At 41.2% G+C, this 71,756-nt stretch overlaps 1 protein-coding gene and 1 long non-coding RNA gene across 2 annotated transcripts; both read left to right on the top strand.

The window, feature by feature from the left end:
• Window positions 1–22,216: 22,216 nt before the first annotated feature.
• ANXA5 (annexin A5) lies at window positions 22,217–45,388 on the top strand. Its single transcript, XM_052681626.1, has 13 exons — window positions 22,217–22,680; window positions 22,769–22,817; window positions 30,205–30,289; window positions 31,355–31,449; window positions 33,258–33,371; window positions 34,149–34,239; window positions 35,089–35,168; window positions 35,589–35,645; window positions 38,936–39,029; window positions 40,808–40,903; window positions 41,437–41,495; window positions 43,667–43,789; window positions 44,816–45,388. Exons 1-13 carry the CDS (start codon window positions 22,229–22,231, stop codon window positions 44,876–44,878), a joined length of 1,458 nt encoding a protein of 485 aa, XP_052537586.1. The 5' UTR covers window positions 22,217–22,228; the 3' UTR covers window positions 44,879–45,388.
• Window positions 22,830–26,421, top strand: LOC128079929 (uncharacterized). The gene is made up of 2 exons (XR_008206381.1): window positions 22,830–23,176; window positions 24,418–26,421. It is a non-coding gene; the product is annotated as an uncharacterized LOC128079929 (long non-coding RNA).
• Window positions 45,389–71,756: the final 26,368 nt, after the last annotated feature.

The raw sequence follows: 71,756 nt of genomic DNA, 5'->3' as shown, positions 1-71,756 counted from the left end.
GTTCCACAGTGGCAGGAATCCCCTCAATCTTCAGGAATTCCTCTCTCTCTCTCCCCCCTTCATGAGGAATCTATTGTCAGAAACCTCCGTTCTTCTTGAGGAATCTGTTGTCAGAAAACTCCCGTTCTTCATGAGGAATCTGTTGTCAGAAAACCTATCCTCGTGGTTTTCAGTTCCTCTTTTATCCTCCTTGTTCTCCTGCCTACGTGACAAGGATGGGCCTTGAGCAAGAGTCATTGAGTACCCCCTGAGATGGCCATCATCCGGAGATAGGTCCACACCAAGGAGCACTTCACAGCTATTTAGCTGCAGCTCATCTCGCTCTCGTTGCCCCTGGCCTTGTCCATCTGCATTCCCCCACACAAAGGATTTCACAAGCCTTGCTCGGGACTTGTCTGGACTTGAACAAGTCCATCTGTGTCCCCAGCAAGCTTTGAGACACAGAAGTTAACAGAATAATAACTTACAGAGTAGTATCTTACAGAGAGCCATAAGGTCTCCTGAGCATCCTCCAGATGAACACCCCCAGTTCCGTTAGCTGCTCCTCATAAGACCTGTGCTTCAGATCCCTCACCAGCTCCATTGCCCTTCTTTAGGCATGCTCTAGAGCCCCAGTGTCTTTCTTGTAGTGAGGGCCCTAAGACTGAACACAATACTCAAGGTGCAGCCTCACCAGGACTGAGAGAGAGGGTCAATCACCTCCCTGTTCCCATTGGCTGCACTATTTTGGATACAAACCAGGTTGCTGTTGGTACACCGCTGGCTGTTAACTAACATCCCGAAGTCTTCTTTCTTCCATGCAGCTTTCTAGCATCTCCACCTCCAAGCCTGTAGTGTAACGTAGAGTTGTTGTAACTGAAACTCAGGATGTGGCACTTGGGCTTGTTGGAGCTCATAGCATTGGTCACAGCCCACTGACTCAGCCCATCCAGATCCCTCTGTAGAGCCTTCCTACTGCCAGGCAGATTGACATTGAAATAAACACTTCTCTTCAGTGAGAAATCTTCACTTTTATCGGAGTAGCCCACATTAAAGTCAACCTACCTTGCTATTTCTTTCCACATTTTCAATGAATCATAGAACGGCCTGGGTTGAAAAGGACCACAGTGATCATGAAGTTTCAACCCCCCTGCTGTGTGCAGGGTCACCAACCACCAGAGAAGGCTGCCCAGAACCACATCCAGCCTGGCCTTGAATGCCTCCAGTGATGGGGCAATGGGGCATCCACAACCTCCTTGGGCAATCTGTTTCAGCGTGTCACCTCCCTTTGTGTGAAAAACTAAACTTCCTCCTAATATCTAACCTAAACCTCTCCATCTCAGTTTAAGACCATTCCCCCTTGTCCTTTGTGTTTTGTTGCAATAAATGGTTGCTCAGTAGGGCACCCAAATGAAAGCCAGTTTTGTGAAGCATTTTCATTTCAAAATGAAATACCTTTTCACAAAACTGTCTTCAGTTATTAGCATACTAAAAATAGCATTAAAAGGGTTTATTGGATGTTTCTAGATCATGCTACTCTAGTTATAGAAATATCAACCCAGACATACACTTAGAATTGCACCTCAAAGGAAAGTAAGAAAAATTCTGATCCTGGGCTTCCATGCTAACTGCCTTGCTCTGCCAGGCTGCAGGCAAAGTGCCTTTTGCTCTTGTGTCTCTTAACAACAGAGATGAGCAACTAACTGGGTGAGAGAGGGAGGAGTTACAATCTTGTTTCTTAGCAAATCACAACAATGACTTTCTTTCCCCCTCAAAGTAGCTGCTACACAGAGAGATTAATGCAGTAGAAAGGTGATACAGTAGCGTAATGGCAAAAGTAACAAACAGGACAGGAATGCTCTCCTGTCTCCAAGGATCCAGGTTTGCAAGGGAAAACTCCACTAGCAAAGAATCTCCAACCAGAGATCCTTCCCCAGTGGCAGTCAGCCCTTCAATGAGGGCTAAGAGAGGTGCACAGCCAGACTCCACCTCTTCTGGTCACACAGCCAAATTGCCTTCACCTGTGCTCCCAGGGCTGACTGGTAGTTCTTTCCCCAGGTGCTCAATCAGTGGTTCAAGCCGTGACTCAATAGTTACCATATAATAGTTTATAACAATTTAAATAAAACAGCTTTTTTAAAAAAAGAAATTGCATTTGTGGCACAAAGACAGTCAACAGTACTGCGAATCTTTTGTATTAGGTTTTCTTGCACTAATGCATGTTCTGTCAGAAACATTTCCAAAAGTGTTAATTACCTCTGTTGCCTGGGAATAGCAAGGTAGATTTTTTGCTTCCAATATTGATCTTGCTCAAGGTTACTACACTGCAGCATTAGTAGTGAACTTTAGGAGGAGCTGGATGCGGTTCCATGGGTTTGGTGTTCCTTCCATGCAGAAATCAAGATGTGTGTGGGATGAAAATAAGTTTTCTCATTTGACTCACACCATTTTCTTTGCATAAAGTCTACTGTGTAGATTTTATGCTTGTATGCGTGCAAGGAAGGGTGAAGAATTTCTTATGCATTAAGGAGGTATAAAATCCTATAGCACAGGAAACATGAAGCAAGCCACAAAGGAAATAAGGTCACCATCATAGCTTATTGAAATAGAAGTTGAGCTAGTGCACAATTTCTACAACATTTCTGTGCAATAAAAAGCAGAGTTACAATTGTAATCAGACAATAGCCAGGAAGAAAAGTCATGAGTGTATTACACTGCAGAGTAAATAAGTGAGTGAACAAATCACAGGTGCTCACGCTGAACAGGAATTTTTAATAAGACGAGCTTAATGATCTATTGTGCTCATACTGAAATGATTCTTCATTTGAGATGAATGCTCTGTAGACAGAAATGCTTGAATTGGATTATCTTATCAAACTGAACCGTGAGTGAAAATCACATTTGAAGATTGACGAAAAGAAAACAAGCTGCATCTGAATCTCGGAATCTTGACTGCAAGCCTCCAGCAGCTGCATTTTCTGGCCTTACAAAAAAACATAAATACTTGATCTTCTCTTTTCATGGTATCCTTAGCTGTCATGTGCCCACACTGCTCAGTTGCAAGCTCTGCTCTCTTGTGTCTCCAGATACATGTTTACACACGAATGAACAACATGATGGATATGGTATTTCAGCACATAAAATTGCTTGAGAGCAATAATTTGCTTTTCTAAGAACCTCAGAGAGCTTGAAATAGATACAGTTTCACTGGAATGGGAAGGTCGGTAACCACTGCGTGCAATCAGCATGCAGGAATAAAACCTGAGCAGTATTGCCTGCTGCCCACATTGGTGAACCAGGAGCTGAGTATGCTGGCCTTGCTCCAGAAAAACACTTAAACAAGCTCTTTATCTGAAGCACAGCTGTAAGCACATTTGTTCTTTAGTTCTTAGATGGAAGGTATCATAACTTGTGCGCAACTAAGATTTAGGAATGTAGTTATATGCTGAAGTCATTTTATTTCAAAAGAGGACCTGGAACAGTCACCAAACTATCTAAGTACCAGGTGAACGCAAGTTGGTAAAAACCTCTAGGCCATCTACTCACTGGATTTTCACTTTAATCATCTTTCATAGGCTAGATATCTCTGAGCACACCCCAGAATATTCTTGCTGTTTCTGCCCATACTGTAGCCTTCACATAATCTCCTGATTTATGAAGAGATTTTTTGCACCTAAGAATGAGTCCCACCCGAAGTTCAGACCCCAGAGCTCTTGCAATCCCTTTGGGAAAGCAGGAAGTATTTGCAGGGTTGGATTCTAGATCAGCCATGGAGTTGGAGCAAAGAAATGAGATCCCCTTTTTCTTGCTGTTGCTGCACTTTTCAAAGACTGACCTGAAATGGCTGAACTGCTGTCCTGTCACTGTGTGAGCGTGCTTAATTAATCTGCAATGTCGAGTCTCAGCACAATAGCTAAATACCAAGAGGTCTGCCATCTCTACATCATGCGATTTGTCACTGAGCCACAGAAGTAAGCACTTCAGTTTGGCACTGCGAGCAAATTGCACTCTGGAATGTATTGATAAAATTCATAGTGGAAAGCAGTAAGTTTAAAGAGTCATGTTAAGCTGAAATCGTTATAGCCAGCATGGAAGGCTCTGAACAAATAAAAATAAGTCTGCATTAGGATTTTAGTGTTGTTCAAGATTTTAGAAGCATCTTTGAATTCAAAGGAGTCTGACACTTCTTTACACCAAATCTGAATGGGAGCAATTTTCGATCATTTTGGAAAATAACAAATGTCTGTGAAGTAGAAGCTATCGTATACTTTCACATAGAGTAGGCAAAAGTCAATTTAAATGGTTTTAAAAAGAGCACTTGCTCATAACCTGGTCTCGAATATTGCTTGTCAGAAACGTTGAGTTAAACACCGGGTTCTTAGCTTCAACAAGATAAACAACAAGGAGCGAGACTATTGATTTGGATTTTATTTTCCTATGGGAAAAGAAGACAAAATGTTTACTGATATTATGTGTGTTCTTACCCACAGATCAACACTCCCTCAACATAGAGGAAATCCTCTTCTGAAAACACTGCAAGTCACAGCTGATCTGTGAGAGATGGCAGCATTTTTTGTAATACCTAGGGTCATTTTTCTCTTTGGAAAGCTGGATTATTTTGAATAATCAAGTTCAGTGTTGTGCTACCCTTCTCATAATCCACAGTGCTTTCAGGTACGAGTGCCGAATCATACTGCTGATGGAGTATCTGCAAGGTGCTCAGATACTTTAGCCTGGATTTCTGCTGTCAATTAATTGAATGTGCCCACCTTTGCAGCTCCAACCAGTCTCATCCCCATTCCCATATTCTCCAAAATGCTGCTGTGATTCAGACTGATAATTGAATGAATAGGTGTGTTTGGTTACAAATACATGAGGAAAATCTCACTATGCTCTTGTTGCATTGCCAGCTGTGACCAGGCTAGAATAGTGTGTCTTGATGCAATTACAGGAGAGGTGCTATCTGTCCCAGTGAAAGTAGGATAAATAATAAATAAGCAATTTAAATCATTAAATAAAAGCTGATTTTTTTTAAATTAGTTCTCCTCCTTATTCAGCTTCCCTGTATCTGTTACAAACCAGAAATTAATCTTGATCACATGTTCATTTGAAGCACTGAAAGTCATTGCTTTTTTTCAAGCCACAACAGCTTTCTGTTGTTCTGTCTGGACAGCCTGTTCTGACAGTAATCAATCTTTATACTAAAGTCACAGAATGATAGGATAACCCAAGTTGGAAGGGACCCATAAAGATCACTGATCCCTGGCTCCACGTGGGACCAGCCTAAATCCTTCACTTAAATCAGAAGATGTGTTTTTGGAAATGTATGGATGTGCCTCTCATATTTACAAATGTATCTTAAAGCATGGTCATTACTGAAGTGTAAAAGCATGATTCAGAAGTACTTGCTGCTGTGTATCACAGCCACCTGGAAGGCATCGTATCACCAGTTTCTGTCATACAGGAACTCCTGTTGGCCTGATCAAATGGTCTGTGCATATTAAATACAAGTATTAGTTCTGCCCTATTTCCCAAAGATACTGATTCTCAATTCCTTGGGAAGAAATGCTGATAAGAAAATCGTGTTTTGAATAGCTTGGTTCCTCACTGATAATACAAGTGAAAAGGAAGGGTTTGGGTTATTGAGGCTGAGAATGCAGAGCAGGGATGTGTGAGCACTGGGGAATGATGGACTCCGGTGGCTCTCCTTGTTATACCAGGTAATATTTGTTTCAGTATTAATGATGTTAGAATGAAGTTTTGCTACTTCAAGAAAAGGTGAATAATCATTTTCTCAAATTACTTCAAGCTGTTTACTAAACACTGTTATTAACTACAGCGACTAAGATCCAATGAAGATTGAGTATGAAATGGTAACTCAGTGCAAGGTTACCTGGTTGGTTCTAATTTACACTGATGACATGTGCATATTGAAGATTTTGGGATGCTTTGTAAAGTAGAATTTATGCATTTATCTTACATCTTATTTCAGGAACTCACACCCTCACTGTGGTCCTGACAAAATATGGAATATACATAGCAATGCCCATATTCACTCTGTTAATTTTCAGATCTGATTGTTGTAAATCCACAGAAGTGTTGGGGATGTGACTTCAGCTGAGATCAGTTGTGTAAGCAAGCAGACTGATGGTGCCCAAAATGTGCATAGAGGGTTTTCTCTGAGGAGCATGGCAAGCTGTCAGCCCTCCACCCTTTCACCTCCCCTGTGTTCCTGCAGCTTCAGTGCTGGAGAGGAGGGGCAAGAGAGGCCTGATGCACTAGGCTGACAGCTTGGGATGTTTGATTTGGGAGGTATCTGATTATTTCTCACTTGGTGCCGCTGTCCCTAAAGGAACCTGTGCCACATGCACGGGTCACCTGAGCTGCTCAGCACAAAGGCAGGCAGGGGAGGGAATTGGTGGTGGAACCAGCCGAGGCCGTGCTGTAGCAGCTCCTCAGTGATCTGCTCTGAGTGGCTCCTGCTCTCATCTCCAACCTAGCTGCTGTGTCCTTGGCTCCAGTGGCAGCACCTCTGCCGTCTGACTGACACGTGGTAGTGATACAGGGCAGCAAAGAACAGCTGGTTTTGTTTGTTTGTTTTTTAATCAGGAGTTGGGATGAGGCTGTTACAATTATACCAGTCATCAAAATCAGACCGAGCAGTCAAAATTCAGAGGACCCTTTCTACTTCTGTGTTAGCGCTTTTGCTCCTGACCCAGTCTTCAAGGAGAGAGATTTTCAGACACCAAGCAAGTTCGGAGCCGGGGTGGCTCAGCGCCTGGGACTCTCGGCCTGGCAGCGGGTCCCTGTGCTACTCCAGGAGCAGGCAGCGAGCGTCGCTCCCGCAACGGACCCCGCTGCGCAGTCCTCAACGCCAGGCCGCCCGCTGGCTACGGGACCCCGCCGGCAGCCCCTCTCCGCCCAGGGGAGGAGGCTCCGGGCGCGGGCAGCCGAGAAGCGATCAGCCCCGGTCCGCCGAGCCGAGCGAGCCAAAGGCGGCATGGAGCGGGAGCTCGATCTGCTGCTCTACTTGGCGATCTTCTTCCTCCTCCTCCTGCTGCTGCTGCTATTGCTCTGCCTGCTCATCCGGCAGGTGCGGAGCTGGCCGCGCGGCGCTCCCTCCGCTCCGCCTCCTCGCAGCCCGCGGGCGGGTGCCGGCAGCCGCCGCCGTGAGCCACGGGGGCCGCCCGCCGGCGCCGCGCAGGTGAGTCCGAGGCTCTGCGGCGTTCCGCTCTGCCGGGGGCTGCCCGCCGTCCCCCATCCCCTATCCCAGCACGCGCGCTGCGAGCCGCGAACTTCCTCCTCTGAAACTCTGCCCGCCGGTCCACGGCTGCAGCGGCTTCGGCTGAGGGAGAAATCGAGGGGAAATAAGCAGGCGAGCTTGGCCCGGTGCCTTTACTCCGTAACAAAGTATCAGAGAAATCCATTCAGACCCTCTTAGCAATAGAGATTATTTAGGTTTGCCTTGGCGAACTGAGATCTGAATTTAACCCGACTCGAGCTTTTTAAAAATGCAGTGTTTTCCTATACTCTCGTGTTTTTAAGACTTCTTATTTTTCTTTAACAGCATGTAACCCAGTTGTCCTCCACTTGTTCCGCAGGAGTTATTCCCCACAAGTGACCAAAACGCCAAGCCGGTGTCACACCTAGGAGGGGACAGCCCTATCACCATCGCCCTGCTCACCCCCCACCAAGCCCCTGCCTGGTAGTGCTCAGATAGGTGCTGCTCCATGGCCACAGGTGGACAGTTTTGTCCTTCAAGGAGGGGGACACAAGGAGAAGTTAAGGCTAGGTGCCAACAGCTGTGCAGTGAGCTTGGCAAAAGAAAATACACTAGTTACTTAGCCAGTGTTCTGTTTAGGTGCATAAGTTTTATTTTGGACTTCTGTCAGGTCACGTTAGGTGGCAGTGGGGTGTTTTCTGAATGGCACGATGCTGCTGATTCAAATAGGTGCCTCTTGTTGATTCAAACAGGATGCCCTGGTTCACACTTGCTGTGCATTTCTCTTGTGTGTGGTGACATGCTGTGAGGACAAGGCTACTGTTGGAGGCTGCAGCACCTATGCCACATTCCATGAATTGGACTATTCCCCAGCTCCTCTCTGTTGATGTATCCTTGAGTGCTCCTTGAGAGTCATCTCCGTACTTCAGTCCTGTTGCTCACAGCATAACTTGTAGGGATATCCAGGCATCCAAGGAATTTGTTTGACATCCTTCATACAGAGAGTGCCTCTTCTACTGTCCAGAGCTCTTACTGGAAGTATCTATACCTCCAGTGTCCAACTTCACAACAAAGGATGTGTCTTTTTTTTTTTTTTTTAAGCATTAATGTCAGAAGTAAGTCAAAGACTTGAAAAATATTGACAGATGAATCATCCTTGGGGATGCAACTAAACTGCAGGATGAGAGAAACGCAAGATATGACCATAAGCAGTAAATTAATCAGGGGTTTGCAAAGCATCCAAAGTGTCCTGTGTGGTGTTGTACTGCACACGCCTAGATGTGCTGTCATGGGGATGGCTACATCTCCTTTTTTAAGCCCTGATGTGCCAGGCAGTATCTGGACCCTGCATTATTAGGCTGTTCTTGACTACTGGTGGGAATTCAGATAGAGAGTGTTTTGGGAATTTTGAAGGAAAAACTAAAATAGTTAAATATATCTGCTTTTATTAGCTGGTGGCTAAAGAGGAACATGAGTGCCTACAAACACTTGAGAGAAGCCCTGAGGCAGAAGAAGATAGCGTAATCTGTAACTAGGCATAATGACACAGAGTGCAAGCAGGGACTAGTAAAACTAATGACAGGAGAATCTACTTGATGATGGTGAAATGTGTTGAATCAAGAAATAATCTCCCAAGGAAAACACATAGAGTTCATTATTTGTGTGTTGAAAACTGGTGTACAAGAGGGAATCAGCCTGTGTTTTATGAAGATGTGCTAACTACGGAGTCAGCTCTTCTCGCATCTTTAGATTATAGGATACAAAGACTCAGTGGACTGAATCTTTTCTCATGAAGCCTGAAGATTTACAGCAGAAATGTCCTACTTCTGGGAAATTCACAAATCCTTTAAAATGAGTAGAATAACCTATTTCTATTCAGATGTTTAATTTGGCATGGGTATCTTCATATTGATGAATAGCATAGCTCTACTCTCAGCCACAGCTGTGCAAGACCTGTGAAGCAGCTTTAATTTCTTAGCATTCCCAAGAAACTCATTCTCTTGCTTCCTTTCAGATATCATTGCATCTTTCAAGTTTTACTTTAGAAATGTACCCCTTTGGAGGGCTATAAAAACTGCAGTCATTTAAGAGCTGTGCTGATGCACATTGGTGGGACTTTAGCCAGATGGTTTTTCTGTTCAGGCATGCTGGCACGTCTCAACTGTGTGCCTGCTCCTGTGACTAGTGTCATGCTTGGAAGACAAGGTCCTGGCTCAAGAATCCAGGCTCTTGGACTCAGATAGGTGGATAGAAATCCACTTCCACTTTAGGGAGTTTCTAGATTGAAAAGGAAGAATGTAGTCAGTCAATGTTCTGTGGTTGCATCTTACTGAGAAGACTTGATCCAGTTTTCAGGTATCCGGAAAGGAATCTGACTGCAGAGTGACTTAAATATAGAATATAACGGTCCACAGGATTTAGGCTTACTGGTGGTTGTTGTTGTTAGATTGATTTGTTAGCTTCCTTCACAATAATGACCAGAAACTTTAGAAAATAGGTGATGCTACTTCAAGTAGTTAGAAAAAATTCACTGCCTGTGTCCCACATCCTTCTTGATGCTTTGAATTGGTCTCATCCAAAGGTTTTTCTCTCATCTGAGTATCTTCTAGCTTTGTACAATTCCAGACTGTGTCTGGCCTGAGACATGAGTGTTCTCTGCTGAAAGTGGAACCTTGCATATACTGAGGTAGCGTGAGTTGCTGTGCTGGGATGTGAGACGCCTGTCATGCCTGCAGTGCTGGGAGGCCACCCTCTTCTAGTATATTTGCAGTCATACAAAGGCAGCTGGAAGATCTTCTGAGGGTGCAGACAGCCCTTGAAATCACAGTAATCAAAAGCCATGGACCTTATTTTTGGTTTGTTAAACTGGAGCTCTGTTACTGTAAGGCAGTGTTGACTCACTAAGGTGATATGTTGGTGTTACTTAGACTTAAGTATCTCCTTTCCATTTTTAACTTAGACTTCATTGTGTTTTCTTTCCAGATGAAGTGAGCCTTTTCTTGGGCATCCATATGGACTATATGCCTCTATCAGCTGTTTCTTTATCAGTGGTATCCAGGTATCAGAATTCAGTAATCTATATTCCTGATGATAGAGTATAAATTCTAATTTTACAATTGGTACAGGGTTCATATTTGTAGAAAACTTACAAGGAAGCATGCCAGCCATATCAAAATTTCAGTAAGTGATCCAGAAGAGACAATACATGGAGATAAAAAGGAAAGACAACTGTAATGCCAGAAATCCATGCGTTCCATGGCTTAGCTGCAATATCAGCCCATGTTGATCTAGAAAGCATGGGATAATTTAGGTTTATTTTCCTTATCTCCAAGTACCTGAAAAAAAAAAAAAATAAAAAAAAATCCATTGTTTCTGACCTTAAAACTGTCCCTTTTCAATAGTGTTTTGAGTACTCAGTCAGTGACACAAAAACACAATTTGTATTATCTAAGTGACTTCTGTAGCTACTGGTTTGAAACAAGTGATGGATGTAAATTGAAAACCACACCCACACATGCTGCTGTTTCTATTGCATGTGATTAGCAGCAGAGATTTTCAGCCATATCAGGAGAAGAGGTTGGAAGGTGAACACTGTTTTTCCTAGAGACTGGCAGTGCCTGCAAGCTACACTGTATCTGGTCGGTGGTGTGTGCCTTAATAATATTTATGCTGCATTGAAGAGATATTAAGAGGCAACTCTTTGTCTTAACTAATGGTAATGAAATGTTCAGAGGTATCCATTTCTTCACAAGAGATCATTCCAGCTATCTGTGCTGGAATGGGTTTTGTTGCTGCCTTGATTGATTACTGAAGACAAGTTGAGCTGTTCTGTTCTGCAGGAAAGGTTTGCTGGCATATACTTCTCCTTTTTGGTTTACCCTTTCTTTGAGGTGATTGTTCCAAATGATGCAAATGCCATGTAAGTTCAGACCTGAGATGAAACCATAATATTCTCCTGTCAAAACTGAAAAAGCCCAGCTCAGTTTTTGGTATCATGCCTTGCTGACTCCTTGATGGTACAGCCTGGTGCTGCTGGCAGACTTGGCCAAAAGGAGCTGTGCTGGGAGGGGGAAGCAGGCTGGGGTCAGCAGGGAGTGGAGCACAGCACATGCCCTCAGCAGACAGAAGGGAAGAGAAGCTGGCTCCTTTAGCTCATTGCACAAGAGGGTGCAAACTCAGAAAGTAAAAAGCAGTGGGACAGCTATTGGGATGGGTTCCTGAGGTGGGTTGGGAACTGGGAGTGGTGGGTTTTTCTGGTTGACCTGGGTGGTAGGGATGTCCTCTCAAGTGTCGTGGAGTGCATGAACTGGGAGAAGGTGAGATGGAGGGAGCTCAGGGCAGAGGAGCTGAAGAAGAGATCCAGGAAAAGCAGAAGGATGTATACAGATTTACCACACTTAGTATTGGGTATATAGAAAAAGCAGAAGCCCTCAATTATGAGGTACCTCTGTGGAAGGAAGGGAAATACACCTGTGGGATATGTGCCTGATTCAGCCAGTTTCCAGGAAACTATTTTATGAGGTGCTAGATCATGAGGCTTCTTTTGCTCCTCTATGAAATACCTGGGCATGAGGCAGATCCTGGGGCCTCACAGGAGACTTGCAGCCTTTCTCTTCAGCTCTAGACCCTCCAACAGGAATTGGCTACCTTGTGCTGGGCACTTGGGGATGCCCCCAACATCCCTGTGTAGCAGGAAGAGCTGAACCAGTGCACAGGTTGCTATGAATATATGAAGGTATGAAGGGGTCTGTTAATGAGCTGCCCAGCACTTCTATAGAACTTTTGGTGTCTGCACAGAGGCTTTGTCTGGCTGTGAGTGCAGCTTAGCACACCATAAGGCATGTCTTGTTTTATAGGAAGCACCATGTGCTCTTTCTTCCTTGATTTTTTTTTTTTTTTTTTTTTTTAAAGCAAGTCTTCATGGTCTTTTTATAAGCCCCTAGTGAAATGATCTTGCCATGAGTCACTTATGGTAATTTGTCAGAAGCTGAAATGATGTAACCTACTTCTGTATCAAAATGCACAATATGGTCAAAATTGAAGTCTTTAAACTTTGTAACTGACTTGGTGAAGTCAGACCTTATTGGAGACCTCTCTGTGTGCGTTGTCCTGATTCAGATGTGGAATTACTGAAGACTCTTTAGTTGTCAGAAGATTATGGATGATATTTAGGAGAGGAGTTAGAGGATCACAATAAATTATTGCATAAAGAATAAGCATGGTGGAAAAGGTGATTCATCACTGCTCCATACTGGTCCTATTCTCATATAATTTGTTCAAACTCAGCTGAATTCAATTACCTTGTATAAGGCCAAAGCTGGGAGGGAAATATGCTGCACCTGACCCATGTGTGCCCTCTCCTGAGGGTGGTGTTTATCCCAACCCCACTGCCTTAATTCCCCAGATGGAAAACATTGGCACAACTGGCTCTGAGAATGCAGGAAGTCAAGGTTACTGGTAGGGATACAAGGCAGGTGGGTGGTGGGTTTGTGAGCCTCCCACGCAGTAGGAGATAGCTTGAGGTGAATGCCTGCCTTCAACCATTTTGCTGGCTGAGGCCAAAATGCTGGAGCCGGACCTGTGAATAAGCTCTAAGTGACTCCTGCATGTACTGTATTTACTGCTTAAACAGTGGTCAGAAAACTAGCAGACTGCCTGGAGTGTGTTTAGAGGGACAGATAAATAAAGCTCGTGATTTGTTCTTCTGAACTGCGGAGACTCAGTATTTATTTTCCTGTGTTCTGTTGCTGCTTGAAAAACAGGTGAAACTGTCTGGGGAAGGGAGTGTTTGCCATGGTGTAGGTTTGTTTTGCCATGTGGGTGGATAGTTCCTAGGAGATGTGTTGAGCAGACGTGCTCGATGAACCCAGAAGTTTTCTTCCTTCAATAGCATGTTACTAGCTTATGCTGATAGCACGAAGCCCCCAAATAAATTCCCTTTCAACCTCCTTTTGCTGCCAGCCCCAATGTCAGGCTCCATGAAAATCTGAAGGCAGTAGTGCTTCAGAAGATGAAAGATCTCAAGCGTAAACAAGTACCTGTGTTAGAGGCAGAGCAACTTGATGTGAGGAGACACAGAACAAATTGATCTGCTTGCTTGTATCAGCTTGCAGTCTTGAGAAATGAAGTATTACTTGTGAGCTTCTGTAGGAAACATATCAGCTTTCAAAGTAAATGAATAATTCTGTAACTGCAGTGTTAAGTTAAGGAGAAATTGCATTCAAACTAGTTTAAGTTTGGTATCTTTTGGTTTAGTCCAGTTCTTTGAGGATATTCAGTGCATGACCTGATTTCTCACTGACTGCTTGGAAGCTGTTTTGCTTGATGTTCTTTATGAATATGGAAGTTAAAAAGCTTTGCCTGACTGAAGTCTGCCTCAACTATACAGAGTTCACTGATGTGAAAATCCTTTCCCCTTTTGCTGTCCCCTGAGGAGGAAGTTATTTGAATGTTAGGAAGTACTGAAAACATACCCATTGCTAGTGCAGCAGGATAAACCAGAGGTTTTTATGAATTGCTATGGTTTTAGTTGCAATCTGCTCTTAAGTAACCAGGCTTATCTATGGGCTTTAGCGTTTTCTCCTTGTTTGTTCATTTTTTTTCCTCACTGCTGTAGGATTTTGCTAGTGTATTGTTTTCTGGCATGAAATCTAATTCCTCAGAGTGTAACATAACAAGACTTTGCATACAAGTTTAGCTCTTAAGGATTGATGACAAAGAACCTAAAACAACAGGACCTTTCATTATTTATCTCCATTTACTGTGCTGTATTTATCTCAGGCCCGCTTCCAACTCAGAAGTCAACTTTCCTGATTCAAATACAAACAGTTTGCTTGAGATGATCTACCAGAACATTTTACTTAGCATTTACTATCAGGATCCTGCTGATGGTTTCATATGGAAAAGATCAGAGCTAGCCTGTGGGCCTGCCTACAGCTGTTGGAAGTAATCAAAAGTTGTGGGATCAATTGCCAGCATGATGTGGGGATGGTGAAAGTCAACAACCCTTTTTCTTTTTCTACTCAGTGCCAGAATTAGCAGCTTTAACTTCCTACAAATGATGTCAGAATCACACCGAGTGTGGATCTGTTACACAGATAATGGTTGAATAGCACTGGTCTTCTCTGTTTTTATAAGAGATGGGATACAAGGTAACAACCAGCAAGTGTATGGTGAAAGAAAAACCATTGAATATCTATCTGTTTGCATGGGTGCTATTTTATTTCTTTTAATTAATTATTCTGAAAGGGAAATTGTATGCACTTCTGGAATAAAATTTTACCCTAGTGCAGCATTTTAGAGGACTCTTTCATATCATTAGTGTTATTCCTCTATTTCATAACAGACTTAATTTGGGCTCAGAAGTTTTGGATAGCTTCTACTCCGTAGTTTCACTTCCCGGGCGTTGCCACTAGATGTCCCATTTTCTATACACTTCCTACTGAATTAAAGTCACTTCCGTTCTTTGTTTGGCATATGGGAAGGTGATTTCAGTATGTCAGCATTTGCATCATTCATATTTTCACTTCCCCTTCGACCATTACTGCAGCTATTTTTGAATAAAATCGATGCTAAGAGTGATTTAACATGGTTTAATAAGCTTCCTACAGGGGCTGGGAGTGAGAATGCAGGTCTGACACAAAATGCAGGCATTTTTCTGTCACCGTATAGTGTACAGTAACTTGCTTTTGAATTACTGTCTAGCAGAGCTGCTATACTGGGATATGTATTTCAGTGAAACCTTGCATAAAGCTCATGCTTTTTGCTCTGTAACTACTAACAGTGGCAAGTATTCAGCATAAACAATTTCTTTGCTGGTTCCTTTAAAAACAAAAATCTCAAGGAAAGATTTTTGAATCAAAGTTATGTGTGAATTATGCTGTATGCTGCATCTGTATACAGGTCTGAGCGGAGGGCTTGTGCCTCAGAGGTCTGTGAGTTGCACTGTAAAACACAGCCAGCATACTCTTTGTGCCAGTTATATGCACGTTGGCTCCAAAACTGTGTTGATAGCCAGAGTGGCTTCTGGCCTCTGGATCCCAGAGGTCTGTTTTATGATCCTCTTCCACTGATCTCTGGACACTTGTCCTGAGCCTCCTTGCAGTGTGTGGGAAAGCACCTCTGTAGTGCAGGGCTGTGATGGGGATTCCTTCCATTAATGACTGTGCAGATGGCAGCTGGTGTTGCTGTGGTGTCTGCATGTTTGCAGGCTTCCTCCCATGGTTAGAGCTGCTCTCCATTTCCAGGGCCTTGTTCTGCTCACCCTCTCTGAATAGCTGCCCTCTAAAGCAGGAAAGTAGCAAGGTGAAAGCTCACAACTAGAAAGAGAAGTCCTAATTAGCCGCAAATATCTATTTATTTTGGCTGGAGGAAAGAGGTAGTTTGTTTGCAGCTGTCTCTAGCAGATAATACAGCACTGGGAAGTAAACGTTTGGTATTAAGAGTAGAATACATCTGCTTCTGTTCATTAGTCTGAATGCGTCACACAGGTGTGAACACAATATCTTTTTCAAAAGCTCACAGTGTAACTTTCCCAGATATATAGATATTATCCTCTCACTAGAAGAAGTCAGGGACACTGCCATTTAGGTTCATTAATTACTGCAGCTGTTTCTGGTGATAGCATTTAATATGCATCTCTAGATGTGAACTCTCCTTAACGTTCCTTCTGGTTGTAGGAGCGCTATATGTTCCGTGCTAGGAAGTAGATGAGAAGTTAGGGAAATAAAAGGTGGGAGTAAGTAAAGTTCAAGAGAACTGATGGAAGCTCTTTAAGACACTAGTGTTTCCTGAAAAAGCCATTGGGTCATTGAGTGATGTTGGCTGTATGCAGACCAAAACTGAAGTACTGTGTTCTGATGAAAAATAGCTTGGAAGACTGAGATCAACATGTTTTAGAAATGAAATGACAGGCTGAAGAGAAAACAAGTCAATGTGGGCATTGTTTCGTTTTGCCTTCAGACTTATTGGCTCACAATTAAAGTAAAATTTTGTGGGCCTGTTTTTGCTTATTTATGAGAGACAGTTTGTGCTGTTTCAAGGGAGCATAACCATGCAGAGATGGGAGGGTGTTTCTTATCCTGACACCTTTAAAATAATTTCTGGTTTCTTTTTCTTTGTCAGAGAATACATAAACTGAGGAGGTAGTTTTCAATAACAGAGGCCCTTCAGCAGTGTAAAGGAAGAACAGAGCAGTGCAAGTTGGTGGCTTGTGACCTGAAACCTGGCTTCAGTTACCTGTCACCAGTTGTGGCTGTAGCAAAGCTTACCTTTATTCTCCATTTGAAAATGGAGATAAGTGATGCTGCACCTCATGACTCTCATGGGGATGCTAATGGTAGGTCCTTAGATAAGAAAGAAGACTCACTACAGGATCTCACCCAGAACTGAAAGTAATAAATGCAAAAGCTGCATTTACTTTGTGATGTCAGTTCTTTTCAGCTGAACTCTCATGTTCTCTTCCCCACAGTGAGGGATACATGTGCTCATGGCTGATTTTTTTTTTTCTTTGCTCAGATTTTTTTGAATTTGCACTAAGCTACACCTCCACTGAATATAACTGAGTGCTTTTGTCTCTGCTCCTCCTTTCAAAGTATAACTAATGGCTTAACTGGCTAAAGGAATTATCTTTTGGACTTGCATTTGTTACTGAGAGGTATCTCCAAGTTATGTAGTTACATTTAAATTCTTTACACAATACTTTAAATGCTTGCAAGGGGAATAAAAAGCAGTGTTCTCTTATGGGAATAGGATACACATCCTGTGTGTGTGTGTCTCAAAGCATGTAATTTGCTCCAGATAAAGTGTTGTGCAGAACAGCCAGAAATACAGCAATACAACAAGCACCTGCCTCCTTTTCTTTCAGTTGCTGGAGGCAAGTCTGTGCTCCCAGCCATCAAGGAGGAATGTTCTACTTCTTGGGGAGAAGTGGGCAGCCTGGAGAGCAAAGCTTGCCTTAGAATAATGTTGTGGGGCTGTGCTAGTAATGAACATAAGGGTCTGAGACAAGTGTTGGAGCCTGGCTCAAGTGATTTCTTTGTTTGAATTTGGATTATTACATTGATGACATCCTTGTGCTATGCCCTTATATAAAGATAACTTCAAAGAAATCTGCATCTCCTCTGCCTAAAAGAAAATGAAACATTTTTCTGGTGAGATGAATTCAGCTGGCTGATGCTATAATGGCTATTAGTACTCCTAGCTCCCATTAACCTTTTCATATTGTTCCTGGTGTCCCAAGAGAAATCAAGAATCTGTCAGAGCACTGCTCTGTAATGGGCTCTGTATTAAAAGTAATGATTCACTTACAGGATACTGTCTTTGCTGGAATGTAAACCAACATCCAATCTCCAAAGCAAGTCTCAGAGTGCTTCGAAAAAATAAATAAATGCATCTTCCTCTACTTTGTGCTCATAACCTGCCCTTCAGCAACCACTTGGTGCCAGTGCATGCAGCATGAAGTAATTTCATAAACTTTTTGTCAGTATTACATCAGAACCTTTTCACCCTGCCTGTAAACCAGTATCAGCCTCCCTTCCTCTTATTTTAACAGCATTACTACTCAGCCTCTGCCTTGTCTCTTCCATCTCAGGTGCCCAAGTGCAGTATAAAGCTCTCTCCATTTGTGCTAGCAACTGAGCAGTTTGCTGTGCTTGTGAAAGAGTGGGGTGAAATGAGACACTGAGAAATGGCACTCTTCTGGCTCCCGGTTTGAAACAGAACCGTTTCTCCTGTTGGTATTAATCATAACACCAATATGAAATTGCTCTTTTTTTCCTTCCCTTACTTTTCCTCTGGGTTGTGGTTCATCAAGAAACTTTTACTGTTTCCTTTTTGAAGAGACATATAAATGTGAAAAGTACGCAGGATTCATCTTCAGTTATAATATCATAACAAAACTGTGACCACGAGTGCTAGTGCCTGCTTCCTGAAGTTTCCCAAGCCTGAAAATCCTTATTGGTAAGGCTGTTGCTCTTCAGTGATTCTCCAATAGGGTTTTGAAATATTCTGTAATGCTTTTTTTTTTTTTTTTTTTTTTTTCCCTCTCTCCTTAAGAGCAAATATTACTCTTGATACAGGCTGTCATGGACATTCCTGTATCATGTGAAAGTGTCTCTAATCTGATCACTGTGCTCTGATTTTTGATACGTCGAAGGACATTTTCCTCTTAGCAGTGATCTGGCATATGGCAAAAAAAACAAACTTTCTTTTAATCCTTGAATTTTTTTTGTGTGTGTGCTTATGTTTTTGTGATGTTATGTTGCATGTATCTCAGAAATATTATTGGTAGCACAATTATGTACAGTGCTTTTGGGCAGGAGATGACATGGGGTGGAGGACTGCACTAATACAGCAAACTGTCAACTCTTTTATTTAAAACAAGAAACTTGAAGCTCTTGGTCTTTTTGCAGTCCAGCACCGTGCTCTTCACAGCAGCTGTGAGAGGCCATGCTTCTAAAAGTAACTGCTTTTGTGCTAACTTTTCATCCAGTAAGACTTTCACTTTGTTTCTGAGAATAGTAAAAACAAGAACAAAGAAACAAACAAAAAAAATCCATGTAAATGTATTTAATATTATAACCAGTCTTTGAAGACTCTTTTCAGTCTGTCAGAATTCTCTAAGTTAATTATTTCACATACCTAGTGATTGTTTTATCAGTGCTCTGCTTCCCTTTTACAGCTACGTTGGCAATTTTGAGTAATTGATACGGTGGTCGTTGGCCAAGGGAAATCTGCTTGCTTATTTATTTTGAATAAATGTGTCTAGGCTGACTTGCACATCTGAATTTCATACAGAAGCCAGAAGGTTTACTGAACTCATGCTTATTTGGGTATTGTTCTGCAGCCCTGCCTGCAGGTTCTTTATCCTTGGAAGTGTAGGTTACATTGAAGTGGCTCTTGGTTTTGTTTGTTTACTTATTTTTCTTTAAGAAGAAAACAGAACTTTGGAGAACAAAAGGTGACTTTTGAAGCCAGAATACAACTACACAATCACAGTGACCAGCTGCCTCAGATTGCCTTGATGCTGATGTTCTTTCAGCTGCCCACCCTGAAGCTGAGCATATCTGTGGGAGGAAACAGAGCCCATCTTCTTCCAATAGAGAATGATCCTCATCGTAGCCTTCTGTCCTCTTCTCCTGCCACCTCCTCTGCAGGAAGATGTTGTGAATAAAGTGGGATTTCAAACCAGTCAATGTACTCCACAGGTCCTCACTTTGTAGGAATGGAAATGGGCAGCAAGCAAGAGTTGGTGTGCTTTAGTCATCTGACTTGTTGTTGTTATTGTGCTGTTTTGCATTAATATATAGCTTTTAAAATCCCTTTTCAAGAGCTCAGGTCATGGAAGTGCTGAAGTCTGACAGAGCAGCCAATGTATCTCCAGAATGAAAAAACAAATTCAGAATATGTCCCTATGTTGATTCATTCCCATCTTTTACTTCTGAAGAAATGTGAGGTTGCAAATATGGTCTGCGCCTCTGAGGTTACTTTGGTTTACAGGCTGCTGAGCACTTGGTTGTTTAACCAAAGCACACGCCACCTCAGACAGGTAGTCCAGCATTTTGTTGCACTTTGAAAGCATGATTTTGAGACAAACTCCAGAATTTCACTCTGTATTGGTAAGACCATAATTCGAAGCACATTATTTTGATTGTTTTCTTTCATTCCAGGTGTTTACAGCTCTGTGCTAAGGGTGGATTGGAATTACCTTGCGCCAGCAGCAGCAGCACTGGGGAGCAGACTGCTACATCCTGGTAAGATGCTCTAGTGGTTGAAGGAGGGGGAAAGACTGCTTTCTCCTAATATGTTTTTTGGTCATGTGAAAAACAGACTTTATTAAAAAAAAAACAAACGAAATCTTATTTGTGGTTTATAGGTGAATGTTATTTATACTAGAGTAGCAGCTAATAGTGTTAAATACTTGCCCATGGTAGCCATAAATGTTCTGATGCTGGGAGTCACCATCTGTTACTCTTCCAGCCTGACTTAATTTTTTTTTTTTTTTTCTACTGAAGGTAGTCAGTGTGATTTGCATTCTCTTCTAGCTGTATGTTCATATCTTTTATGTTCATTCAGGATTTGTTGATACTGCTATTTTCACCTCTTCACTTTCCATTCAAATCAACACAAAGAGTAGAATTCTGTAATTAGGAGAGTTTTTCAGAAATCTGCTCTTGGCAAATAGACTGGCAAATCATTAATAATTTTGTTGCAAAACCCACTAGGCCCAATCACACCATGAAGTTATGCAAATATTTACTTGCTTAATCAAATCTTGCTAACGTTTTAGTTTTAACTAAAGAAGGTTTTATTCTTAACTTTGTCTTTTGGCAACGTTTCTTTATGCTTAGTTTAACCTTTTCCATGGTTGGAGTCACAGTTCATCTTGCAGCATGTATTTCAGACCCTCCAGAGAGGGAAAGTGCTCTGCTCTTGCATCCAAGATCATTTTTCTTGTTCTTCATGAATTTGAAAGCCAGAGGTTATCTCTGTTTGGCTGAACAATACCTCATCTTTGGCTGCGGGTGAGACTGCACAGCAGAACAGAACAACAAGGTACTTTGTGTAAGCTGCTCAAAGGTAGAAGAGGTGAAAACTGTTTCCCATAGCTTGAAAAGAATGGTGGTGAACTTCCTCCATGATATGTGATAAGCAAAGTATACACACTTCAGAACAAACAATGTCTTAATTTGTTCCCAGATCCACAGCCTCCAACATGATGTTTATGGATGAAATGGAATGGGAGCAAGAATTAGGAAAGGTATTAAATAAGGTATAGGAAACAGAAGACATAATTAAAAAAAAAATAAAAAATCTATCCTCCCAAGTTCAGAATACATGAGAGAAGTTGGGAAGAAGTACCACCTTTTGTCTTTTTAAAAAATGTATTATTCCAGGCATAGCAATTTTGCAACTCCTTCATTAGTCTAGCAGAAATTTGGTGTCATATTGCCTAGTCTAAACCGTGCTTGGTGTTAGGGAAAGCCAGGAGTTCCAAGTGTGCATTGCAGCTGTGTGGGAGCCAGGAGGGGCTTGCTGCCGCATGGGGGTGGGACTGCTGTCTTTCTGAGGTGGCGTGGTGACTTCGTAGGTGGTCAGGCAACTTTTCCTAAATTATTTAGAAGCTGCTTTTATTACTTGTAAAGCTTAATAGATGCATTTATGCCATGAAAGACACTGTATCTGTGCATTGCTGAAACAGATTTTACTAACCTATTTCAAACTGGACTAGAGCTTTATTAGCTTCTAGATACCTGACTAATAGTTCAAATAATACTGATAGAACCTTTAAAAAATGTCTCATTACCCAATAGCTGCTCCTTATCTCATGTCTGAGTCACCAACGAAGTTTGAATTCCTTTTGGCTGTGCTCACATCTGTGGTTTTTGGCACTCAGAATGCAATTAGCTCTGCTCACATGCTTCCGTCTCATCAGCAGGATTGTGGAGTGCATTAAAGAGGGCCCATTTACACTTTTTGTGCCTGCACATGTGCACTTTCTAGATAGTAAAGCTTGAAATGTGATCCCAGTGTGACTTGTCTGCTCTGGATATAATGTGGAGGGAGAAAAGGACTTCTGCTTTCCCAAAAAGGGATGGGTGTGTGCAAGATCTGTTGTGCTTAAGCTGAAAGCAACAAGTCTGAACTTTAGCTATGATTTTTGAAACCATTTCGTAACTCAGTGTTTCCTTGAAAACCCTGATCCCACATCTAATCTATGTGTACATTTTTAGACGTATATAATGAGCAACTCACTATTCCCTTCATGCATCTTGCAGCATGTGTAGTGCCACTTCAGTCAGAAAGAAAATCAGGCTTCAGTTAGAAAATCAGGGCATTTTCTCCAACTATTTGGCTTCTGGTTCTGCAAATAAAGCCAGCTGGGTGGTTTTCATGTTTTTCCTGAACCTTATGTTGCTCGAACGAGAAATGAGAGACAAAAGGTTTAAATTTACCCAGCGATCAGTAAAGTCGGTGTTTTGTGAAGAAAAACACGACCACGGCACGTTAGAAACATCACATAATGAGATGATAGCGTCTTATTTTGGCAAAGGCGCTAGATTCCATTTGTGTACTTTATTTTTCCTCCCTGCGCCTAACGCCCAGCTGGGTCGCATCGGTGCGGGTGAGGAAACAGCTAATGGAACAGCCGCTCAGCCCGCTTCCTCTACGGGGAAACGTTCAGGGCTCCGAAACACTCCCTCTGTAAGACGTTGCAAAACTAAAAGCCCTTACAGGGAGTTCCACGTCCAAGCTCACGGTGTTACCGAACCCGGGGCGATCCCCGCCTTTGCGGTTCGCGGGGCCCCGGGCCGGGCACACGGCGGTCACCGCCCGCTGGAGGCGGCCACGGTTCTCCGCCCGCCCGGGGCGGTCCCTGGCTCAGCCCCCGGGTGGAGCAGGCAACGGCGGGGCCAGAGCTCGCTTCTTCTTCTGCGTCTCACTCGGCGCTCTGTGCGGCGACTCGACGGACGCTCGCGGTGAGAGAGCTGCCCGCTGTGCGAGGCTCGCAGCCGCTCTGGGGGGCGGGCGGCGGCCGGGCGCTCACTGTCGCGTTTCTCTTTGCAGACTCGGACTCGGCTCCAGCCACGACCGACGAACTGCGGAGATGGCGAAGGTGAGGCGGGAGGCATCGCGGAACGGCCGCCCCTGAGCGGTTCCCCTGTCTGGCCGCCGCAACGGCTCTCCTGCAGTCTCTGTTTTTTTTTTCTGGTCTTCCTTAAATCATTCCATCTACGAGCCTGGCGGGGGATGTGGAGAGAAGGAGGAGGACGGGGAAAGTGGCCGATCATGTGAGGAACACGTCATACACAGCTCACTCTTTTTTTCCGCCAGTTTCCACTAATTTGGCCAACTTTTCGGGGCCGCGGGTTTATGCAGAGCCTGGGCGGAGGCGCTTTCCGCTGGAGGAGGGAGGAGAAAAGTCCCGGGGCGTCCCTTATTCGCTCCGTTCTTCTGCAAGCTTTGCAGCCACGAGTACGGCTCTGCTTTAGCTCTGCCTTCCTTGAGCATGCGCTTGATCCTGGAGCAGGGCTTGCTATACGAGTCAGCCGCGTCGGTTTTCTATGCCCCTCGTGCTCTGAGCAGCAAAAGAGAACTGTGGGCTTTGTACGGCTGTAGAAAGTGTAAGGCACTTCCCCAAGGTCGCGGTGACTGCGGTGCTGTACCGTGGCTTCGTGGCAGTTGGGCTGGGTGCTCCGCGAGGTCGCTTCCAACAGAGCTGTTCTATTCCTAAGCAGTAACGTTTTAGCTAGGACAACGTTAGGTTTAGTTTAGGACAGAGTTTTGAATTTCGTGAATAATGACATCTCATAGGAGTATCGTTAAATGAAAGTGAGCTGAGTCAGTTCTTTATTGTTCATAAAATGATTTACGTTTGGGATTAGGTGCTCTCAGATGAATGTTGAGCTAATTTGATAGAAAGGCTAGCTCCTGTTCACAGACACTGAAATGCGTATTTGTGCTTTGATTAGTCTCACCTTTTGAAGGGTTGTTGCATTTAGAGAAGGGAACTTCATAATTTGTTTGTTATTTTGCATCCAGTGCATGAACTGAGCATGTGGTGATGAGGATTGCTGGCATTTGATTAAGTGCTTAATGTATGAATAGACAGTTAAGAACTGCTTGATAACATTGGGAAAGAAGGTTCAAAAGTAACTTCCTCTTAGTAAAAGCATGCAAATTTGCAGTTCATTTGTAGTCTGTTCCACCAAAATATTAATTCTTGATCTTTGTTGATGCCCTTGGAGCTCACTGTTCCCACTGGTGTTTGAGAGGTGTCTGGATGAGGTTCTGCAAAATATGGTTTAGTAGCTTAGAGGTAGTAATGGTAATAGGAGGACTGTTGGACCAGATGATCTTTTAGGTCCTTCCCAACCCTGTGATTCTATGATTCTGTCAAGTCTTGTACCAGGGAGATCTTGCCCTCCAGTTCCCACATTCAGATGGCTGCTCCCCCATGACTTCTGTGGCACTCTGCCTGTGAGGTGATGCAGCCAAAAAAGAAAGAAAGAGTTCTGAAGCTTTGCAGCCTGTCATTCCTTTAAAAAAAAAAAAAAAAACAACTAACAAACGAAATATGCTCTGATTCTCATGGCAGATATCTGTTTTTAAATTTGTTGCACCATGGATTAATGCTAAGAAATGAAAATAGACATTAATTAATAACAGAATGTAGAAGGTCAATTATCTGTAGTTATTTATATGTGAAACCAAAGGTTCAACATTCGAAAAGATTGCACGGCACAGTGTAATGAAGTCCCGTATAGTCTGGATATATCAACTAAGAATAAAAGCTGAAGAAGGTGAACTGTCTTTGGAGTATCTTCACTGTAGTACTCTTTCTAGCTCAGGAATGGCAACAGTTCTTTTCTTTTTCCGTGTTGTTGAGGGACTTTCCATGATCCGTGTCCAGGAGAAAAAGGTTCATTTTTTTTTTTTTTGTGGAAAACTGAAGCATGCCATAGTATGCAGTACAGACTGGTCTCTCCATGCCTCTATATTTTCCCTTTCTCTGGAGGAATAGTGCAGTCCTAAGGCACAATTCTTTTCTTACGTATCTCTATGCGTAGTGGACTTTGTTTAATGTGTAGACATGTATGAGGTGGTCCCTTCCCACTTGATAATCTGCCTTGGAAGTGCTACTTTGTGCTTGCTTATTGAGAAATCTTGTAAGAAGGCTACAAGAATATTTTCTGGACTGGTCTGTTTTGGCCTGTAACTCCCCAGCTTTTTGTACAGACCATTTTCCATCTCCATTTGTAAGCTGCCAGGAAAGGACTGCTTGCAGTTGGTGCAGGTGTGGCTGCTGTGTGCTGTACAGCAGTTCCTGTTCTGTCAACCTGTGTGTGACTTGGTCTAGCGATTGGTGACCCTGCACATAGCAGGGGAGTTGAAACTAGGTGATCATTGTGGTCAACCTGGACCATTCTGTGATTCCATGCTTCTATGATAGTTGGACTTGATCTCAGATGATCAATCTTAATGATTCAATAACTTGGAGCATAAGAGTAGTATTGCTAACTTCGTTGTTGCTTTAGAGGATTATTTCCCACATTCCGAAGTGCAACCGCTTTTCCAAGGCTGGATTCTGAGCAGCTTGTTGGCTTTGCTGTGGTTCTTTGTGAGGACAAGTTCTCTAACTGTTTTTGCACACGTCCCTGCGCTGGTTCCCATGTTTCTGTTGCTTGATCTTATCTTTTCTGCTCTCTCTCTTTTCTGCTGTCTCTATCCTCTCTCCCCATCCCCAGCCCCCCCTTCCTTTTTCTGTCTTCCCTGTCCTTGATACCTCTGTGGTATGCTGACTCAGAGTTCAACACAGATGTTGAGTAATTCCCTTTTGTTGTCTGAAGTTTAAATGTAGTAGGACAGATGTGAATGCAGCCTGCTGCCCAGAGCTTATTCCTTCCATTCAAGTGGATGATATGAAGCATCACTAAACTTAGAGAAGTGTTTTGTAGAAGTGATTTGGTTGTGGACTGGTACTAGCTGTGTGTCTGTATGCATCCACTCATGGTATCGTTTCTGTCCTTACTGCCATTGAAATTTTGGTAGGCACATATAATCTTATTCTTATGTAGTGTTGGCTTTCAAGTATGGTTTTAACAGGTATTTATGTCTGGTCTTCAGTAAGCCCGAAGGCTTTCAATTTACTGGTGGGCACTTTGTTGTGCTTTGTCTGCAAGATGGATATATTTATGTGAAAAAAAATCTTGAGTTAGTCTTTCATTTATTCAAGCACATGACATTTCTGGGCTATTTTGGTGTCCTGAAATAGCATGCCCTTTTTGTTTGTTTGGAAGACATTCTCCATTTCCATTCTCACCTCTTTACAGTTCACCTGTGCTACCTTGTAAACAGATGGAGAGATACAGTAAGAATGCTGCTGCATACCAGCTCCCCTTACTACATGCTGGGCTTTCCAGTAGGAAATCGGTCAGGATCTACTTCTGTAGCTGCTGTGTAACATTGTGAAAGACAGTTAGCTCTTCATGTGTGGGAAACATGGCTATGAGTGGGTATGGGGCAAGAATAGCTGGAAACAAATCTGGATCTGTTCAAGTATGGTTTTTTTGTTTGCTGATAATGACTACTTTTTATTGAATAGTAGGTAAGCACTGTGAATGGGAAATTGTGTGCTTGGTTGGAAAAAAAAAAAAAAGGGAACCTCATTAGGTGGCTATTGTTGATGTTACAGATAATGCTGTTACCAGGATATGTGGCCACATGGTGCCAAATTGTGAAGTAAGGTTGTCTGTTGGGAGAAATAAAAATAGCTCTGAGGTGCTGCTCAGGAGCAATTTGCCTGATGAATTTGTAACTTTTTGACCTTCTGCAGAGCAGAGTAAACAAAGATGTGAAGAAGCATGGATTTCCTTGCTGGAGGGGTGTGAGCTAGATCTTCTCTTACTTGAGTCTTTTGTTTTCTTTCCACCTCTGCCGTTTCTTTTCATGCCAACTTTCATTCCAAATATCTAGAAGCTTCACCAGTCCTGCTGGCAAGTGTCTTGAGAACATGGAGGCTGCTTTTCGTTTCTAGTGTACCATCTCAAATTGTCTTCTTGCTATCCACGACCGCTTAACAGTCAGTGCAGTGGGGCGTGTAGAAAGAAAAACGTGGTTAGGCTTTGGGTGTTACAATCCTTCAGTGTTCTTTCTGTCAAGGTCTTGCCTGTTGTCTTTCCCTTTGTTTTACTGCCCTCTGTATAGAATGCTGATTTTTACTAAGTGATCCAGATTACAGATGGATTTGTATAAAAGTTGATTTGTGTTTTCCGTTGTTCTCTGGGTGGAGAGAGGAACTGCTCTGAGGGAGGAAATTACTGACCACAACAATAGTGTCCTATGAGGCTGTAGTGTTACAGTGCATCTAATTTGCACAAAGAGCAAGCTGCTTTCTTAGAGATACTGGAAGGTATGATCATTTATTTATTTCTGTTAAAAGTTACAAAGTTTGTAAATAAATCTATGGTTGTCTTTCAGTTTGCTATTTTTCATGCTATGCCACTAAAGATGGCATAGCAGTTGTGAAGCTGTGATCCATCTGCAAAAATGAGTCTGTTTTTGATAAGGGTGAAACTAAGCATTAACACTAGCTTGGATGTCTGACAAATGAGTCTGGTCTCTGTCAGAAACTCTCTTGTATTGATTTATTATTTTGTTGGAAACATCTGGTTCACAGCTCCTGCTGCTGATTCTCCATGACTGCAAGTTGATTTCAATAGTTCAGATAGTGACGACGGTTGTGAACTGGTGCTTTTTCTTTCTGTGACCCAAAAGTGCTGCATTTGGGAAAGAAGATGCAGCTTTTCTCTTCTTGAGCTCAGTTTCTTGTCAGTGCTGATCTTTCTGCCCCTTCCCATTGATTTTTGCAAATAAGAAGCTGGGACCAGGATAAGTGATGCGGCACTCCTTGGACAGTGGAGTGTTTTGGATGGATTTGCAATTGTTAAACATAACATGAGATCTGCTGCCGTATCTTGACTGCTGAGTCATGCACTGCTCTAAAAAGCTAGGTGAGTGGTTTCTTGACAGGCAGGTTAGCTCAACACTTTCTCAGTGCTGGGGCATGTATTGTCAGCATCAGGCCTGCCCATAGGTGGATTCTGAACGTGCTTTTAGAACTCAGGTCTGACTAGGACCTATAAAACTATGTTCAAGGTTGTCTTATATGAAATCTCCCTGCTGGTGGTTGTGCTCAATGTGCACTGATGTACAGTATTAAGGTCAGCACACGTAACTGGAGGTTCTGCCACTACAGCTGCTGTGTCTGTGGTGCCCAACTGATGAACGTTTCTGTTATCCTGAATGGTAGAGCTGCAGCATGATTTCTGATCAACAAGTTAAGTGCCTCTCAAGTATTGCTTAAGGGTGATAGTGTAGCCAAAATCCAGTAAATAATATGTGCCTGAAGAAAGTGTGTGGAATGCCGATGACATCCAGGCATCAAGATAACATCGATTTTACAGCTGCACCAACAACTGTTCGTCAGATTTTGTGTATAGTAAAGTTTTCCCCAGTGTGTTTTGAAGGAGAATTATGGAAGATTGCTTGGTTAATAAAAACAAGAAGGATAATGCAGAGTGATTTGTAATCTAATGTTTAGTATTTGTACAAACTTTCTCTAGAACAGCCAAAGAGAGATTCTGAGCCATTGTCACAAGACTAAGGGAATCACTAAGAGTCACAAGACTAAGAATCACTAAGGGAAATGCTTGCTTATAACTTGCTTATAACAACATAAGCCAAGGAAAACTTTAACATAAAAACCATTTTATCTGAGATAGATTGACCTGACAGGGATTTCCAAAGGAGGATCATGGTAGTTGCATAATGTTGTCTTTATAAGCTGGTATGAGGCAAAGCATCAGGAAATATGCTTTTGAATAACCCCGTGTTGGCTGGTATAGTAATAATGGAGGAGGAGGAAAATATACGCTTTTCAATCTTTGTTCTAGCAGATTAAATTCAATTTTATGAAATTGACACCTAAATCCTTGGGATTTCTTCATGAAAATTTTTGGAGTTATCTAGGAAAAAGACAGTAAGTACAGACTGATGCACCTAAATTTGAAATAACACCTAAAAACGTGCTTGTAATGTTTTGTTGTAATGTTTTGTTATTGTTGTGATGCTGAAAAAGAGAACACTTCGGGGGAATTGACATTTCTTTGATGTAGGCTGGCTGCTGGAGAGCATTTACCAGAAAGAAGTTTGCTGTTGCTCTCAAACACGGTAATGCTCTGTGTTCTGAATTTCTGATATAGAGTGGGGTAATCCCAACCTATTACTACTTCTGCTCTGGGAGTTCTAAGGATTCTTTGATAATAACACACAGATGGCCTGAGAGGCAGTAGTGATTCAGGGCAGTTTCTGATTAGTGCTTTCCAGTTCTTTTTTTCTCTGTGCTTTTCTGCTGACCTACCCTAATGAGTACATTGACTTGAAACCAGAGCACTGCGAGGCTGAACTTGCTAACTCAAGGGAAAGGGAAAGACTGTGTCACAGTGGCCAGATGGTTGTTCTGCCCGAGAAATAACCTGGCCTCAATTCAGTGGATTTCTTTGCGTTTCTTTTTGCGCACTTTCTTGAGAGTAGGAAAAATGCTCTTCCTATGCTAATTGCTACTTCAGTATGACTACACCTACAATGAAAGTTTTCTCCTTCTGCTGTTAGAAAGCTTCCCTGTTCACAAAAGCCATCTGTTTCCCCTTTTGGCTGTTTCTTGACCTCTGTAGTTCTTTAAATTACCTATATACCTAGAGCACAGTAGATTCTTGAACTGTCACATTTAAATAAAGGCAAGACTTTTCTGTAAGAGTGATAAATATCTTTCTGTGTTTGGCCCAAGCACTAACTCCCTGAAGAATCATTTTCCATGGAAACCTAGTGGAGTTATGTTTGTGTTTGGATGGACTGATCTTTTATCTTTCATTTGAATTGTTTTTTTTCTTTGAATCTAAGTAAAAAGGAGCTCATGCCAAAAGGAACAGGATGAAAAAATTGAATGACATTGCACAGTTTGATGGATCACATTTGCAGCAGGATGGAAGGAATCAGTCTGATACTGACTGAAAGCTCCAGTAGGCTTTGTGTGAGGAAAATAAGTTCTTATTTCCAAACATGCCTTGGATCATTGTGCAGCTTTTCTGGCCCACACGGTTTGTGCAATTTATTTCCCAAATTGTTTTAAGTTATGATAATTTCAGTCATTTTCCTGCATTAAGGCTCCAGTGTTGTCAGAACAAATTCTGCAAGCTACCTTTATGCAAATAAACCTGAATTTAGCTGGTCTACTGCTGGATGAAAATACGACAGAACCTTTAGTGAGAACTGCGTTTAAATGCCCACAAATTGCTACTTAGACAGACAAACACGTGGAAAATGCTATTTGCTTCTGAGTCTTGGATTCAAATTTAATCTGAGCTCACATGTGAAGAGTTGAAAGGCACTTTATCTTCTATTTCATGGCTTTTTCCTTTTTTCTCACTCTCTGTTTTCTCTAGTATACAAGAGGCACTGTGACAGCATTCTCTCCTTTTGATGCCAGATCTGATGCAGAAGCCCTTCGCAAGGCCATGAAGGGAATGGGTAAGAAGAATTTAATATTTTAGGAAAAGGAAAGGGCTCTCACTCCTGCTTTGAAAACATCCTTTCTGAACTCATTTTTTATACTAGCAGAAAAGGATAAGGCATGTGTCCACATGCTACAAATGATAGCCTCAGAACTGCAGAAATCTGGACATGTCCTAGTTCTGACTGTACTGCTCTCAATAACATTTATTTTTAGACCAACACAAGGAAAAAAGATAGCTTGGATAGACCTTATTTAAAAATTAATACTCCACAGGCTTCTCTACACGTGGGATTTTATTGCACAGTTGGACTATAAATTGAAAGGGTATAACTGGAGACTTACTGCAGTGTAATAAAAGCTCTGTGCTTGGAAAACATGTGAGTGTTCCCTTGGTCTGGAAGTAAGTGTGTTACGATTGTGATTAAATACAAAGCACACAGAATAGAGATAGACTAAGGAGTGGTCTATTAAGCAGGAAAGGGGAGAATGGAATGCAGTAAACCTCAGGTGCTGCCAAATTCAGTACAGCTAGCAAGGTGCTGTGCTGTGGGGATCACTTTGTAACCCTATTGTATATAAAATGGATAATAGCTCCATACTTTCCTACCCTGGGACTCCTAGGGGTACTGCACTGAGTTTTTCTCAGAGTTGACTGATCAAACAGTCTTAAATATACATTATGTATACAATGTCTTGATACACTCTTAAGTCTCTTGGAAAGCCTGAAAACAGGGCTCTTCTATAAGCTACAGCCTGTGTCTAAATGTTTTTTACCTGATAGCTGGAGTGCTGGGTGCACTGTTTGGAACTGGGCTCTGATGGAAAGCAATAAATAGCAATACTTAGGTCCTCTGCCATATTTTTGCTGTAGCAAAGCAACAGACATGGTGGCTCAGCTAGAGGTCTGGTGACACTTGTTGTTTATATGATTATGCTGTTTGTCAGTAGGTTTTTTATTTTCAAAGCATCTTTTATTTCTGAGTTTGTGCTACTTCTGTGTGTGTGTTTTTTTTTTTTTTTTTCCTGTTTATTTTCTTTGGAGTTTGTTTATAACTGTTTCTTGTTCTTTCTAACTTCAGGGACTGATGAAGAGACTATTCTGAAGATCCTTACCAGCAGAAATAATGCTCAACGTCAAGAAATTGCATCTGCTTTTAAAACACTATTTGGCAGGGTAAGAAAAAGAAAAAAGAACTGTAGAAATTAGCTGTATGTGTCCTTTGATGATTAGTTACAATAGGGAGGCACATCCATCATGGTTTTTGTAAAAGATTCCTTTGAAGAAAATCTAGTTTCCCCTTCTTCTTCATATCCTTAATGGCTAGCTAGGTTAGAATACTCCATTTAGATTATTAAAAGAAAAATGTTTTTTTTTTTTTATGTACACTTTTACAGTATGTCTTAGGTTTTAGTGCAAAAGCTTGCATAGTTTCCTGTTAGTATGCTTCTAGTATTGACCTTATCCTCAGTATAGAAAGAATTATCAAATATTTTGACTTAATATGTGTCATATAAATTGACAGCAGGAATATATTTTTTAGAGCTAGAAAATGTGATAGAAACACATTACTTAAAATAATTAGTGCAGTTAGTTAGTAGCGTTAAATGAATTTCAATGTTAAATAACAATTAAAAAACAAAAAACAAAACAAAACAAAAAAACCCACAACCCAAAGCATAATATCATGCCCCACAAAATCCTTCTCACCAAATTGGAAAGATACAGATTTGGAGGGTGGACTTTCTGGTGGACAAAGCAATGGCTGCAGGATTGAGTCCAGAGAGTGGTGGTCAGTGGTTCAGTGTTTGGATGGATATAAGTAACAAGTGGTGTCCCCCAGGGGTCAGTGCTGGGGCAGATACTCATTTAATGTCTTCATCAATGACACTGACAGTGGGGTGAAGTGCACCCTCAGCAAGTTTGCAGATGACACCTAGCTATAGGGCGCTGTTGATACACCTGAGGGATGGGATGCTGTTCAGAGGGACCTAGACAGGCTTGAGCAGTGACCCCTCATGAGGTTCAACAAATCCAAGTGCAAGGTCTTGCTCCTTGGCTCCCTGCTGCCAAAGTTGGGGGGATGTAAAAGTTGGGGGATGAAAGGATGGAGCACAGCCCTGTTGAAAAGGATCTGGGGGCACTGGTGAGTGGGAGGCTGGATGTGAGCCAGCAATGTGCCCTTGCAGCCCGGAAAGCCATCTGTATCCTTGGGCTGCATCAAAAGAAGTGGCATGGAAGGTGATCCTGCTCCTCTGCTTTGTGCTGGTGAGGCCACACTTGGAGTACTGTGTCCAGATGTGGAGTTCTCAGTAAAGCAGAGATATGGACTTGTTGGTGTGCGTCCAGAGGAGGGCCACAAAAATGGTCTGAGGAACGCAATACCTCTCTCCTACAAGAGCCTGGAGAAAAGAAGCCTGTGAGGCCACCAAAGAGGGGCCTTTTAGTATCTGAAGGGGGACTGTAAGAAAGAAGTGGACTCTTTAGCAGGGTCTGTGGTGAGAGAAGAAGGGGAAATGGATTTAAACTTAAATAGGGTAGACTTAGGTTAGATATAAGGAAAAAGTGTTTTACAGTGAGGGTAGTAGGGCACTGGAACACGTTTCCTGGAGATACAATGGCCACTCCATTCCTGGAGATGTTCAAGGCCAGGCTGGGCAGGGCTCTGGGCAGCCTGATTGAGCTGTGGATGTCACTGTTCGTTGCAGGAGAGTTGGACAAGATGACCTTGAAAGGTCCTTTCCAATACTAAGGATTCTGTGATTCAGGTTTGCCAAGTGAACAAGCATCTTTTTTTTTTTTTTTTTTTTTTTTAACTCTTTATCTGGTTACATGTGTTTAGGTCATGTAGCAGTTAAAACAAAAAGAACTCTATCCTGTGTCATTTTCAATGCATCTCCGGAGTCTTCTAACTTGCAGGCAAATGTGGTGTCCATTTGAAGTCTTTAGTCATTATTCATTATGGTGCTTTTGTTCTGCACTAGGATCTTGTGGATGACCTGAAATCAGAACTTACTGGCAAGTTTGAAACATTGATGGTGTCTTTGATGAGACCAGCACGTATTTTTGATGCTCATGCACTGAAGCATGCAATCAAGGTAAGAGGGAAAGGACTGAATACGTTTTATAAAATCTTTGTTGGTATTTTTCTGTGTATTGGAATGCACATTCAGTTGGTAAAGGAAAAGCTGATAAAGTTCTTTTTAAATTCTAGAAAGAATTGTAAATAATATGCTGCAGTAACAAAAATTACAGTATTGTAATCAAGTGTTGCTTTTCTGAAGTCATTCTTTTTGAAGTGTAAACAGCAGTGGCTTTTCTTACAGGCAAAGCAGACTCAGACGTGGTAACAAGATATTACTTTGGCTTTTGTAAATGTTTTCCTTGTGACAGGGAGGAATTCCTCTTTTAGCTACATGTAATGAGAGGGCAGCAATTATTTGAGGGTCTCAGTTTACAATTCTGTTGTAAAATGCGCTTATTTGTGGTGGAAAAAGGGGAAGGTTTAAACACAGTGCAACTGATAGAAGGGTAAAGATCAATGAAGGACAGCATATGAGCTACAGCTAGGATGGAAACCATTCAGTTACCTTCATGTCATTGATGGTGACAGCGAAGAACTGAGATGTCTCAGATGGGCTGCAGCAATGCTGCAGCAGTGAGCTTCTTGTAAGTATTGGGTTGGCTTTGCATGTAATCATGCCAGAATTGAAATGAGAAGTTCCCAACTCTCTCTTCCCAGTATATGAGATAATAATAAGAAAAAAAAATTCTGTTTGGTCCAAGTGTATAAAGTAATGCTTGCCTTTTGATTGTCAAAGGGAATAGTTGTTTTCCTATTGTTATCAAATCAGCTGTTTCTACTTGCATCCTAGGGAGCAGGAACCAATGAGAAAGTGTTGACTGAAATTCTTGCCTCCAGAACACCTGCTGAAGTGCAGAATATTAAACAGGTTTATATGCAAGGTAAAATCCAGTATAAAATAAAATTCTGGGCTCTTCTATCAGGTCTTTCAATATGGCTTTAACATGTTTCTTCAAATGAGACCTATCTGTGAATGGAGGTGTGTGCAGCATGTCTAATTTTGTTCTGCTGAGCTGGGAAACTTCATATTGCTAGAAACTAGTGTTTGGGCTGTAAACAAAAAATCCTTTTTATTTTGGGCCTGCGGCTAGGATATGCAAGATCTTTTGTGCCTTGTACTTAAAATTCATTCAGATGTATTTCTTTGTTCTAACCAGAAATTTTTGCTTGAAAATTAGAAACCTGGTATTTTTTTAAATTATTTTTTCCTTTATTTATTTATTTATTTATTTATTTTAACTTAGCATTTTGGTAAAATGAATTTATGTTAAAGCAGGTCCAACTTTTTGGTTTTCCACAAGAGTATGAATATGTGTATTCACCCAATGACTGTGGGGATTTATCTTTCTAAGGCAGGCAGTGTTTAATTCAGCACATTATATCTGTCCTGGTTCCCAGCACAGAAGAAATTCTCATGTTTTAATAAAGTGTAGGGTAAAACAGAGTTTTCAAGAACAAAATGTATGGACACAAGGTTTTTCTGGGCTTACGCTTGTTGAATAGACTGGCGTATTTCAGTATAATCCCAGAAGTGTGTGGTCTTCAGTTCCTTGAAGAGGAACTGTGTGTATCATCCTTTATTTCAAAATACTTTTAGCAATTTGCTGATAACAGGTGTGAGGTATATCTCTTTATCTTTTTACAATAACGTTATGTTATAAAGCAGAATACGCCCAGGTGTTAAAGCTGTTTCTGATGCACAGTTCCATAGGAGTATTGCTCTTTTGCAGAGTATGAGGCCAACTTGGAGGATAAGATTACAGGAGAGACGTCAGGCCATTTCCAGAGACTATTGGTGGTCCTGCTGCAGGTGTGTATCTCTTTGCATGCACGCATGTGTGTATGATTTTCTTTCTGCTTTGACGCCTGACACATGCTAGTTGTTTTCTGCTTACTGACTAGGGTTCATAGGCCAAATGGTAGACACGACGGGTACTGAAACTGAGTTATTTCCTCTGAACCTAGAATCTTGAGCTCCGTTCCAGGCCATTTCTACAACTCTGGCTTGAAAAGCTTCTGTGGTGTTTATGCTATGGATATAGCAGAATGTCTGCTGTGTGGGTTTTTTTGAAGGTAACAAGGCAAGCAGAAGGGAGAAATGAAGTTGATTTTGAAGAAGGTACATTATGAATTGACTTCTCACAACAACTTTTACAGGCTTAATGTAACAGTTTGGCTTTTGATTCAACTATAAGTTTAACAGTTTGTAAACTTTTTTTTTTTTTTTTAGGGAAATAGAGATCCTGATGGCAGAGTTGATGAGTCTCTAGTTGAGAAGGATGCTCAGGTGGGTGAATGACTTTTTTTGAGGAGAGGAGGGAGTATTTCTACCAGTTCTCTTGTAAAGACCCTATGCAAATATAGTTTGAATGTCAGAGATAATTTTTTAGGATTCTGTGTGTGTTGTTTTGTTGTGGCTTTTTTTTTTTTTAAATACATTTTGCTGTGATTTTATGTGTTGTAGGGAAAAGAAGTGAAAAAACTGGAATGTTGGGATCAAATCTTTTGTGTTTCAGTGTAAAGTAACGTATGACTTGTTTTGATGATTAAGTCACTAGAAGAGAAAATTATGATTGCTGAGGCTTTGTAATACTGAGACCCCACTGCTGGAAGACTCAGATGTGTTAACAGTTTATTCTTTGATGTTCAATTTGGGCTTCTTTCTATTTAATCATTTTATATCAAGTGTTATGTTCTTGTTATGGGGAAATGCTAATGCTAATCAGTGAAGGATGCCTCCAGGGAGTGTGAAACAATAAAAAGAGAAAGTATTCCAAATACCCTATGCTACTGTAACAAAATGGCAATCCAATATTTTTCCTCTCTAGAATTTCTAGGGACACACCTGTTGCCATTTGCGCATATGTTCCTTTACTGGATTGCTGATCATTAAATTGTGCTGTAAATGGGAAAAGGAATACTGGCAGTAAGCAATATCCTTGAAGTCTTTTGCTAGTTTCTGGCTTTGCTGTAGGTATAGGCACTATTTCAGCAACTGGAGTACAGAATGAATTTAATGCTTGTTTCTTCTCAACAGATTCAAATAGCTCTGGGTTACAGATTTTCTTTCATAAATTGTCAGCTAGGATGGAAGAAAATATATGGATTGTTCAAGATGACAAGGAGGAAAAGCAACATACCAGATCAATTAAACATTCTTTTGATAGTAGAGCAAGATGCACAGAGACATTGGCAAAATATCTTCTTGGCACAGGCCTATATTTTGTTATGTAAAATAAGAAAGCATCTTCCTCCTGTTAAAATTTGTATGGGCCAGCCAGAGCCTGGCAATTAGTGAAGCAAATATTTAAATCACTGAAATGACTCTTTCATGAAACTGTGTCCATTTTATCTTTAGCTGGGTTTATGTAGCTGAAGAAAGTCATGAACCACAGTCCTTGCTAGATAGATGCCTTTTTTTGGCTGTCTAAAGTTAGTAGGCACCATACCTAAATACAGAAAAATTCCTTCTTTTTTAAAATATTCTTTGTGGTTTGCTGTGTGCATTTGGCTTGAGCTGGGTCCTATACAGAGTGGTATTCTGTCACATTTCTCTGAATGATATCTTTGTGTTCAACAGCTAATGTAGCTGGAATAGATTCAGAGCATTTTCTAATGATTATTGCCAGGTACAGATGGTCAGAACTGAAGTATGTGACTGCAAATGCAAGACTCTTTCTGGCTTCCAGATGTTTCCATTGATTACTATGACATTTTGGGAAGGATATGAAATATTGAACTGTAACATCTTAAATTCAGTGGTAATTTTCTGTTATCTCAGACAAAATTAAAAACAAACAAACGTAATTAAAAGTGGTTGGGGAAAGGGCGTTTGAGATGGTATGAATATGTAGGGAACTATTGATTTTTTTTTTTTTCTGAGAATCCTTAGAGGAGAAAGTTTAACTTTTTGGAAGATGTTTTGTATTGCTTTTTTAATAATAAACTATGCAGTTGAGGCATGTTTTGAGTATTGTGCAGTAGCAAGGCACATGAAAACTTAGTAGTGCAGTTGTAAAAAATTATTTAAGACTTTTTTCTTATTTATGAACTGTTGCTTCTGGCAATGATAAGATCAATAGGAGTAGTACCTGGATATCACCTGTTCTCAGTTTCTTTGTAAATGAGTGGACATATCCCTGGTTGTTGGACTCTGATCTGATTTAATGGGTATTTGAACCATTATTCAGAGTACTTCTTGGGATAGCTATTAGACCCATTGCTGACTCAACTAAGGGGAAGAGATTTTTTATTTGTGTATCGTGATGGGAGAACGTATTGAGATCCATGACTTGTAATTAAGAAAACATTTATAGGAGTCTGTGAAATCAGGCTGGATGAGTGTGCTCCAGCTATAAGACATTATTTCTAGAACTTGACATTTGTAACAGTGTCTAGTCTCCATGGGAAACTAAGGGAACTAAGTTGTTAACAACCATTAGAGCTAACATAAAATGTCATTCACAACTTCTAGTACCTCTAAACAAATGTATTTTTGGAATTTCAAAATGCTGTAGTGAGACTTCACATTTGCTACTGGATAAAGAGCTTAACATGTTATTTTGAACTGGATATCCTTGCAGTGCTTAAATAACCCTTTTTTTCCCATCCTTTTCCACTCTGTATCAAGTTTAAAAACAACATTCAGCCGTCACTAATGCACTTTGAATAGGATTGTGGCACGAAGAGCAATAGGAAATTCATAATGTCACATTCAGATTTTACTGTGTGAGCAGACGGTTGGCATACAGTATGGCTAAGGAACAGATGTGGTTCTGTGGGTTTTTCTAGGAGATATTTGATGGCCTTAGTACAGGTGGTAACTGTTTGCCCCTCTGAGGAGGGAGGAAAAAAGCTATATACTCTGATATGCAGAACCTTTTTCCTTACATCCAGTTGAGCACACAATTTGGAGAAAGGCTTCTGAGTTTGAGACAAAAGAATTAATTTCTTTTTCTGATTTTTTTTTTCTTTTTTTCTTCTTCTGTTGCTTATTTAAATTTCTGGAAACATTCTACTTCACTATAGGCTGCTAATAGCATTCAGACATAGCTGAAGAGCAATCGCTGTGCTCTAACACAATTAAAACCTGTTACCAATGTAATTTTATATTGCTGAAGAATTTAGCATCTCACAAATAATGTTTCTGAGAGCTTTTTAATCCATTTTGGCCCCTCTAGTTTGAAAGCTCCTGAGCCAAGTAAACATAGTTGTCCCATTGAGATGAGTCATATTATAATGACATTTTGCCAGTTTGATTTGAAAAAGGGAAGAGAGAAAACAATATTAGGAAAGGACTTTATCTCTTAGATGATGACAGTTTCAGAAAACTTGGGGCTTATGAAAGGGGCCATGCACACATTCAATTTTAGGGCCTTAAGCAGAATTATTTATGTAAGTGCTTTCACAGTCAATTTCAGAACTTATAATTTATTTGTTTCCAAAGTCACATTAGTATTTTATCTCATCTTTTTCCCTCCAGCTATTGCTTCTCAGATTAAGACAAATGGAACTTTTCAATAAGATGTGTGAACACATTAAAAATTCTGCTGTTTTGTTCTCTTCAATTTACAACAGGTCTTGTTTAGAGCTGGGGAGCTAAAATGGGGTACAGATGAAGAAACATTCATCACCATCTTGGGAACTCGAAGTGTTTCTCATTTAAGGAGGGGTAGGTGATATGGTTCAGGTATGACTGAAAACTTCTGACTGAAGTCCTGGCATTACCCTGACGATGGTAAAAGTGGTAGTTGTTTCTGGTACTGCATTGGTGAAGTCCAGCAACCTTTATTCACTTCTCCCCTCTTTTTAGCACTTTCAGTTTTTGTTTCCTCTAATTTTCCTTCCCTGTAGCAAGAAGCAGAGCTGACCTGCTGCTTGAGGGAGTGGTGCAGTAGATCTGAGGGACAGCTGGAGCGCTTCTTGCTGGATGCATGTTTACATTTTCTTTTGAAAGAGGTCATGGCAATAAAGTGATGATAAGAGTCTGTTACAAGTCACCATAATCTGAAACAATCAACCATTTCCTAGGTGCCTCTTTTATTAGCTCATAATAAATAAACAGTTTTTTTTTTTTCCTGCTACTCACCTGTTTATAAGTCTGTTTTACCAAGCTGCCTAGGCCGCTGGAATTAATGACCAGTAAATTTTTCTTTGGTTCTCCAGTCTTTGTTTTCTCTCTATCTTGGATTCATGGGATTTTCAAAGCTAATTATATTTGCAATCTTATTTTTATTTTTTAAACTGCTGTTGCCAATAAGGTAATCCTAAATTTTGTTTACCTAACGGTGATGGGAATACAGTATTTTTTAACTACTGATAAGACAGCAGTTTTCTTTGAAAGCAGAACAGACTGCCAACAGGACAGTTTGGGTGAAGCTAAGTGGATGCAGAAGCCCAGCATAGAAAAGGGCTCAGATTCAACGTGATAATAGCATTGCCCTGGGAAAAATGTTTAAGGATTCCTTCAGCTTCTCATCTTCCCTCTTTCTGCACTGTCACTGGGTATGTTCACAGAATCCCAGTATGGCTGAGTTGGAAGGGTCTACTGGAGGTTATCTTGTCTAAACCCATGCTCAAGCAGGGCTATCCGGAGGAGGCTACCGAGGCCCCTGTCTAGGTGACTTCTGAAGATCTCCGTGGAGACTCCACAGCCTCCCTGAGCAGCCTGTGTCAGCACTCCAGCACCTGCACAATGAAAAAGTATTTCCCAGTGTTGAGATGGAACCCCATGTGTTCTAATTTGTCCTCCCTGACTCTTGTCCTATCACTGGGTGCCACTGAAAAGAGCCTATCTTCTGTGCACCTCCCCTTTAGGTATTTATACACATTGATAAGATTCCTTTGAGGCTTCTCATTTTTAAGTTGAACAGCTATGTCTCTTTCATACTTTCCTCATAGGAGAGAAGCTCCAAGTCCCTTAATCAGCCAGCATTTCCTTTGCTGGAATCTCTCCAGTATATCTATGTCTGTCTTGTACTGGTGTCACGTAGAACCATGACAACTGGAGAGCCCAGAATTGGACACAGTACTTCAGGTAGCCCTGAGGAGAGGGAAAGAATCGCCTCCCTCTCTTCTGGCAATACTTGTCCTGATGCAGAGTATGATACTGTTGTCTTTCTTTGCAGCCAGGGCACACTGCTGGCTTCATATTCAATTTGGTTCTTGGTTTATTAGAACCCCTTGGTCCTTTTCACAAAGCTGTTTTTCCGCTAGGATGCCCCCAGCGTGTTCTGGTACACGGCATTGCTCCTCTCAAAACGTAGGAATGTGCTGTATAACAGCAATCCAGTAAGAAATAAGTAATTAAAATATTTTAGAGCAAAGAAGGAGTGAACACTGCATTTGAGCAGTGGATAATGATACAGATGACATTAACCTGTACTGAGGAGAATTCTGGGAAAAATGCTAACAATATTTGTGACTGTAAGCACGCTTTCTATTTTCCAGTGTTTGACAAATACATGACTATTTCTGGCTTTCAAATTGAAGAAACCATTGACCGTGAAACCTCTGGTGATTTGGAGAAGTTGCTTTTGGCAGTTGGTAATTACAGTCTTAACAGAATCTAGAACTGGCCTTCTTGCGTTTACTCCCAAGCCTACTTAAATTGCAGTTGTTACAGGATTTGGCATGAAAACGTGGTTCTATCTTAAGTTACTCACCTGGGGTCTATTTTTGTATTTGGAGAATAAGCTTTTACTCTTTATGAGATGGAAGCAAGGAGGGAGGGTGGGAAAAAGTGGGAACAGAGGTGTTGCTGTGTTCTGTTCAGTAATGCACAGAAATTGAGAAACCAGAAAGTGAGACAGAGCTCTGCCTTTGGTTGAATTCTTGGCATCCTGCTTACAATGCCGTAGTAGGTTTGTAACTGGGAGTAGAATTTGGCTAGTGATATTTCTTTTCTATTATAACTTCTAGAATCCAAAGAGTTGTAGCAGGGGAACAGTCTATCTAACTGTATACTTAATAGCCCACACTGGAGAGAATGATACAGAAATGCACAACTTGTCTTGCCAGTTAAAGATTGCGTTGTGATTTAATAACAATCAGTAATTTAATTCTTTGCCCTTTTCCAGTGAAATGCATCCGAAGTGTGCCTGCCTATTTTGCTGAAACCTTATATTATTCCATGAAAGTATGTATGTGTTTTTTCATATGTCACTTTCCATCTCCCCTGGCTATTGTTCTCTGTTTCATTTGTTCATCATTTCTTTTTCATTGCAAATGCCAACAGGGTACTGTATCACTAAGCATCTACAAAAGGTTTGGGGTTTGCAGATCTGGGGTAGACCAATTCATATGCTGCTTTTTTTTCCCCCCCTCTAAGTTCCCTGTAAATTTCTCAAACCATATGTATTTTTCAGAAAACATCAGTTTCATCAGCTGCTTTTGCCCTTGATCTTGTTATAAAAGAAAATTTCTGGCTAGATTCACTGAGCACCTTCAGCTAAATAAATAAAGCTAAATAAATAAATTGCCTTTACTTAGGTGGTGGATCTATTTAGGAAGCAAAGATGACCAAAGCTGAACTGCCACTTGTGCAGATCTATTGCTCTTTGCTTTGGACGTATCTAGAGACTAAAGGTGCAGTTAACTTTGAAACACAAACTGTCCTATTTTGACTGTCCTATTTTGAAAAGGAAAAGGAACTTGTAAGAGAAAAACAAAAGTTATCTAAATAGCTATAAAAGCTTTAGCAGGGGAACCCCATCAGTCACATAGTTGTGTTTTTCTTCACCTTATCTTAGATAGAAAGAGATAAGCAGGGAATCTGTGTTACTAACTTAAATTGGACAATAGTAATTAAAACCCTAGGAAAGATGAAGTTGGTGATCTTTTGTTTTCAAGCATGTGATCAGCTTCTCTGAAGAAATCCTTCCTTCCCTTTGCTGAAAAGCACCAAGGTGTGTTTGTTACAAATAGTTGTGACTGTGAGGTGTCAACATGAGAATTAATGAAAACAGAAGAAATGGTAGCTCAATTTTTAAAAGCTGCTTTACTGCTTTTATCACCATCAGCATAAAATAAGGTTTAGATAGAAAATACAACATATGCTAACAATATGCTGGTTACTTTTTCTTATTTGTTTATTTATTATTATTTTTTTCAAGGAATACAGTAGAAAATTTTTTTTTCCTACGGATTTAATAATCTTTTTAATTTCTATGATGAGATGCTTTACTAAAGCCTACAGATGAGCTCCCATATATATATATATATTTTTATATATATATATAATATATTTATATTATATATGTATATTATTTGTATATAATATAAATAAAATGGTTAACCTCTTTCCATAAGAAAGAACTTCATTGTTAGTAAATTTGGCAGAAGAATTTATGATTGCAATTTAGCAGTTTGATATGACAAAGTTCTACAATGTCTGCTTTCATGATAAGGTGGGGCAGAGCCTAGCTTTTACCAGATTTTACTATTAAATCCTACTGAGAAACAACTGGACTCATAACGTAACTTCTGAGCAGCTTTAGGGCACTTTTAGATGTAAACCAAGAATGTTACACCCAGTCGAAGGATTGAGTGGCCCTGGACATTAGGCTGAAGATGATCGTGGGGACTCTGCCAAGTCCTTCCTTGAGGTGCACTAGCAGGTCAGCATGTGACAATCTGTATTGCTTCAGCTTGTGTGAAGTCTGACATGTCTGAGCAGGAGGGGTCAGGATGTTGGTCTGGCAGTGCTTGCTAGTGCAGAAACTTGGAATATTTGAAACCAGATGAATAAAAGAAATGCATGGTTGGGAAAGGCATAGGAAGTTTGCCTTCTAATAAACAGCTGGATAACTTGTGGAATGGATTGGTCTGCCTGTGCTTGCTGTACAATGTTACATGCTTCCATTTAGCACTGTTGAGATTTATGTACCCACTTCCAGAACTCACTGCAGGTCTACTGCAGTGATCTGAGACTTTACTGAAAAGATGATTTGTGTGTGATTCTGGTTGTAGTGATCAGACGTACTACTGTACAATCTTGGAGCTGGAGGGTTTAAAATTTATCTGGGCATTCACAGTTGGAGTCTGAAGATGAAACACAAAATAAGAGGGCTGATCATATGGCACTTCATAGACTTCTGGGGCTTAGAGCACCTCGTGTTGCTGGTCCTCTGTTCTACACACTGTAGTGTGGATGTCTGTGGTACTGTCCCATAAATCCTGTTTTGGTATAAAAATGTAATGCAGGAGTGTTTTGAGATACCGCTTGTTTTTATTTATTTTTTGTTTTGTTTTATTACAATATTTCTCTAGAACAAATGTATAGGGTAATATTTAAACTCTTCTCTTTAGGGGGCTGGCACTGATGATGATACCCTGATCAGAGTCATGGTTTCAAGAAGTGAAATCGATCTGTTGGATATTAGACAAGAATTCAGAAAGAATTTTGCAAAATCGTTGCATCAGATGATTCAGGTAAAACCACTGTTTTGTTGTCAGGGGAAGCAGGGGTACTTAAGAAGTAATTGTTTCTGTTGTAAATGGGAGGGTAGCATTAATGCAAGATAGCATAGGGCACTCTGAGGACAGCAGAGGTTGGCCTGCATTTCTGTGAAATACCAAGCAGCATCATTTAAGTGAGAAGAAGCATTTGTTATGAAAAGTTAAAGTGGTTTTTTTTTGTTTTTTTTTTTCCCCCCTCAGTGTTCACTGGGAGAATAGATGTGGTCTTCCCTAGTTACAATTTTTACCACTACAAAATTACAATTGCTCATTTTTTTCCCTACCTTTAGTTACTGCATTTACTTCTTCTCTGAATTCCCTCTGCTTTTTAGTGCTTTAGAAAGGATGCTGGCTCCAGAGGGATAGCACAGGGGGTTGGAGAGGAAATCTATGATTGTGATGTGGAACCATTAGCACCACTCCAAAGTAGGAAAAAATCTCACAGTGGAGTCACTGTCTGTGTCAAAGTCTCCTCTGAGTGGATGTGAAGGAGTAGGAAGCGTAGGAGCAAGGAGCAAGCGTAGGAAATCCAGAGCCAGCTGTGGGAGCATTGTCATGGATTTGCTGCAAAGTTAGATCCCAAATGCTTTTTTTCCTAGTAATGTTTTGGGGAATATTTGCTCTTGCAGCTCCTGAGGTGCTGCTTTATCAATTAGGCTGGGTTACAACATAAAGGCTGTTGCTCTTGGTGCTGCTTCCAGATTCTTCTTTGCACTTCCTCATTTGCAGTTGAATGCTTTCTCACATGCAGTAAAGTAGCCCACTTCTGCTAAAGATTTCAGGAGCATTTATTGTTTCTGAACTTCTTTCTCTGTAAATATAACTCTGGCAGAAGAGTCGGAGAATTTCCTTCTGCCATTCCCAAGTGGAGAGTCATCCACTGATTGGATTTCCTGTGGATGGGACAAGTGTGTAATCTGTTTAGTCTTTCCTTGGCAGCTGCTTTTCCTTGCATTTCTGTGGCTGTGACTCATGGTGACTGGTTTGTTGTATTAACAGAAAGATACATCTGGGGACTACAGGAAGGCGCTCCTGCTCCTCTGTGGTGGAGATGATGAGTAATGGTGGCAGAAACATGAAGGATTTCTTGTGCTCCAGCTTTGCAGCCCTTTAGTTAGCATGCCTAGCTAAGATTTTGCATCTTAATGCTTTATGGCTGTTTGAGTTTATATTCATATCGCACTTATTAAAAACAAACATGTTACTACCCAGCTGATAAATAGTCCCTCCTCCTCCGACATCCCAACCTCTGGGAATTTCAAGTGCCTTCTGAGTGTATGCGAAAGTCTTCATGGAAGATGAGTACTGAGCACAGAGCCCAGTTATTTGCAAGTGTTTTGCTGAAACGTGGAAAAAAAATAATCATGTATTTCCACTAATACTGTATTTTCATTAATAATTTAAAGACTCTTTTTTTGCTTTTATTCCTTACATTTTCTCTGAATCTTAAACTAGTTCTAACACTGCAAAGAAGAGAAGGTATCCTTTGTATGTAATATTTGAATGAATTTGTAGAACGTAATGCAAGCAGTCATTGGAAATCTAAAGAACCAATAAATTTTTTCCCTCTTGGCGCTGTTGTATGTGGTTTTCAATGGGCGAAGATCCATTTTCACTTAATAACACTGCTTGAAAAAGTTGATGTATTTTTCCTACTCATTTGCAGGTTTGTAAGGATATATAATGCTTTCCAGCTGCACATCATGATTTCCAGCCTAGTAGCAGGCAGTATATTGTTTCTGTAGTGATGCTGCTATTTGGTATAGCTACAATACCGAATTATTGATACCTACTGAGCACTGTATTCTCATGTTGTGCTGCTTTCTTTTCCTCCAAAGCTGAGAAAGGAGGAGAGCTGTTAGCATCAGTGTCAGAGTAGGGCTGATACGCTGCATTTGTAGGATGAGTTGAAGATTTCTGTGATAGGTTCAGTGAAGAAGATGGGAGGAAAGTGGTCCATACTTCAGGGATCTTGCATGAAAAAAGGATCTTGCAACACCATGCTCTCATCAGGTTAGCAGGGAGCAGAGCACAGTTGCTACAGAAACACTAGTCTGCTATTTAAGCTGCTTTAAAATCGCTGCTTTCATTTACTGTTTATGAATGGCTCTGAAAATTAAATTGACACGTGAAGAATCAGGAGACTGTTTCATGCGTTATGAAGTCTAAACACCATGGTTTAGCTTAGCTTTTCAGTTAGTCACATACAACAGCTGGAGAATCTCCACATTTTAATAGTCCTGATGAAATTGATTCTTTGCAGATTTAGCTTTTAAACTTCCATATTGAATAAATGTGAAGTTTGAAGTTTGGGAAATTATAATTTTGAGTTATTACTGTTGTATCTTGCTAATTAGCACTTGGTTAATCAAGTAAAATATGAAGAATTCTTATAAGTAAATATGTTAACTAAAGCCTAATCCACTCTAAAACCTTTGCTTTCTGTTCTCTTGCAAGTATACACTCTCACTCAATGTCCCACTCAGACTATCTCTATATTCCCTATTTTTTGGGGGTCCAAATTTGGTACTTACGGACTTAAAACCAACACAAATGATTTTCTAATGGGCAATTAAGTGCTTATTTCAACTCTTCCTGGAAGGTTTGCTGAATTTTCCCTGTCACTGCCTGTACATGAGGATGGCAAGAGGTGTGGTGTGTATCGATGAGATGATCTTAGAGGTCTTTTCCAACTGTAACGATTCTATGATTCCATCTCCACCATAGCTTAAACTGATGTATAATGCTGCTGCTGTAATTCTGCCCTGCCCTGTTTGTCAGCCTGCATGTTCCCCTGACCCTGTGGTGAACTACTGCAGGGCTCTGGAATCCAGCCACAGAAATACAGCTGGATGCAAACGGTTCAAAAGCATTTAAAATTCCATTTTGAATTGAGAAACAGAGTCTGAAAACTTGAGCTTTCTCAAACAAGTGGAAAAACAGTTTATTGATTTATTTCCAATATTTGCTACTTCCCTTTAGGAGTACAAAATATAGATTGTTCAGTATACTGCAATTGTAAGACAACCTTGAACTGCAACCACCTGAGAATTAATTACTCTTTTTATGTCAATTGCTTATCATACCTGCGCGTGTTTTTTGTCTCTACATCTTCTGATGCTGATTCCTGAAAATTTGTGTTCAGTTTCTGGCATGGTTATGAAGTGCTCAGAAGTTGATAGTCCTATCTATTTTTTAGTTAAGTCAAGAGCCAATTATCAGATGAGTAGTAGAATCAAACCCTCTTACCTATGGAATTCTATTTTAAAGCTAATTTAAGAAGTTGGATTTTGTTGTTTGTGCCTGAAGCCTACTGTCCCTCCTTCTTTATCTCTTCCCACCGCAAAAAGGTTTTTCTTTTTTCATTGCAGTGTTGTACTGTTGCATATGTTGTATCGGACAATTTTATGTGTATGGAATTTGCTGTCTTATTCACTTGATTTTTTTTTTTTCTTCCTTTTTTGTTGATGCATATAGAAATATTATTTTTCTTCACGACAAATGCTTTGTAAAATAAATGGAGCTGTTTAATTTCTTGTTAAATATATAACTCAGTCATTTAGATAAAATATTCTGGTTGAATTCATCAAAGATAAATTAAAATAGCAAAAAGGACTTGTGCTGAGATGGAACTAGTTTTAAACATGAAAGTATTCTGTAGGCCTATATCACCAAATCTCCCACTTTGGTGCTGTTCATATCATTGCTTCTTTATCTTCTTACTCCTTTATGACAGCTGGAAAGAAATGGTTTGACGTTTACTCTGAAATTCATCTTGAGAGCAGTAATTTATGAAGAAGGCAATGCTAAAAGTGAAAGCCTAACTGATAACATTTTTTTCTGCTCCCTGATTTAATGTAAAAGCATTTAGAAGTCACAGATCAGCAAAATACACTCAGTGCATTGGTGTATGAGACATTGTACTGAAGAGTATGAATGATAACTTTTGCGTTCTGTGTAGGTGTTTTGATCCCCTTTTGAAGGGCACCTTGGCATCATTCAAAGCTGGTGCTTCATTCCCATTCCCCTGACCTTTGAGGGAGGAGAGGTGGGGACCAGAAACAAGGCAACAGCTTTTGAACTTTACCTTGTTTTCAAGTCAGAGGATGACCGAATCTGAAGAAATGATATTTCATCTGTCCTTAAGTAAGTCAGATACTTCTGCTGAAGCTGCTAATAGAAATGCTCACTTCGACCATTTTTTTTTCTTCTCAGGTATGTAATGAAGTCTCTCAGAAATGGGATGTATTCAGAGCTCGTGTTTTCCTTAATGTCATTGCTATGACCATAGCTATGTATTTGTCTATTCTTTAAATTAATTAATATCTGTTCATGGAAAATCTGTAGTTGGGTGCTCAGGTCAGGCAGAACAGTCAGGCACTTACCTTCCTCCTTTTGGCATTCAGAGTGAGGTGAGGTGACTAGTGCAGAACACACAGTTTCTCTGGGTTGCTGTCATCAAAATCAGTGCCTTTCTCCTCTGAAATGTACAGTGTTGGTTTGGTTTAACCTGCAGCAGGCAGCTCAGCACCACCCAGCTGCTTTCTTACGCTCCGCAGTTGGTACTGCAGAAAGAACTGGAAAGGGGTAGAAGTGGGAGGGCTTGTGGGTTGTGACAGTAAAGCAAGAGCTTTGCTGGTAAAGCAAAAGCCGTGCTTGCAAGCAAAACAAATGCATTTGCTGCTTCTCAGTAGCAGGCAGATGTTCAGCCACTCCCAGAAAAGTAGGGCTCATCACACATAGCTGTTTCTTGGCAAGGCAGGTGGCGTCGCTCTGAACAATCCCCCCCCTCTGTTTTTACAGCTGAGCATGTTGCCCTATGGTGTGGGTATGGAATATCCCTTTGGTCAACCTGGGTCAGCCATCCTGGCTGTGTCCTCTCCCAGTTCCTCTCTGCAAGGGCAGCACCAGGAGCAGTAAGTATGTACAACTTACACTCTGTGTAAGCCCTGCTCAGCAACTGCTATAACGTGGGGGTGTTAGCATCAATTCCTTTCACCCCAAACCTGAAGCACAGCACCGTGCTGCTGGTAAGAAGACACTGAGCTCTATTCTAGCCCAAACAGGATGTGTCTCTCAAGTTTTGAAAACAAGAGATGAGGAGAACCTCCGCAAAAAAAGTGCGCTGAAATGTGTAGGTATTGAACAGAATCCAAAGCGCTGAACAGGTCGGTGGGCTGTGACGAAAAAACACTTTGGAGGCAATGTAACTGTCAAGCACTTGTAGTTCATTTCTATCGATGTTGCTTTCCCGGCTTCTAACGAAAGGCTTCACCGCCTGGGCTCAGCGATGCTGTTACTCGTGCTCGCTTCGGGGCCGGCTTACGCAGCGGGTGCGGGCCGGGCCAGGCTGCAGCCGCATCGTTGGTGCCGAGCACGGGGTGGTGCTGCTGCACAAGCGATGGCGGGAGGATAGCGGTGCTGTTTCTCACTTGACTTACTGCTGGCTTTTTTGGTTTCGTTTTGTTTGGGTTTTTGTTTTATTTGCTTGTTCGATTGTTTTGCGCGCCTTCAAGATTGCTTTCTCTGGTGTCCTCAACCTGAAGCGTCGGTTGGACAAACATTCCTGTTTGTTGTTGTTCCTCTGTTTCCAGAATGCTACAGGATGTTCTTGTTTTCAATAGAAAAGAAGTGCGCCTTAGTGTTTCTTGATGAACAAAAATACAGAAGAAATAGTAGCTGGATTTAGGTATAACGTAATTTTTGATGTTGAATGTTGACCTTCTGCAGTGTGAGCCAAACAAAACATCTGCTGCTCCTCCTCAGTCATCATCATGAGAAATAAGAAAACTTTTGTTGAACTCATTCATTTTTCAACTCATTGCTGTGCAGTGCTTCATATACACCCACATTTCTGATTTCTGCTCCCTGAATCACTAATGTGTTTCATAGATCTGTGGTATTCTTTTCTATCTTTCAAGTCCTGATGTAATTGTCCTGCTCTGTGTGTAGAAACCTAGACCTTTAAGGGTCTAATCATGGGATCATAGACTCATAGAATGGCCTGGGTTGATAAGGACCACAATGATCATCTAGTTTCAACACCCCTGCTATGTGCAGGGTCATTAACCAGCAGATCAGGTTGCCCAGAGCCACATCCAGTCTGGCCTTGAATGCCTCCAGGAATGGGACATCCACAACCTCCTTGGACAACTTGTTCCAGTGTGTCACCACCCTCTGTGTGAAAAACTTCCTCCCAGTATCTAACCTAAACCTCCCCATCCCAGTTTAAAACCATTCCTCCTTGTCCTATCACTGAAGGGAGGAATGCTAGGCTAAGCAACATTTATTTTTATTGCTCATTGTTACTACTATTGTTGTTCTGACCAGGGTTCTGTGACTGCCCTGTGATCTTGCTGCTTCAGAAAATAAAATGGATGAAAAGTGGGATTAGTGCTAAAAGTCAGGAGAACATTTGCGTGGGAATTGTGACTTTAAATGCGAGAAATAGCTGAGGGAAAGGAGTCATGATCATATTAAAACCTCAGACTGACTTTGGATTTCTAAATCCAAGTGGATAACAATGCTGGGAATTAGTGAAATAGAGAAGCAATTTGGATACTGGTAGGTTTGAGAAAGTTTTAATCATGTGTATGAATTGTGGCCTGATCCTGTCCCGATTCACTCCTGTGCTTGTGGGTGGAAAATCCACTGACAGTCCCTGGTGTTATCTTGTGATACGCTGGTGCAAATGTGCACTGGTTCTTTAGCTTTCTGTATTTCCTTCTAACGACTGGCTACCTGCATACTGACTCTTTCCTCCTGGTTTGTGTGCAGCACTTGCTGTGTTTCAGGAACAGACACCCTTCAAGGAAGGAATAAAGACAAAGAACATTGTGTTGGTAATGCTGTTTATAATTAATAGAACTTTAAACTTCAGTGCTGTTGTCATCATTGCTTTAGAAATATGTTGGCAGTTTCTGAGTGTGATGTTACTGAGAGGGAACCCGTAAGTTATAGATACTCAAGCTCAGAAAATCTTGATCTTCTCTAAGCAGAAGCATTTAAAAAAAAAAAAAAAAAAAAAAAAAAAAAAAAAAAAAAAAGTAAATACAGAAAATCTAAAAAGAAGGTTGTTCAATACTTAATATTTATATTCTGTCATGCCCCTGTAACTTCTCTTTCCAAAACTCAACTGGGGTTTGCAATGGAAGCGTTTCTGTTCCCGCAACCCATGAAAGAATCTTTTGCAAGTGGAAATTGAATCAAACCCTTTCTCTTGTTAGCAAAAAGGAAGCAAAACCCCAGGGATCCTGTCCAAGTCAGTGAGAGTTTCCCCTTTCTGGCATCATGGTTAGTAAACCAACTGGATGCTCAGAACGCTGCACAAATGTTAACTGATAACACATGAGGTGGCAGTATTGCATGTGAATTGCTAATGGTCATTACGAGGGAACTCTGATTGGAAGCAGAGAAATGGTCAAGGTTTGTCATCCTAGCTATCATTTTAATAGTAACAAATGATAAATAACTACTGAGCTGGAAAATGTATCAAATTGGTACTGATTCATGACATTTTATTCAGCTGTTGACTCAGTTAAGCATTACTTAATCTGATTTTATTCTATGAAATGTAGGTAAGTATAGTATGCTTAGTAGAGCTTGATTAAGCTAAATAGATATTCTACTTCATGGATCTCTGCTGTATGTAATTGGAAAAAATCTTAGTAAAGTGTTGAAGAAAATTGTACATCACCAAGTAGAAAATGGAAATGGTGTTTTTGTCATGTGTTTGCCAGCAGAGGGGGTCTTGAAAATACAATGCTAACATAAAGACAAAATTTCCTGAAAGAGTTGATCATTCTTAGAAGCCACTCAGTGCAAGAAGTGGTAAAAATAGCATGGAGATAGAGAAAATTTCCAGCAGGGCCCTGTACTTGGAGTAGGTATCACCACCTGCACAAAGGGTCAAAGTTCTCCTTGTTTTTGATATTGATGACAAGCTCTGAAGCTGTGTAAACAGATGGAACTGCTCTGACAAGAAACCATGTAATTTAAACTATTTGGACTTCAGAACTTGCCTGAGTATCTTACAGGAAAAATCAATAGCACATCAATTGGTAGAAATCAGATCTTGACAAACTACCATTTCTGTTACACCAATACTGTGTATTACACATTTTCATGCATGAACTCTGACAGATCACGTATAACAAAATGAGGGAACTAGGATTGTTCAGTCTGGAGAAGAGGAGGCTCAAGGGAGACCTTATCACTCCCTACAACTGCCTGAAAGGAGGTTGTGTCTAGGTGGGAGTTGTCCTCTTCTCCCATTTAAGTAATGATGGAAGAGAAGGATTGGCCTCAAATTGCACCAGGGGAGATTCAGGTTGGACATTAGAAAACATTTCCACTCTGAAAGAGTGGTGATGCAGTGGCACAGTCTGCCCAGGGAGGCGGTGTCACAGTCCCTGGAGATGTTCACGGAAGGTTTAGATATTGTACTGAGGGACATGGTTTGGTGGGGAAATATTGGTGGTAGGTGAATACTTGGACTAGATGATCTTGTAGGTCTTTTCCAGCTGTAGTTATTCTATGATTCTGTGATTCTAAGATGGTACAATTTTTTAATGAGATGGAGATTAGTGAGAACTTGGGATTGCATGTGCTGAATGCCTAACTTCTATCAAACCTGTACAGACCATTTGAACAAAATATTTTTGTAGACACAGTTACTGTTTGGGTATCAATTTTTATAATGAAGCTAAAACTATCTGCTACTCTTCTTTCCTTTCATCTGGACTGGAGAGGCAAGGCTGGGGTTCTTCCTGCCTCGAGGTTCCTGCCTCTGGCAGTCCTGGCTGCAGGGCCTGAGGGTTCTTCCAGCCTGCCAGTCCCACCAAGACCCCTTAGATCTGTTGTGGGGCCTTCTCCTGGTTAGCTCCTTCAGGATTGCAGGCTTTTCACTGCAACAAATCTCCCAGGCTTGCCCCTCCCATTCTGGGGTTAATCTCTATCCCTGTTTTCTGTGCTGTAGAGATGCTCAACCTTCCTCTCTGTCCAAAATTGCATGCTGGTTTTAGTGCTCAAGCTACTGTGAGTCTAGAGATAGCACTTGGGTTTCTGTTTCCTATAATAGCCAGCATCAGAACACTGACTAGCTGGACAAAATGTTCTCAGATATGATGATGACTTTTAAAATCCATGAGAATCTATGGCTAGTTCTATGGCAGTGATTTCATCCCTGTAAGTGAGAGCAGAGATCTAGCCTGCAGCAGCTGCAGTTCCTCATAACTGCTATGATTGGGATGCCTTGAGCTAATTCTGATTTAAATGATCACATAAAATACAAAAGCGGCTTTTCTTGAAACAATAAGTGCAGATAATCAATATGGCTTTGCCTGACTTATGGTTGAATTTAATTTCTTTTTTTCTTCTCTATTCTAATATGCAGTCACAATTTATATTTTAAAGCGATTTTTATTCCCTAATGCATAACTCTTGTTCAGATATACAGCCACTTTCAGGGCCTTCAAAGAAGAAAGAGGAAAAGACACAACAGAAAAGATGGGAAGTCATAAAGTAGGTGGAAGAAAAGTGGAGTCCTGGAACACATTGACTTTTATGTCAGGTTGGCAGTCAGACGCTAAGGAGTATCAGGCACATCTGTTATCTGAGGGAGCGTGTCCACTTAGCCAGAAGAATTCTTGTTCCTCTAGGCTAGTCAGCTTGACAATCATGTCCTGAGGCCACATAGATGAGGTACAAACACAGAATACACTGTAGCATGACCCAGAACAGCTGCAGGAAGGGGAGTATGCAGCATCAGGACTTGGTATTTGGTCACTGTGGTGCAGGTGAGAAGGGTACACAGAGCAATCTCCCTCACTGTTTACATCGCAGAAGGAGGATCTAAGTGAGAAAAGTGGCTAAGGTTTCTCACCTGGCCCCCCAGGTACTTCAGATATCTTTTGAACAAGCATCTACTTCCAAGGGGCTGCTCTCTATCTTAGATACCTCTGTGCACCTACTGCAAAACTGGCTAAACATAGCATTGCAAGCATAGCAGCCATGAAAGGGATGCACCTTTCAGAAAGCATCTCTTTTTTGGATATGCTTAAGTCTGGTCTCAGAGTTCCTATGACCTCCTTGGATTTGGGATGAGGCTCCTACCTTGCCGTTTTGACAATGAAAAGTTTTCTGGATGGAGGATACAAAAACATCAAAGCACACCATTACTTAATAGTCTGAAATAATGTGGTAGAATAATGAGTCAAAGCAGGCTTTTTTGTTGTGATGATTGCAACGTATTTTCTGTGCTAGTAATTTGTGCTGTTTTCAGTGAAATACATCAGGGTGTACAGTGGTGCCACAAGCAATGTGTATTCTGTAGCTTTCACCCTTCTGAAATTTTGAATAAGATTTAATTTAATGGATGACATATTTAGCTTGTTTTGTGAAACTTGGCTCAACAAATAAGAACATAGAAAAATGTGAGGGAGATTTCAGTGGAGATTAAGGAAACGTGATGTTGCATAGAATGAAGTGTTAGGGAGGTGATAGGAGGTCTGTGTGTGTCTAGATTGTTATTCTAATATAAAAACAGCTGAAAAACAAAGTAAAATGCTAACATGCTGGTATGATGCACAATAAGCAAGACCTAAGTATACTTTATGATTAAATATATATGATCTGATATGGTAAATATTAAGAAAATACTTGAAAATCACAGATTGAAGTTTTCCTTCACAATGTTTATTGAGGAAAAAAAAAAAAGAAAGGCAAACAGTATTATTTGGCTAATTAATTCCTTCAGCATGCCATACTAAGAATTAGGAAAGCTTCTTCCATTGTAAATCTTTGGTTGTTCTAATTTATATTCTTTCTAAAAGATGTGTGTTTTTCATTATAAACTCTCAGAATTTGGATAATTTGGATGAAGCAAATGGATGCGTAATGGAAATAAAAGCAAGAGGCTGAGCAATACCTGTTGCTGGCTCAAATTAGTCCAAACCAGACTGTGACTTGTGAGTTAGTCACTCAGGAGCCCAGAGCAGGTTAATTTGGATACATCTGAACATATTTCTTCAGCTGATTTTATGATAAACTTATTCATAGTTAATTAATTGATACTGTTTATTGCAGACTGAGTTCATGATCTCTGAAGGAGGAGGCTTGAGGCAATGATTTTGCACTATTATAATCTCTAGCAGAGTTATCAGATGTCAATTGATTCACAGAACTACAACTTCAGAATCCAAAGGGCTGAAAATAGAATAATTATACAGAAAAGCTGTGAGGTCCTGCATTTAACATCACTTGAGTCATGTCATGTCATATTTCTTGAAGGCAGGCAATTTGAATCACGGAGCTAATTGGCACTCAGAACTCTGTTCCCTGCAGGATACATCAGTGGTCCCATAGAGTAGGAATGTAGCAACGGATCAATAGAAAAATCCAAGCTCTTATTTGATGGACGGGTCTGCAGCTGTGTCTTCAGGCACTAAGAATGATTTCTTGTATTAAATAAAAACCAAAATCTATTGATCTTACTTTATGGATCTGATAAGTTTGAGCTAGGCTCACAAAGAAACTCGTGACAAGAACAATATTCACATCTGCTGAGATGTGGGTGCGACTCTTGTGCACGTCCATGTGGCAAAGGTCAGGGGAGACTCATGTATTAGGAACAAATTTTTCTCCAAAAGAGTTGCTGGATACTGGTGGAGCTGCCCAGGGAGGTGGTGGAGTAGCCATCCTTGAAGGTGTGCAAGAAAAGGGTGAATATGGCACTGAGAGACATGGTCTAGTGCTGTCACAGGCATGGATAGATGGCTGGATTAGATGATCTTCGTGGTCGTTCCAACCTTTATGATTCTATGTGATCCTCAGCTGATGGCAGTTAGCTATTGGGATGGAAACCCAAGGAGGGCCACGTGTCTGAAATCTTGCTGTGTTAAGGGTGTCTTTAGTCCCTGACTTATGTCTGGAGGCCTGGTGCTTTTTGCAGAAAGGATTGAAATGCATGGCCTGGAATCCTAGGAGCCTTCCAAGTGGGAAACCAATTTTTTTCATTAAAAATGTTCCAGACAGATCCCTGCTTTAAAGCTACCTCATGATTATGTAGTCCTGAAGCAGTTAAATCTGTACATAGAAGGGCAAATCCTTTATCAATTTTCTGTACTGTGCAGATGTATTTATGCTCATAAAGTCTGAGTGCAAAAGCTTCTCCTTTCTCAACAGCAGTGAAATGGATTTCTCTACTTGATTTTTATGAAACTTTATTTAGTGTGGAAAGCTGTACGTAGAAGCTATATGGCTTCCTTGCAATAAACTGGGGCTAACAGCTTTCCAGGTCTTCTGCGTTTCACCACTACATTCTAGACTATGTTATATGTCAAATTACAGCATCAGATGCAATGTAAAGCTCTGCTGCACTTTAAAAGGCAAAACCACAATAAATGCCCTTGTGTGTCTGTGTCTCTTGTTTCCCTAAAATGATTTCCCTCTGATCTGCTTCTCAGCAATTTTTGCAGTAATTTGGATTGTGGGTTTCTATTCAGTAAATTGGTTTCTCACTAAGGAGTAGAAACCTTGAAGATTAACCTTGAAGATTTTATTTTAGATGTCTTGTTGAAAATACCATTTCTGTCTGCAATATAGACCACATGAAAACTGACGAAAGCATCACCTCCGTCTGGCACACTGCTCATGCTGATGCCACCTTCCTGATGGCAGTGAGGGACCTGCCCTGCTGGTTTGTTCCCTCATACAGAGCATGTGTCTTTCTGAAGCTGCTTTTATTCTGTTTTATGAAATGTTAGCCATTTCCCAACACAAAGGGAGACATAACGGGAGCAGGCATAGCAGCACACATCAATGGATTAAGTGTCCAGTCTTGTGCCTCATTTTATTTCTTGGACTCTTTTCATACCTCTCAGGTACTCTCATCTCTTCTTTGTCTTGTACCATGCCTCAGTATTGCAGCTAATTGCACTGTTATGCTTCTTTTTCATCAGGATGAAGCCCTCCGGCAGGGAGATGGGTATGTTGGAAAATGTTTGGTGAAAGAGCCCCCCAGCCCCACACATGCTGTGGTGTCCTGGGCACACAATACTTGGCAAGCACTCGCCTGCACCGGATGTTAGCTGTGGCTGCAGCTGTCATCTGCACAGCGGAGAGGAGATGCTCTGTTACCTACCCATCACAAACATAATCTCTCAATTTGCCCATCTATTTCCTGCTGGACGTTTTCATGCAGCAGTCATGGCTTTGTTGCTTTTTCATTTGCTCTTTTTAAGAGGATCTCAGCAGGCTCCATCTCTGCAGAATTTACAGCCTTCCCCTTCGGTGTCCATCCTATCTGTGTACATGGCTAAATTCTTAAAGAGCTAAGGCACTTTTCACCCACCTGGATGAAGAACGACTCAGACACCTGACCATTGTACTGTAAGTGGGATTTGAATCCTGCGTGACACATAGCTTGGAGGGGAGCTCTGGGATCATATCATTGAACACAGGACTAGCTTTACAATTAGGCTGGGTTGGTAGGGGTCGTGTCCAGGTTGGTTTTGAACATCTCCAAGGACATCCTGCAGCCATCCTAAGCAGCCTGCTCCTGTGCTTAATTGCTGTCACTGTGAATATTTTCCTATGCCTTATCAGAATTTTCTTGCTGCAGCTTGTGCATCTTAATACTGACTTCTGTTTTTAAATCTTTTACTTCAGAAATCCAAGATCCGCATTCATGTTTTTTGTTAAACGGTGCTCAAGAATGGTTCATGTTATGTTTTTATATCTGCAAAACACAGCTGCTGTGGAAACCCCAGGACATTATGTTCTCTTGCAGTGTTCCCAGATGGTTTCTGTTGCCCCTGCCCTGCTTGTGCCAGGTCTGTCACACACTGCACCACAACTATGCCACAGTATGACAGAACCTCATGGTGTGAGCAATATGAGTGGTTCAGGGTTGTCTTCCTTTCTGAGTGTAGGCAGATAGGTTTAATTAAAGAAAAAAAGAAATTATTATTGTTCATTTTGACTCTAATCTTTCTGAAACTGAACAAATTCTAGGAAAAGCTTAGAAGAAGCATTCTGGGTAATTCTGGAGTTTGAAACAGGTAAGACACTATGCAGAAGGTGAGAATTTCAATCAATCCCTTTTCTCCAATCTCCTCCCTGCTGTTTTGTGGTAACATAATTCAGGATTTTATTATATGAGTTTGCAGATGCCTAGAGGAAGGAAAAGTACTTCATACTTTTTACTGGAATAAATTAACTTGAGCTTTCTTAGCTGTCACCATTTTATGGATACCACATAAGGGTATGAGTAATATTGTAATAATGGCACAGTTGGAGAAGGTGGTGAGAAGTGTGATGGTGACAATATAATGTATACTTTGAAAATGCTTCTGCTGTAAGGAGGAAAAACTTGTTTTTTTACCCCCATAAAAGCGTCTGACACCTTCAGACAGGTCTGGCTGGGTTTTTGTTTTTTTGTTTTTTCTTTATTTTTAAGTTGTCAAACGCAAGAGTGCCAATAATTCTTCCTGATGCCTCATAGTGGCAATTAGTCATAATCATGTGCCAAGTGTCAGCAAGCACTATTAATGAACAGAGAGAAATTGCTTTCTGCTTGGTGCGTCTCTAAAGCAGATTGCAAATAATGACAACAAATTTCTTTCATTTTCTCCCCAACTTGAATTTCATGGAGTAACTTTTCATGAATTCACGCAGCTTCCAACAATGGAACGGAATAGAAATGGTAAGAATTCTGAATGATCCCAACTTAAAATGCTGATTTGAATGCTGATTCTTAAAGGGACCTCACCAATATACTGCTTTATGTGATAGACACTGTATTCCAATGACAAACTGCAAAGCATTTGAAGACCTACAGGACTTTATCTCCTGGGATATTGAACTGACATCTGACACCTGACTGTACTGAGCTCTGTGTCCCTGGGATCACCGTGGAAGGGCTGTTGGCTGTTTGTCTTTTCTGTAGGTGCCCTCCATTTCTGTGCTGTGCTCTTTGTTCTTTTGGTTGGTGTTCTGTCTCCCATCCCTGCCTGAGCTGTACTGAATTAAAAAAAAAAAAAAAAAAAAAAAGCGGTTACCACTGCAGTTCATTTTATTCAGACAATATAAGGAAATACATTGTGGATTGGCTGACTGGCACAGAATGGGCACAAAGGGATCAGGACAGAAGAGATCTTGGGGAACCTGGCAGATATAAGGCTTTTAGTCTGAAAGGGTGTCCTGCAACTGCAAACATTTCACAGAGCAATGGACATCTTGGTAGGTTCTGCTTCCTTTTATCCACCATGAAAAGCACAGAGTCCTGCTTGATCTCCTCTCCCTTGTGCCGGCTTTGAGCATGGGTTGCCTAGGTTTTGCATTGAACTGAGACCTGCATTTCTGATTTCTGAGTTTCTTTGTGTTTGTTTGTTTGTTTCAATCAGCAAAACCTTGTATTTGTAGGTGTTGGGTTTTTTTTCCCCCCAGTACTTGTATTCTAGTGTGTAATTTTAGGGAAAGATTGTCTGGAGCCTTTTTATTGAAGCAAAGCAATTTCCTAGTGAGCACGCTTTGTGACACTTGATAGTTTACTGAAAATGCCATACTTGCTGGTGTGAAAGTACCAAGGCTTTGTCCTCCCCATCTTCCAGATATTTGCTTTATCCTGTGCCTGTCCAGTCTGAAGAGGCCCTCAGATTTGTGGAAAGTCTCTGTTTTTCATATGATTTGAGCTAAGGTTGCAATCCAGTATTTAGTGGCTGGATCAGTTTTGCATGCATGTGCTAGGGTTTTTTTTTTTTTTTTTTTTTTTTTTTATTAATTTAGGGGATTTCTTAATAATGTAGGAAGTTGCAATCAAATATTCAAAGATAATTTGTTTGCCAGCCCTACTGAGGAGGCAATGGAGGAAGTCTGCTCTTTAAAATTAGCCCCTGGAGTTTGCATCAGAGCCCTTCTGAACTCATTCTGTAATTCAAGACAAACAGAGAGCTGTAGGTGGGAACTGTTGTTTCATGAAAAGCTGCCAGTCTTCTAAGGTGACTGTTATAAAGATGCAGGGTATCTGAGAGTTTTGAGGGCAAGCAAGGGTTGCAAAGACAGCAGTAGAAATTAAGAAATTATATGTATTATAAGCTCTATTTTACTACAACTTTCTAGTGTACTGATTCTCAAATGCTGGCTATCTCAGAGAACATAGTGCAGACCCGTGGTGATGAGGTGTGCTGTGAAGGAAAGCTGACATCACCTAAGACCTTTTTGGGAATCATATCCTGGCTGATATCCTTTTGCCAATGAGAGCAGTGGTACAGTGTCATGGTTTAGTGGGAACAAAGTCACAGGATTTCTTGTGACTGTGATTAATTAAAAATGCTCCATGGATATAACTTTACAACACAGGATAAAATGTGGGCTCTTGACATATTAACATATGAAAAGTGTGAACATTGGCACATTCGGATTTTTTTGTTCCTTATAGGCACTGGCAGCAATGCATAGAATTAGAGGCCAAACTTGAGACTCATGTATACAAATCTTTATGCTGTCAAGAAGCAATTATAAGGTAGGAAAAACAGACTTCAACTTCATTGCTTAAATATCTCTCTAGGATCTCTCAAATTACTTTCTCCAAAGCATCTGTCAGAGCAAAATCCTAATGATTGTGCAAATCACTCATTCTCTGGGTGTGATTGGAGCTGCAAGCAGTTTGCATAGTAAACAAAGTTTTTGCCTTACCCTGTGGCTCCAATTATCTGCTCTGATGCATAAAGTAATGCAACTGTTTGGGTGAGAAATGCTATTTCCATTCTGTGCTGGCTTTTATGGGGGGGGGAAAAAAGAAAAAAAATTCTTAGCTTTGTTTTTAGCCTTCCTTTTGTTTGCAACAAGACGTAAGCCATTTGACTTCTCTCTGCATAAAGTAGAAATGGCTGGCCTAGAAACATAGAATCATGGAAAGGCCTGTGTTGAAGAAAGTTTTTGGCTGCTGGCAAAAGGAATTCTTTATACTGGAGCTGTATTACATTCTTTGAAAATGTTAAAAAGTTGCAAGTCCACTTCTGGAATGATGTGTAGATGTTCTAATTAAATTTTTGGATTTCACTGTGACTAAACTCTTGTGCAAGAGGTGACATTTGTCTTTCACTTGAAATTAAAATGTGACATTGAAGGTATGCCCAGCACTTGAATACTGAGGAATGCTTGCAAAGCAAAAGGCAGATGTGCTAATCTATCTTTTAACTTAGCTTGCAAACTAGTAATGGTAATGAAGATGGCACAGTACAGACATCCTGGTAAATACTCTAATTTGCCATTTCTATTCCTCCAACAGCGCACACTGAGATCAAGAAAGATAGTGGCTGGTGACTTTTGATTCTCTGGTTATTGTTGCATGGCAGCATTCAGAATCCAGTGTACGAAAGCTTCAGAAAAGCTCTGCATAGGATAATGCTAAAAGCAAGATTACAAAGTATTATCCTAACCAATTATCCTCTGTGTTTTTTCAGCTTTCATTCTGGCTCTTCAAGACTGACCTGCAGTCTGCTTTGAGAATTTCTCCAGGCATTGGAAAGCAAAGTGCAGTGCATTTGGGATTGGGGAGGGGTAAGACTCTGCAGAGCGAGCTGAGAGAGCTGTGCTTGTCAAGAGGGTGTGCAGCCTGGTGAGCTGCAGTCTGCTAGCAGCCCTGCTTTCCTCCCTCACTGTGCTCTGCTATGCAATGCCCACTGTTGAAGTACACTCTGGCTCTGTGCTCCTGCATGTGTGATGAGGTCCCAAGGCTTTAGGGCAGGCTGACCTAGAGCTTGCCCTTAACGGGAGTGAACTGAAGTTTTTAGATTAGGAAGTCACTTTGCATATAGCTAAATGCACATAAACTGGAGCCTTTTAAACTAAGTCCGACTGGCAGAGGTGTGATGTGGAGAACATGCTATCCAACAGAATGGATAGGCAGGTCATAGGCAATACACAACGAGGTTTTCGGGTGAGCTTAGAGCATAACAGAAAGGAGACATTTGAGCTGGTTTTTCCAGAAGGAATGTGCTGACTTCATAAGCTCTTTCTCAGGATTATCTTCATTATCTCTGAAAGTCTGTGATTGCAATAAATGACTGTTTCATGAATCCAGTGTCCCAAAGGCAAATAAACTTCATAATGTGCAGAGGAAATGTGTAAGTATAAACAAATTTATTTTCCCTACTGCTATTGTGATGCAGACAGATTTTGTTCTTTTGTTCTTGTGTAACTAAAGCCATTTCCTTGTGTTTAGCAATGTCTTTGGGCTCCCGGCAGTCATAGTGGGAGGGAGAATGAGCTTACTGTGTTCTGAGCTATTCTCTTCAAAGAACATATCTCTGATTGTTGTACTGCACAAGTACAGACTCCTCAGTCCTCTGAACCTTTCAAGGTCAGATGAGTGACTTTCTTCACTTCAGAAAAGAAATAGTGATGTACTTCAAAGTCTAGTGAGCAGCTTGCTGCTGTGTAAGGATCAGAGCAGTGATATGCAATAACACAACATCCCATTTCCTGAGCAGAGGTGGGGCCGGTAGCCTTTTGCACCCAATGCACAGACAGGGCACTTCAGACTAAAAGTATGCATGCAATGAGGATCCTACCAAAGCTGGAGTAGCACTGGGAATGCAAACCAAGCTTGAGATGCACAGGTCAGGTTAAAGCTGCTTGTTGAAGAGTGGCAGTGCAGTCTGACAGGTAGTGAGTGAGGAGTTGTGTGTCACCACTCTGGGATAGATGTGTGCTGTACTTCTGCTTGGAGGAACTATTTGGTAAGTGGAAAAGAAATTTTCCAGTCTCTACTCATGTATGCTCAGGTGTCAAAGTGATGGAAAATACTGAGAGTTTTCTTGTTGTTGGAGTTTTCTTAAACCATTTGATCATCTCATTTGGTGTGCAAAAGGAAACTTGAGGAACTCTGTAATAAAAGAAGTAAGCTGGTAAGAAGTAGACTGTTTTTCCATGGTAGTTTTGTTTTGATTAATGAAGCAATGAAATAAACAAAAAGTCTTCCCCTTCTTTTTGAACATTCACTAAAATAAAAAAACGATGTTGGAAATATGAAACTTTTGACTACTTTATGACTTACTGATAAGAAATGAAGATGTGCAGCTGGATCTCAGAGCCAGTATCTGCTTAGGAGGATCACTCTGAGACAGGGGTAATTGGACTTAATGAAAGAGATCTAGCTATGCAGCCAGAATAGGGTACGATATTTAACTGGAAATGTGCAAAGTAGCATGTGAAAAGAATAGTTTAAGTGAGGATATAAGTTTGGTGAAGAAAAGTGACATGAAAAGAAGCCTAAGGACAAACCAGAAGATGGTAACTGGTGATGCATCACAGCAATAGGCATCTCATTGGCTTAATCCAGGAGCTTGGTTATTAAGCAGGGAGAAAATCCTTTTTCTAGTAGATGGTAGTTATTTAGAAGATCTCATGGTAGGTGTTTAATAGAAAGATTTTTTGAAAATGGGATAGAACAGACAAGATGGTAATGAAAAAATTTATGGGTCACAAAGATTAAGCAGAGCAGAGATGAAAGTATTTGTAGAGTCTGAAATGATGAGAGATACAATGTTTAGGTTGAATGTTCGGGATGGTATTTCCTTGTGATGAGAACTACTATATACATGAATGACTTCCTGGAAAGAGCTGACACGTCGTTGCTCAGCCTCTTTTAGGATCAGTCCGGATGAGAAGCTGGTAGAGATACTATGAGGAAAACCAAACTCTATTGAGAGAAGGGTGCTATAAGTTCATTATGGGGACTTTTCTCTGATTGTTGTGAAGCAGCCTGAATGAGAAGAGCTTTATTACTGCAGCATAAGCATTTTATTAATCCACCAGCTCCTTCTTTTTCTCTAACTTTTCCTATCTTTTGTATGTTTGCATTAGGAACAGTGTCAGCTTTTGGAACTCTCCAGTGTGTCTGGAAAGCAGCACTGGAGCAGCAGATCCAGACCATCCTGCTGGGCACCTTTCTTGACCGTTCTTCCTTCTTCTTAGGTTATTAGTGTTTTCCTCTCAAATACTCTATCACAAAAGTAACATTTTCTTTTGTAGCTGTATCCCTAAAGCCTGTATCTGGTGCAAGAATGTATCAATCCCTCTGTTCCAGTTCTGCAAGCTGGTACATTTTCCCAGTGCTGTGGTAATATAATTCGAGCAGTCAACAGGATGATAAATCCTTTTACCTTCACTTTCTAACCATGATCCAGAAATCTCTTGAAAAGACCCGTGAATCTGTGGATACAGCTCCTGTTGCATTTCATGCTGTGTTTTGTTGAGGATGTTATACCTTTTGTTTTGTTTAAAACAAAATTCCCGACTTGTGTGTGTAATCACATTTTGTGATATTCCGTCCTTGAGGGAGAACCCTGGAATTTCAATTATGTGGCAGATGAATGACAAATAAGTGGTTTTAATTCAAGTCACGTGTTTAATTTAATTCTGCAATCATATTAGCTCCAAAGATTAAAAAATAATATTTTTTCCCCCAAAGCTATTCTAGGTATACCTTTGTTATTTTGCTTCCTCCTCACACCTCTATTCCTTGTTACTTCTCTTTTCTGATATTGCCTCTGATACACTGGGGCTTAGCAAAGAAACTGTCTGATTGGTTTGACATATTTAAGCAGGTTTTGTAGTCATTTCTCAGAGGATTCAGTCTGCTCTACAGGATTTTTGAGCTGGACCTACAGCTGCTAAATGTTTACACCTTCCTGTAAAGCTAATGGAGTCCAATGCTTCAGGTTTGGCTGTGTAAAAAAAACCCAAATGCCTGAAAGATTCCTCTGTCATGGGCTATTGTCATGGGGCATTATCAATTCAGCCTTGCGGGGGAAATAAGAGACAGTGCTTGGGAATTTAAAGTGAAGAAAATCAAAATCAAAAAGTTAGGAATGAGAATTCCCTTAAGAGCCGACAAACTCTGGAAGAAGAGGGGGAGTTTTAGGAATACAAACCATACAGATATTTAGATAAGAATGCAGAATTTATGTAAAAATAAAATAAACAATCACAAACAGAATTGGGTGTTTGCTTATAGTAGCTAAAATCCCTCCAAGTCCTCAAAGAGTCTGTTGGATGCTGCCTCATGAGTGAGGACAACACCTTAATTGGCACGGAGTGTTTGGGTTGTGTGGGGAAAACCAGAAGGATTTCAAAGCAGCCTGGGTGCAGCAGCCTGGCTTTGCAGTGGAACAGGATCAGCTCTGCTTTTCCCCCTGTGCCACAGACAGCTCCCTTTTAGAGGTTTTCAAGGGGCAGGAGGAGACAAAAGCAAGCTTTATGTACAACTTTCTTTGACTAAAGAAAGGAAACCATCAAGTATTCATGAAAGCAGGCCCAGGGTTAGACATACCCTGCTTTCAAAACATCTGCACAAGTTTTGTTCTATTCTTTCAAATCAATCCACAAGTTGCTGGGATTAATCCCAGGGTTTTTGCTCCTCTAAATTCCAATATAAACATATAAATCAGTTCATTCTCAAAGTGTTCTTACATTAGCAATGAGTTCAATTAAATAGCAAATATCATAACATGTTCTCTGCTCACTCAGGGCTCACTCTGGGGGCAGCTGAACTCTCTGATGTGAGACTGGAGTTGCTCTGTATCTGCTGTGATGTGGCTGACACCAGGATCTGGAGCCTGCAGCTTGCAATTGCCTTTAATTTGTTTGTTTGCTGTTTAATTTATGCTTAGTTAATAATTACCTTGTATTTTTTCTAGTGATTTATGTTTGTGCAATGTGGCTGTAAATATTGCAGCTGTTTATGGAACATGGTTGTGCCCCTGTGAATATTATGGGGGGTGTAAAGCAGTGGAGAATCAGGACAAAATATGTCCCATTCCATCCACTGTGCTGTTGCTTCACATCTGGTTATATGATCCTGAGCTAACTTGCTGAAGATGAGTGCAGAAACAATGACTCTCAGCTGTGCAATATTTTTCTGCAATAATTAACACAGTTTGATGCTTGCATTCTTCACTTGAATTTAATCTGCATACTTCTATTGGTGCTTTGTGGCTTTTTGTACTGTTTAGCTCAGGTGCAATGTGTTTAGTGGAACATGAAGGGAAAATGAATCAGTGGAGGAGACTCTCTTTTAGTGGTTACCATTATAAAAAAGAAAATATTTTGTACAACTTGTCAATCTTGGAAAAGGTCTGGCTGGGAGAAAGTCCAGTAAACCTGGTCCCATCTGAACTGTATCAAAGAAGTCTCCTGTTCTAGTTTCAGTGGTGTTCTGATTTATTTTCAGTGTTTTTGTTTCCATTTCTGTAAGGCATTTTCCCTTTCTAGTGAAATGAAATGCATTTGCAGTTCTGATTTTCAGGAGTTCTGTATTTCAGGAGTTCTGAAAAAAAGAATTGATTTTTTTTTTTGGTTGTTGTTTCATTTGCCTGGGGTGAGGCTGCAGTTGGAGACATTTTCATTTAGAACAAGAAGAATTTCTGTTGGAATTTCCCATATAGCACAGGATGCAGCCTTTACACAGCTCAAGTAATTAATCTTTCCATGAAGACACTTGTATTATTTGGTAGGTATCAACTATAAATCCTAGCTGTCATGATGGTGTATTTTCTTTAAATGGGTAACTGGCATCTTAGCCACATTTTACATGGAATTTGTTTGGGAGTGTCTACACAAGAGAATAGAGAATTTGGTAATAGCCAAACAGGGATTAGCAAGGAATGCATGGAACTCATTAGCAGTAGTTGTGTGATTGTCAGAGGCGCAGTAGCTCTTTCCCTGCATATGGGTGCTGCTGTTCTATTTTTCACTTTGATCTTGTGGCAGTTTTCATCTTTGCTCTAGGTTACAGTCAAGAGAAGACCTTTTGCAATCACAGCTGTGCTGTCAAGTGGAGGATTGCATTAACAAATACATATTTCATGGCATATTTTATAAAATCTCATGCTTGTCTGGAATGTACAGGGACCACTGTGTACTGACCTGCCATTCAGAGTGTATGTTTTAATTGCCATTGCTGCTTTATTTTAAAATTCTGCAGAACTGGGGCTTGACAGAAATGCAACTCAAGTTCTGGTTATTATATTATTATATTATTGCAGAATCACCAAGGTTGGAAACAACAATCATCCAGTCCAACTGTCCACCCACCACCTATATTTCCCACTGAACTGCGTCTCCCAGTACAACATCCAAATGGTTCTTGAACATCTCCAGGGATTAAGATTATGATAGTAAACACATGGATTTTTCTTGTTCCAGGTAGCAGAGTAGCTGAGAAAAGTGTTCTAGAGTGATAACACCTCTCCTTCAGTCAAGATCTCTCTGAATATTTATAGAATGTCAAAAATATAACAAAAAAAAGGACTTGTATCTTCCTCATTCATCTCTATAAATACATCCTAGTCGCTGTATCTAAGAGACACTTTTACTGAGAACAGAGGCCATTTTTTTCAGTCGGGAATGCTGAATCCTACTAAGTTCATACCCACAGATAAAAAGATCTCTGGAGCCAGGTAGGAGTGCAGAAAACACATAATCTTTGCTTCCTTCCTCACTCCCTGCCTCATGCTGTCAGCAGGCAGTGCTGGGCGATGGTTTTGTCATTAGTCTGGAGTCCCCTGGGCTCCCTGTGTGACCTGAGCATGGGGCCACCTATTAGTTGTTCTGGACAGAACAATCTATCCGTGTGGCTGCTGATGGCAACCCTGATGGGGACAATGACCATGGATTGCTGGGCCCACACAGAAGTTTATGGGGGACCCAGGTGGAGAGTGAGAAGTTCACTTGACCTTTAATTTTGTTCTCTGTGTGTGAAAGTATTGTTTCTTGCTGTTTTCAATCTTTTTTTTCTATTTTTTTTTTAATAGAGCTTTCTGTTTCCCCAGTGTTTTATTCCAAGTAGAGAATTTTATTTGGGCAGGCTGTTCCTTCAAAGAAGGGCTGAAGAGCCAAATTCGCCATTATTTTACGACATACAGTCATTTCCATTTGTGACATTAGGATGATACCTAATGCAAATGCAGTGGGCTACACAATTTTGGCCTAAGTATAAACACGTAATGTGAAAGGAAAATTGAAATCCAGCCAGTGCCTGCAACCTTAATGCCTTAATGCATGCTGTGCTTTCTCTTTATGGCAGCTTTAACCTTTGCCTTCAGCAACATGCAAGTATACAGCAGAATGTGATAGCAGTAAGTTGGAATGCCTGATATAGTCTCTATTTGTATTTAATTCTGAAAGTTAGTCCATTATCTATTTAACTAGATATGCAGTGTTTGAGGCTCACATTATGAAAAAGACAAATTGTCCTGGTTTTGTTAATACTTCTGCTATTATGTGAGTCTGTTTGGTATTTTTTGCATGATTGATTAGCTGTGTGGATAGAAGTTTAAAATTTATCCTTTTCTTTCCATTAGCTTTTAAAATTTTTCACTGACATGTTCTTTTCACTGGCATTATATTCTTACTGAAAAATTACATACTGTGTTCAGCAGGAAAATGTTTTACTGGTTACTTGTTTTCAGGGGAGGAATGGTTACTTGTGACAGTGGTACTTAATGTAATGCTTACTCTGTATGAATTAATAGGAACAGTGAGCTGGACAGGCTTTTTGCAGAGGTGGATGGTTAACTGCTGAGAGAGTTCTGGAGTGAAAATCTGTTCCAGCAAACTGCAGCAGAAGATGAAGTTGCTTTAGAGCCTTTTGCTGTACTGAATGATGTCTTGACTTGTGAGCAGCGTTGGGGTGGTAGATAGAGCTCTCAATCTGATTGTGAATTGGGACAAATGATTTGTAGCTTAAATGTGGTGAGTTTAGGGGTCACAAAATTTTATCTGGGTCAAGTCAGAGGTGGAAGTGGTTGGACACCAAGTTAGTTGTGGAATCTTGAAAGGTGAGCAGAAGTAGAATGGGGATTTGTGAAGGCCAGACTTTCCAGTTTGTTGTGGTACAACTGAGGTTGTGTGGTTGTAAAGGCAGGGTTAAGTGAGGGTATGGGTTAAGGTTTTGGGCAGCAGTAACCAGAGCAAGATTTACTGGTGCATTACATACCTCCTGTAAAGTTTGGGGACAAAATGAGGGCCACTGGCAGGTAGTTCAAGGCTCAAAACAGAGCTTGATAGGTGATGACGGTGGAGTTCTAAGGGGTGGAGAAGAGTAGGGGGATGTTGCTTCCCTAAAGTATCTGTACACTAATGTGCACAGTATGGGAAATAAACAGGAAGAGTTGGAGATCAGCGTGTTGTCACATGGCCATGATCTCACTGCAATCACAGAGACATGGTGGGACAGCTCACATGACTGGAATGCTGTCATGGAGGGCTATGTGCTTTTTAGGAAAGGTTCGGCCAGTGAGGCGGGGTGGTGGAGTTGCTCTTTATGTGAGAGAGCAGCTAGAATGTATTGAATTCCACGTGGGGGAGAGTGGTGTAGCAGTAGGGAGTTTGTGGGTGAGAATCAAGTGGCAGGCTGGTATGGGTGGCACTATTGTGGGTGTGTACTTTCGGCCCCCTGATCAGGAGGAGGAGGTTGATGAGGCCTTCCACAAGCAACTGGAAGTAGCGTCATGATCCCAGGCTCATGTGTTTATAGGGGACTTCAGTTATCCAGATATTTGCTGGATAAGCAACATGGCCAGGCACGCACGGTCCAAACGGTTCCTGCAATGTGCTGAAGACAACTTTCTGATGCAGGTGGTGGAGGAACCGATGAGGAGAGGGGTACTGCTGGACCTTATTCTCACTAACAGAGAAGGGCTTGTCAAGGAAGTAAAGGTTTGGGACAGCTTGGGTTGTAGTGACCACGAGATGGTGGAGTTGAAGATCTTGAGTAGAAGAAGCAAAGCAAAAAGTAGAATTGCTACCCTGGACTTCAGGAGAGCCAACTTTGATCTCTTCCGGGACCTACTTGGAGCTATGCCGTGGGCTAGAGCCTTAGAAGGTAAGGGGGCCTGTGAGAGCTGGTCGGCATTTAAAGAACTCTTCTAAGCTCAGGGTCAGTGTGTCCCTGTGAGCAAGAGATTAGGAAAGGGTGGCAGGAGACCTGTGTGAATGAGCAAGGAGCTAATGCACTAACTCCAAGGGAAGAAGAAGGTCCATGAAATATGGAAAAAGGATCTGGCAACTTGGGAAGAATATAGAAATGTTGTCAGGGCCTGCAGGGATGTGACAAGGAAGGCTAAAGCCCGCCTGGAATTAAATCTGGCAGAAGTGATAAAGGATAATAAAAAAGGCTTTTTAAGTATGTTAATAGTAAAAGAAAGCACCTCCCTATTAAGTGAGGGGGATGTTCTGGTAATGAGGGATGCTGAGAAGGTAGAGATATTGAATGCTTTCTTTGTTTCTCTCTTCAGTGAAAAAACTCTCCCTCAGGAATCCCAGACCCTGGAGTTTAGTGAGAGGGTCTGGGGAATGGAAGACTTCCCTTTATTCAGGGAAGAGGTGGTCCAAGAGCGCCCAGGCATCGCCAATGTTCACAAATCCATGGGACCCGATGGGATGCTTCCACGGGTGCTGAGGGAGCTGGCAGAGGTGATTGCTGAACCGCTCTCTATCATCTTTGAGAGGTCTTGGAGAATGAGGGAGGTGCCTGAAGACTGGAGGATAGCCAATGTCACTCCAGTCTTCAAAAAGGGCAAAAAGGAATATCCAGGTAATTACAGGCCAGTCAGTCTCACCTCTGTCCTTGGAAAGGTGATTGAACAGTTTGTACTGGATGCCATCTCCAGACAACTGGGAGAAAAGGAGGTTATCAGGAGTAGTCAGCATGGGTTCACCAGGCGGAAGTCATGCTTGACCAACCTGGTAGCCTTCTATGATGTTGTCTCTGACTGGGTGGATGGGGGGAGAGCAGTGGATGTAGTCTGCCTTGATTTCAGCAGGGCGTTTGATACTGTCTCCCATGACATCCTGATAACAAAGCTGAGGAAGTGTGGGAGAGATGAGTGGAAAGCGAAGTAGGTTGAGAACTGGCTGATTGGCAGAGCACAGAGGGTCGTCGTTGGCGGTGCCATCGTTGTCCGGTTGGAGACCTGTAACTAGAGGTGTTCCTCAGGGGTCTGTGCTGGGTCCAGTCTTGTTCAACATCTTCATCAATGACCTTGTTGAGAGGATAGTAGCCACCTTCAGCAAGTTTGCTGATGATACAAAGTTGGGAGGATTGGCTGACACACCTGAAGGCTGTGTTGCCATTCAGCAAGACCTGGATAGACTGGAGAGCTGGGCAGTAAGAAACCAGATGAGGTATAACAAAAGCAAGTGTAGAGTCTTGCATCTAGGAAGGAATAATTGCATACACTGGTGCAGGTTGGGGGATGAGCTGCTGGAGAGGAGCTTTGCAGAGAGGGACCTTGATGTCCTGGTGGACGACAGGTTGGCCATGAGCCAGCAGTGTGCCCTGGTGGCCAAAAAGGCCAATGACTTTCTGGGATGCATTAAAAAGAGCGTGTCCAGCAGGTAGAGGGAGGTGATCCTCCCCATCTACTCTGCCCTGGTAAGGCCTCATCTGGAGTACTGCGTCCAGTTCTGGGCTCCTCAGTATAAAAAAGACAGGGATCTCTTGGAAAGAGTCCAGCGGAGGGCCACAGAGATGGTGAGGGTCCTGGAACATCTTCCCTATGAAGAAAGGCTGAGTGAACTGGGTCTGTTTAGCCTTGAGAAAAGGCTGAGAGGGGACCTGATCCAGGTCTATAAATGTCTAAGGTGTAGGGGCAGAATGGTGAGGCCAGACTCTTTTCAGCAGTGTGTGGAGACAAGACAAGGGGAAACGGCCGGAAACTGCAGCATAGGAAGATTCACGAAAATGTGTGCAAGAACTTCTTTACGGTGAGGGTGATGGAGCACTGGAACAGGCTGCCCAGGGAGGTGGTGGAGTCTCCTTCTCTGGAGGTATTCAAGACACCTACTTGTGTAACCTGGTGTAGGGAACTGCTTTGGCAGGGGGGTTGGACTTGATGAACTCTGGAGGTCCCTTCCAACCCCTACGATTCTG

Source organism: Tympanuchus pallidicinctus, unplaced genomic scaffold (genome assembly GCF_026119805.1).
Source record: "Tympanuchus pallidicinctus isolate F22 unplaced genomic scaffold, pur_lepc_1.0 scaffold2, whole genome shotgun sequence".
NCBI classification, from domain to species: Eukaryota; Metazoa; Chordata; class Aves; order Galliformes; family Phasianidae; genus Tympanuchus; species Tympanuchus pallidicinctus.
The sequence above is the reverse complement of the archived record's forward strand: the minus strand, read 5'-3'. Positions and strand labels throughout refer to the sequence as shown.

Excerpts from the sequence above, each read along its gene's own strand:
- ANXA5 (XM_052681626.1), top strand. The coding sequence starts at position 22,229 with ATGATAGCGTCTTATTTTGGCAAAGGCGCTAGATTCCATTTGTGTACT. Across the intron at positions 39,030-40,807 it reads TGTTTCTCATTTAAGGAGGG|TGTTTGACAAATACATGACT; the intron begins GTAGGTGATATG and ends TCTATTTTCCAG. Across the intron at positions 41,496-43,666 it reads CCTTATATTATTCCATGAAA|GGGGCTGGCACTGATGATGA; the intron begins GTATGTATGTGT and ends TCTTCTCTTTAG.